Below are 72,089 nucleotides of genomic sequence, written 5' to 3'. Positions count from 1 at the left end.
ATTACGCAAGCTCAGGGACAAACCAGCAACTTCCTTCCAGATACAACCTCCTCCATTCCATTATTAACATTTTTAAGGGAGAAAAAGGACACACATACCTCCATCTGTGCCCAACCCCCTTAAACCTCTATAATTTTTTACCAGCACCACCTTCAAAGATCCCATAGCCCTAACGCTGCTACGACAACTAATACCCCTAAGCCTACCCGAATTGCCAAAAATTAAGCAAACCACCACCCCAAAACGGTCCAAAAAACACCCCGCCTACCACTACACCTTGACCCACCGCAGACCACAAGTAGGGAGGGAGGGTGGGAAAAAACTCTCCTCCTGCTTCCTACTCCACGGCGCCTTTCTAGCGTCATCACGCCGCCCGAAAAAAGGCCCGCCCCCTCACTCACTGAACTAAACCCCGCTGATCCTCACTGCCCCCACCCTCGTTATGCCGGGCCCTCTCCCTAATTCTTTGTGTACGGGCCGTTTCTTTCGAATCAAATGTCATAGTTTTCAAAACAGATGAATTCATTGTTATTACTTTTATATTTTTCAGGATTCATTTTTTACAAGTGTTGTGGCAACCAGAATAAATGAATTTAACTTGCAGTTTTATTTTACAATAAATGTCATCTTAAAACGTATTTATAGGAAATATGTAAGAACACTGACGGAAACAATAGATAATTTTTATTAGCCTTTAAAGTAAAGCAATGCAGTCTGCTGATGTGTGTTTCAAAGAGCAGATACACAACAAGGGCTGCATAAAACCTCATTCCACATTAGATGTTAAAATATCGTAACTGTCAGGTCCTAAAATGCACAAGGAGGTCACTAATTAATTTAACGGAATTTGAACATTTTAATAAATTTACAGTATAATATATTTTGTGTAAAATATGAAAATAAATAAAAAGAATCATGAATTTATAATTTATTTATTTTTTTAGGACCATTGGCAGATATAAAACTGGGTGCTGCAATAACTGATGTTAAAATATTGTGACTGTCAGGTCCTAAAATGCACAAGGAGGTCAATAATAAATTTAATGGCATTTGAACATTTTAAGAAATTTACAGTATAATACATTTTGTGTAAAATATGAAAATAAATAAAAAGAATCATGAATTTATAATTTATTTATTTATTTATTTTAGCACCATTGGCAGATATAAAGCTGGGTGCTGCAATAACTACTGTAGATACAAACATAGGAATGTATTTGCGTTTATTGTCCTGAGTTTATTTTGGATGTACAGTATCCTTAAGAATAAAATGCACATCTATCAGTGAAAATATGGCGGTACACAGTTAAATTATTTTTTTGTTCTGCCAGTGGGCTGAAGAGTACGCATTAAGATTGAAGTACCTCTCTGTATGTTTTATATATACAGTACTGTGCAAAAGTTTTAGGTAGATGTGAAGAAATGTAGAGGAAGAATGCTTCCAAAAAAATACTGTATATTTGAATTGTTTATTTTTATTTTTTATCAACTTGCAAACTGAATCTCTCACACGGACCTTCTTATTTATAGCTGGCATCACTTCCTGTCTTTACCTGACATCACCTGGAAGTGATGTCAGGTAAAGACAGGAAGTGATGCCAGCTATAAATAAGAAGGTCCGTGTGAGAGATTCAAAAAAACAAAAGCTGTACCTGACTGCGAAGGGAGTAACTGTTGGGAGTGATATGTGGAGCAACAGCCATAGCCCTATTGTGTGAAAGATTCGGGATCGCCTGAGGGGGAACCATTACCCGGATATCCTTTGATTGTTTTTGCCTGTGGTGACCCTCTGTAACGGGGGGTCACTCGGATCTGGTAAGAAGCCAATTCATTCATTTGGTGATGGGAAAAGCACATTATATTCCTGGAGAAGATTATTAATTTGTGCACTTCCAATTCAGCTCTTCATACGAAGTTTTTCTTCACTGGTGTGTATTTACCATACAGACACTTTATAGCAATAGTTTGGCATATAATTATATGGACATTACATAGAGTGTTTCAAAAAATATTTTTTGATAATTAATTTTATGTAATTTTTTAGTTTTGAGAAAACTTCCATTCTTTATTTTTAGGGGTATATGCACAGAGATCTACACAATCTGTGCTGTGTTTGGGCAATTCACATTATTGACACGCACTTGTGTCTCATCTTTGTATTTAATTTTACATATTTGTATATATAACAGTATGCACTATATTTTTGAGGTGGCCTTAGAGACATTAAGACACTAAGGCTTATACCGTGGGTTCAGCACACACATATATCCCATTCACTTTGGGAATTTGAGGTTAGCGCAGTTCTCTTTTTTTCTTTTTCTGTTTTGTGTATTTTTGGTGTACATTTGAATTGCAGCTTCCGACCAATATCATTCTCACTCCGTAGCGCAGTTTTTTCCTCTTTGCTCTTTTCAATTTTAAAGTGTGCCATGTTTGGTATCTATTTACCCAGCATAACCTCATATTTTATATTTTAACAAAAAAAAGTGTATTATACAGTGTTTGTGTGCAAATAAATTCATTAGAGTGTATTCTTTCCCCAAAAATTGCCTTTGAAAAACTGCTGCGCAAATACCGTGTGACATAAAAAATTGCAACACCCACCATTTTTTCTCTAGGGCACATATATCAAACACAAGGCCCACGGGCCAAATCCGGCCCACCAGACGTCGCTGTGTTGCCCTCGCACCAAATTTTCCAGCTGGAACATGGCGGAACTGGAGTTGCATTCTGTAGGTAGCGCACTCCTTAACCCTGCACGCTGTAGGTAGCGCACACCTGTATCCTGCACTCTGTATGTAACACACCCCAGATACAACTGGCCTTTTGAGGGCAACCATAATGCTGATGTGGCCCATAATGAAATTAAGCTTGACACCCCTGCTCTAAATAATTTTATAGCAAAAAAATACTGTTTTTTACGTGTTGGAGAGAAATGTCAGAATTGAACTGGCTGGAAACTGATTAACAAAGAGGGGGGAAGGAGTAGTTTCCGGGGAATAGCATTGCTCTATCTAGGCAGGAGGAGAGGGAAGGGGCGAGGAGGAGACTGGAGGGGGAGATGTAGAAACACTGAGGTGATAGCTGGATGATGGAGTCATGTAATCTGACCATGCTATCAGAGATCAGCAGCCATGAAAAATGTGGCCAGTTTAGAGAGGGGAAGACAGGAAAAGGCAGGATCACCCAGGTATTTTACAACATAGAAAGGGACCATTGATATGGCAAAAGCACTGTGCTATATCTCGTGTTTTAAAGGGACAGGGGCATTTTTTTTTTTACAACCACAATTGAACAAAAAAAAATTACATGATTGTGTGGATGGGGGGGATCAATCCCACTGTTGTGTTCTGAAGGTGGTAAGCTTTCCCCACCATTAGAATGCACTGGTTAGTGATGCTGGCTATAGCCAGCGGCACTGATTGTTCGGGAAAACAAAACAAAACAATGCTGTTCCACCTAATGAACACAAAATTTGTATTCCATCCATGTGGGTGAATGGTTCTTGAGGGTCTACAAATCTGCTTGATGGATGAAATTAGAATTTTTTACCTCAGTTATCAGGCTTTTTATTGCTCTTGGGCAGGCTGGAAAACTTTTAAAAATGTACAAACCTGCAATGATCAGACTGCTAGTGTATCTGCTGATTGTGAGTGGGGGAGACTGGCACTTACTGCGATGGAGGTGGTGAAGATGGATCACAGTCGCAGATGTGTGTGCGGAACTCCTCTGCTTTCATATAGTAGGAAGAATTTCAGAAGCTGGCGTGGAATCAATGTTGTTGACCTGTAGGGTGCTGGGTTGTCAGTAGAAGTTTCAAAGTCATCTCTCATGATTGTTGCTGCACCATAAGAATAATGGAAGTAACAAAATAGAACAGCTGTAGGTGAAACAAAACAGAACAGGGTTTAAAAAAGAGACTCCGCAGTGGGATTCATGGACACAGAACATTGGGCATGAACCTTGAGGAGAATTGGAAAATGTTCATGCTTATCCATAGCCGGGGGATAGGTTTTTGCCTTAGTAGTTGAAATATGATCAGTATTTGATGATCTTTTGCGAGACACAACATGCCATTCTGGTTGAGTGCTCATTGACATGTTTAACTGATATGTGTAATGGAGAGTAAGGCTGGGTACTTCCATGTATGTGTAATTTGGTGGTTGCGTAGGGCTTTGGTAATTGTAGCCAAGTGGCGCCTATGTTGGAGAATGTGCCTTGAGAGGTCTGGGAGTAGCTGTAGTGAAGCATATTGTGCTGGGTGCTGGTCGGCTCTGGGCACAAAATTTGGCAGAAGTGAGGGTTTTGGTACTCTGTGTTCTGTCTACTGTGAGCTCAAGTGCCGATAGAGTAGGTGCAATGGCAGAAAACAATTCTTGGGCATATTGTGGTAACTGGGCAGTTGGTACCGTTTCAGGTATCCCTCTTATTTTTATATTGTTTCTTCTAGACCTGTCTTCCAGGTTGGCTATTTTATCCTTTATCCACATTATATTATTCCTTTGGGCACTGTGGGCATCTACCAGTGTGTTGAAAGATGTGGATTTTTGTCCCATGCTTTTTTCCACATGATCTATTTTGTCTCCCATTGCTTGGACCCCTTCCTGGCATTTCTTTACTGTGGAAATCATGTCATTGTGCAAAGATAATCTGAGAGACATCAACATTTCTTTTAGAACTGTTTCTGACACTGGTTGGCCTGATTCAGGGAATCCAGCAATGGAGTCAGGTGTAGTGAGTGTATTAGTACCTTGATAGACCTGAGGCCCACTCACCTCCATGCCTTGGTCCCAGTGTCTTTCTCCTGGGGAGGCTGTGCTCTGCTTTGTTTTAGCTGGGCATCTTGTTGTGGGTATGGAGGTCTCTGAGGATGATCTGCTGGTCGGGAGAGCTGTTACCCCAGCCAGATGCAGGATACTAGAGCTGGATGGTGGGGTTGCAGCCTACCTGTTCAGCCATGGGCCGTGGGTGCCGCCCCTATTTTGTTATGGACCTCTGGCAGCTGTGGGGAAGAAGCCTGTCAGCTTATGCGGTTGTGGTTTTTCCTTCTCCGTGTCATCCTGCCAGGCTGCTCAAATCCCACAGTGTGGCTGGATGTCTTTTGTGCACTGATTGGGTGCCGATGGATGTGGATTCCTCCGGCTGTCTGGCGGAGCGTTTAGGCTAAGTGGCCATCATGAAGCTCATATTGCTAGATTTTAGCTTGCATTGCTGCATCTTTTTCTAGTAGAATTAGATGAAGGCTGGCCATGGGTTAAACGATTTTATTTTCTGCAAAGAAATTGCTTGATTTCCCCCACAATCAGTGTTGATGGGGGAATCCCTCCCATGGAGCTATTGTGTTCTGCTGGCAGGGAGATGCAGGGAGTAGTCTCTAGGAATCTGATATGGTTGTACCCAAATTGATCCATTGATCAACTTGGGTGCAATCAGCCTGCCCATAAATGGATTGACTCTTGTCCCTGCTGAACCGGCCAAGTTTCAAGCTATCTATGGCTAGCATAAAGCCTGTCATAGATGGGTAGAATTTTAATCAAAATTCTTAGGAAAAGAACATTCTAAGAACATTTGTTCACTTTCCTAATCATTGACGAGCAGGATGGATATTTTTTTTTAACAAATTAAAATCAAATGTTAAAAGCAAACAAAAGCTTTCGAAAAACATTTCAATGTTATGAGAGATTGTATATGTAGATTGTAAGCTCTAACGAGCAGGGCCCTCTGATTCCCCCCTGAATTGAATTGTATTGTAATTGTTCTGTCTGCCCCAATGTTGTAAAGCGCTGCGTAAGATTTATTTTTATCCATCTATGACCAGCTTAACCACTTGCCGACCCTCCACAGTACACAGGCAGGGCAGGATTTGCAGGCACAATAATGTACACGTACATGCCTACTCCGGTTTAGGAGCAGACTACGTGCACCCCCCTCCCCTGTCAGAATACAGATCCTGGTACACAGGTGCCTTCTGCTATGCCATCACATGATTACTATGTAAACAAAGCTATTATGAATGAATTCATTCATATAACTTTGCTTCCTGTACCAGTGAGATGCGATTGTTCCACATCTATCTCATGGTACTTAGGTCAATCACAGCACCCTGTACCATGTGATGAGCTGTAGCCAATCATAATTCACCAGTAATCACAGCTGTCATGAAAGTAACCCACTCATGACAGTTGAAAACATGGCTGTTACATTGATCATCACAACAATCAAAGTGTAAAAAAAAAGAACCTTATGAAACCCCCCACAATGTTACTATGGTGACACTGAAGTACTCTGATGAAAGTATTTAAAAAATAATAAATGTTAAAAAAAAAGAAAATAAATATAAAAAAATCGAAAAACGATTAAAATTTTTGTTTTTTAGTTTTTCTTTATAACATACTGTCACCTGTCACCAGTCACTGTCACCAGTCAGTGTCCCTAATCACCACCACAGCAGTAATATGATGACTCTATACTGCACTGGTGACAATTATGTAAAAAAATCGAATTTCTTCTTTTTCCAAAACATTGTGATAAAAAATTACACCTCCAAAAAAATTTCCATGCCTCTTACTAAATGCCTCAGACTGTCTACTTTCCAAAAAGGGGGGGGGGGGCTATTTGTAAAATTCTGACATTTTAAGGGCCTCAAGAAATTAGATAGGCCATCAGTACATCAGAATTGATCAAGTTTCAGATATATACCATAGTTTGTAGAGTTAAAGTAGGGCAGTGTCGAATAGCAAAAAACTACCTGTTTATGAAGAGGGTAAAATCTTCCGGAGCTGAGGTGGTTAAAGTGATTGTAAAAGTTACTTACCTGCTCTGTAAGTGAGGAGAGAGGGAGAGGAAAAAGGCGCTGCTGGATCATTGTCCCTTTGGACGAAATGTGTCAGCCAGGATCTCAGGGTCACTTGGTGCTTGAAACCCTAAATTTGCAGATGTTGTAGTGCTAGTTCTATTGTGTTTGCATACCAAATTTGGTGTTTCTAGCTATAAGTGACCCCGAGATATGTGGCCCTAAATTCGGGTCGCAAAATGTCATTCTCTGCTGCAGAAAAGTGCTTGACATTTTGCAACCTGACTTTTGGGCCCCCTAACTCGGGGTCACTTAGAGATAAAAACTTGGAGAGGTTGTAGTGCTAGTTCCACTGTGTTTGCATACCAAATTAGGGGTTTCTAGCACCAAGTGACCCCGAGATACATGGCCCTAAAGTTGGGTCGCAAAATATTTTCGAATCCGGTTGAAATAGTTTCAAATGCGGTTGAAATAATTTCGAATAATGTTGAAATCATTTAGAATCCGGTAAAAATATTTTCGAATTTGGTTGAAATAACCCCAATTGGTGATTTTGTAGTGCTAGTTTTACTGTGTTTGCATACCAAATTTGGGGTTTCTAGCTATAAGTGGCCCCGAGATACGTGGCCCCAAAGTCAGGTCGCAAAATGTCATTCTCTGCTGCAGAAAAGTACTTGGCATATTGCCCATATCTGGGGTCACTTGGTGGCAGGTGACGTGGCAAGTGGACAATCCACAACTTGGCCATGTGGCACTCATGGCCGGTCACATGGCACTTGTGTCAGGTCACGTGGCACTCATGGCCAGCCATGTGGCAGGTCACATGGCACTCGTGGCCGGCCACGTGGCACTTGTGGCCGGCCACGTGGCACTCATGGCAGGTTACATGGCCGGCCACGTGGCACTTGTGACCGGCCACGTGGCACTCATGGCAGGTTACATGGCACTCGTGGCAGGTCACGTGGCACTCGTGGCAGGTGTCGTGACAAGTGGACAATACACAACTTGTGGCAGGTGACGTGGCAAGTGGACAATACACAACTTGTGGCAGGTGACTTGGCAAGTGGACAAATACAATACACAACTTGTGGCAAGTGGACAATGAAAAGTATGAAAAGTTTATGTGACAGATATATAAGTAAGTAACTAACCATCTTCCAAAATTTCTAATTCAAATAGAAAAGATTAGAACAGAATAGAAAAAAAATATAATTTAATAGAATAAAATAGAAAGAATATACAACCATCTTCTGAAATTCGAATTTGAATAGAATAAATTTGAATTTCAAATAGTAAGGATTCAAATTTTTAAATTTAATTAATTTTAAATTTGGATATAAAAGACTATAATAAAATAGAAAATAGACTAGAAAAACGATAGAACAGAACAGAATAGAATATATTATATTTTATTCTGTTCTGTTCTATTGTTTTTCTAGTCTATTCTTTTATATTCTATTAAAATCTTTTCTATTAAAATCAAAATCATTATATAATAAATTCGAATTTCGGAAGATGGTTTTATATTTATATATATATATTTCTTTCCGACATTCGAATTTTGTATAGAATGAATTTGAATTTGAATAGAAAAGATTAGAATAGAAATAGAGAATAGACTAGAACAATAGAACAGAATAGAATATAGATACTATCTATTTAATTTAAAAAAAATGTGCAGATTACCATTTGTTTTAATAAGATCTCCTGCAGACTATTAGCATCTATTTCATTTTTTGCAGATCTCCTGTAGACTATTAGTATCTATTTAGTTTTTTCAACAGATCTCCTGCAGACTCTTAGCATCTATTTAATTTTTTTGCAGATCTCCTGCAGACTATTAGTATATATTTTGTTTTCTCACCAGATCTCCTGTAGACTATTAGCATCTATTTCTTTTTTTAGCAGATCTCCTGTAGACTATTAACAGCCATTTCACTTCTTTTTTTTTTGCAGATCTCCTGCAGACTGTTAGAATCAATTTCATTTTTTTTTTTTCAAATTACTATTTATTGCCATCAGATCTCCTGCAGTATATTAACATCTATTTCATTTTTTTGCAGATCTCCTGCAGACTATTAGCATCTATTTCATTTTAATTTTTTTGCATTAGAACAGCCATTTCCTTTAGTTTAGCAGATCTCCTGCAGACTAATGCCGCGTACACACGTAGCCGACTATCCGACGGACTTAGTCTGGCGGACTTCCCGCCAGACTGTCCGTCGGACTTTCCAAACGAGCTACTTGCCCACACACGGCACATTTTCAGCGGACTAATATGGCGTACTAAGTCCGCCGTACTATCCGCCCTACTTTTGAAATGAACGGACTCGCCCACACACGCGGAGGAAAGTCCGCTCATTTCGAGCGTGTCTCCAGGTAGACTGGGCCTGTGAAGGCGAGGCTTGTGACGTCTCCATCTGGTATGGACTTAAAGGGGAACCCCAATGCCGAAAAAAATCGGCGTGGGGGTCCCCCCAGGTCCACATCAGACCCTTGTCCGAGCACGCTACCCGGCCGGCCAGGAAAGGGGGGGGACGAGCGAGCGGCACCCCCACCCCAAAGCACCTTGTCCCCATGTTGATGAGGACAAGGGCCTCTTCCCGACAACCCTGGCCGTTGGTTGTCGGGGTCTGCGGGCAGGGGGCTTATCGGAATCCCGGAGCCCCCTTTAATAAGGGGGCCCCGGATACTGGCCCCCCACCCTATGTGAATGAGTATGGGGTACAATGTACCCCTACCCATTCACCTGTAAAATAAAGTACAAAAAAAAACACAACACACAAGATAAAATAGTTTATTGCACAGCTCCGGGGGTCTTCCGTCTTCGGGGGTCTTCTCGCCGGACTCCTCCGCTATCTTCTTCTAGCTCTTTTGCTAGCGGAGGAGCCCGGCTTTCTTCCTTACCGCAGCCTCTTCTTCCGACTTTGGGGGGTCTTGTCCCCCTCTTCGGTTCTTCTGCCGGGCCACCGCGCCTTCTTATAGCTCTTTTACAGGTGGTGGCCCGGTCTTCTGTCGCCGCCGCCGCCTTCCGTTCTTCTTCTTCTCCTTCTTCTCCTGGAGATGTTGACTCGACGCTCTCTCCGGCCGCAATGCCAGGGACGCGCTGCGTGGCGACTTATATAGGGACAAGGGGCGGGGTCATCGGTTGATAGAAGACCCCTGGAGCTGTGCAATAAACTATTTTATCTTGTGTGTTGTGTTTTTTTTGTACTTTATTTTACAGGTGAATGGGTAGGGGTACATTGTACCCCATACTCAATCACATAGGGTGGGGGGCCGGTATCCGGAGGCCCCCTTATTAAAGGGGGCTCCCGGATTCCGATAAGCCCCCCGCCTGCATCAACATGGGGACAAGGTGCTTTGGGGTGGGGGGGCCGCGCGGCCCCCCTTCCCCAAGGCACCCCCATGTTGAAGGCACGTGGCCTGGTACGGCTTGGAGGGGGGTGGGCGCTCGCTCGTTCCCCCCTTTCCTGGCCGGCCGGGTAGCATGCTCGGACAAGGGTCTGATGTGGACCTGGGGGGACCCCCACGCCGATTTTCTTTGGTGTTGGGGTTCCCCTTTAAGTCCATACCAGGTGGCGGGGCCAGCGACGTCTCCTTCGCGGGCCCCGCCTACCTGGAGACCCGCTCGAAATGAGCGGACTTTTCTCTGGGCGGGAAAAGTCCGTTGATTTCAAAAGTACGGCGGACTGGCATACACACGGCCGGAATGTCCGCCGAAATGCGAGTCCGACGGGAAGATTGGAGTGGAAAACTACTTTCTCAGTCCGCCGTACTTTCGGGTCAAAAAAGTATGCCGGAGGCTACACACGGTGGGATTGTCCGGCGGACTTGAGTTTGCCGGACTTTTCCACCCGATTGTTTGATCGTGTGTATGCGGCATAAGTGATACTGAAGGTGCGGTGGGATAGGTAAGATGAGAACCAGTGAAGTGTACAGTCACGGAGACAAAAGAAGTGGAATTGTTTGAGGAGGAGGGATGTGTCAAAGGCAGCAGAGACATTCAGGAGTAGCGGTACAGAATAGTGTCCATTGGTTTTAGCCATTAGTAGATCATTTGTGAGTTTGAGGAGAGCAGTTTCCGTGGAGTGTTGAGGGCGAAATCTGGACTGAAGGGGATCAAGAAGTTTGTTCTCAGTCAGATGGTTGCTCAGTCGGTTGTAGACCAGACGTTTCAAAGAGTTTGAAGGAAAAGGGGAGTAAGGGTATGGGGCTTAAGTTGTTAAGATTTGTGGGGCTTTTTAAGGATGAGAGTGACTAGTGACTAGAAGAGAGGCAGAGATTGAAGATGTAAGTTAGAGAGTGTAAAATAGAGCCAAAGGGTGACTATAGCATTTGCGGGGGAAGGGATCCAGGGGAAGGTGGTTAGGTGGGCATTAGAAAAAAGTTTAACAACTTCATAAATAGGAGCATGAGGAAAGTAATGATTGTACCTGTGGACATGGGGAGTTAAGAGAGGGAGGTACCTGTGCATTGGAGATCTCCTCACGAATTGTATAAATCTTATCTTTGAAGTGATTGGCGATCTGCTGGGCAGTGAATCAGTTAGTGGGTGGAGGTAGTGGAGGAAGAAGAAGAGAAGAAGAGAGTTGAAGGTAGAGAAGAGTTCATGGGGACTGGATGAGAAGGTGTTAATGAGAGTGATAAAATTGGTCTGTTTGGCAGTAAGGAGACAGAAATTGTATTTTTGGAGGGCAGATTTATGTTGTTTGAAGTCTTTCTGGGACTTATACCGGGAAAATACCAAAAAACAGTGCTGCGCTTGTGTTAAATATATGAAAGTGAAACAGCTGCAACAAATATTGCAGGATATAACACAACAAATCAGTAAATAAAAAACGTTGAGCTCAAATCTCAATGAATAGCAAAAACACAAATAGTCCAAAAAACTCCCTGCCCCTCCACAGCTCAGTGCTCCAGTTAGCGTGGAGGAGTAAAGCGGAGAGATGCTGATTGACAGTCAGCAGCTCTCTGCTCGGGGAGCTGTGAGAACCGAGCCATCGGCAGTGTAGTGGTACCAGGGGACAGACGCAGCATCGGACTGATGCTGCATCCACCTAGGTAAGTATGATGGGGGGAAAGACCCCCAAACCCATACTTCTCTTTTAAGTAGATAAGAGATATCAATCAAAAAGTGCTTGTGCAAACAGATCTGAAGGGAAGTACTCCATATTGTGAAATCACCAACAGAAAAGTCAGGATGTACTCTTACCCCAGAGTGTGGACCCTCTGATTATGGAAGGTTAGAAAAGGCATTTGGATATTCCCAACTGATATGTATCCACAGAAGATACAGTGCGGATGGGGCCCATCCCACAACCGGTTCCTCCTGCACTGAGCTCAGATCATCTGGATAACCCAGCAGTACCAAAATAAAGAACAAGGGGCTCTGATACAGAAAAGGCCGGCGCCGCAGGGGTTAACAAAACCCCGTAGGCAGAGGGCTGGCATGACTGTGTGAACAGTTCATGTACGCCCTGCATGATAGGGGGCGGGGGATTGGCCGAGGGGAGTAGGGTGTGAGTTACTCAGTGCAGAAAAGCTGACCCTGCCCCCTCCACGAGGCAGCATTCAAGAAAAAAGTTTCCCACCCTCCCTCCCTAATCTTGTGTTGTATATGTCAAGGTGTGTTTTTTCTGTGTTTGTGTTTTTCTCTTTCAGGACTAGAACGTGGACTGTCGTGGCAGTGGCTGGTGTTTGGTCTTTGTGGGTGAGGTCAGTGCCACGTGCCAGTGCCACCTGCCAGTGCCAGTGCCACCTGCCAGTGCCAGTGTCACCTGCCAGCGCCAGTGCCACCTGCCAGCGCCAGTGCCATCCGTCAGCCCCAGTGCCGTCAGCCCCAGTGCCGTCAGCCCCAGTGCCGTCAGCGCCAGTGCCGCCAGTGCCAGTGCCACCTGCCAGTGCCACCTGCCAGCGCCAGTGCCACCTGCCAGCGCCAGTGCCACCTGCCAGCGCCAGTGCCACCTGCCAGTGCCATCTGCCAGCCCCATTTGCCAGAGCAATTAGCCAGAGCAAATAGCCAGCACCATCTGCCAGTGCCATCTGCCAGTGCCAGCCCCAGTGCCATCTGTCAGCGACATCTGCCAGCGACATCTGCCACCGACATCTGTCAGCCCCATCTGTCAGCCCCATCTGTCAGCCCCATCTGCCTCCAGTGCCATCTGCCTCCAGTGCCATCTGTCAGTGCCACGTGTCGTCAGTGCCACGTGTTGTCAGTGCCACGTGGGGTCACTTTGTGGGCATTTCCATTGTCCTGGTGCTCCAGGGCCTTCAAAACTGTAATAGGTGGTTGAGAAATAAGATGTGTAATTTATGCTCCTAGAACGCCTGATGGTGCTATTTCAATATTGGGCCTCTGTATGTGGCCAGGCTGTGTAAAAGTCTCACACATTTAGTATCGTTATACTCAGGAGGAGTAGTAGAACGTATTTTGGGGTGTTATTTTTGCTATGTACATGCTATGTGTTGGAAATATCTTATAAATGGACAACTTTGCGTAAAAAAAAATGCGTTTTCATTTTTTTTCCACATTTTTCCAAAACTTCTGGAAAAAAAATGAACCATTCAAACGACTCATTATGCCTCAAAGATTATACGTTGGGGTGTTAGCTTTCCAAAATGGGGTCACTGTGCTAAGTACAGTGTAAAACTGCCCATACACTATTTGAATTCCATCTGGTTCCTGATGAACCTGCCAAAATTCACTAAGAAGGTGGCCTTGTTGCCCCTACCCACCTGACATTCTTCAACTGAAAAATTGAAGGAACCAGGCAGAAAATTGCCATTTAAACAGCAGAGCAGCTACATTCAGTAAGATGCAGTTAGTGTTCAGGAATTCTGGCAGCCACTGTCAGTGGCTGTCAAAATACAAAAGCCCAGCAGGGGAATTCATCTATCCACACTGTATAGCGTGGAAGGAGGAATCTGTTACCTTTTTTCTAAAAGTGCATGTCCAGCTTAATACTTTCTGTCTCTTACATCCTATAGAGATCAGAGTGTTTCCCGGGATAATGCCTTGATCAGATTTTCTTTCCAGAAGGACAGAGACATCTTTTTTCAGGCCTGAGATGTTGGCATAGATACATTACTATCATGTCAGTCCTGCTGCCTGTGCAGTTCTTGTCTGCGTTCACAAATGTCTGACACAGATTAGCCGTCTGCTGCAGCCTCTAGGCTTCATGTACACGGGACGTTTTTCAACCTCTCTTGAATGATTTAACTTGACAGATAGAAACCGGCATCTAAAAACGTGCGTTTAGCTATATCTACATGCCACGTTTAGTCGCGTCTAGATTAGAAGGTTTAGTAAAAAATAAAAAATATTTTTTTTTGTTCAAATTAAAAACGTCTGTAAACGAAATGCTGCTAAATGTGAGTTACTGCGTTTAGCAGTGTTTACAAGCTGTTACAGGCATCTGGCATTTCAAATCCATCTGAACCCATTTGTTTGTGTTCCAAAAAAAGCTTCTAAACTCAACTGCCTAGAAATTACTATTAATGACCAGGTGTACATGTACTGATAAGATAGCAGAGGAGAGTTCAGGAGCAGCTGAAAAAAATACCTAATGCCGCGTACACACGAGCGGACTTTTCAACATCCAAAGTCCGACGGAATGATTCCGTCAGACTATTCGATCGTGTGTGACGGACTTTAGAAAATGGAACATGCTTCAAATTTTTCCGCCGGAACTCCGCCGGACCTGGTCCCTCCGAAAAATTCGCTCGTGTGTATGCTATTCCGACGGACTAAAACCGACGCTAGGGCAGCTATTGGCTACTGGCTATGAACTTCCTTATTCGAATCCAGACGTACGTCATCACGTTCGAATCCGTCGGAGTTTGGTGTGATTGTGTGTGGCCAAGTCCGCTCAGTCGAAAAGTCCGTCAGAACTCTGTCGGAACTCCGGCAGAACTCCGGCAGAACTCCTTCGGAAGTCTGTCGGACATAAGTCCTCTCGTGTGTACAGGGCTTTACTGCTCCTAAACGTCGTTTACCAGCAGCAGTGTACATGAGGCCAAAACCGTACAATGTTCTACCAGGTCACATTGTGTAGTCTGATCACTGGGGACTGGGGAAATGTTTCCTGCTGCCTGCAGCAGACTGTCAATATCATTTCAGGCAAGAAGTCACTGGGTGTCGTTATAATAATGAAAGGTACATATTTTATGAGAACTGTAGAGGTTAAACTCTACCGTTGCCATATCTTTAGACCTTAGAATTAATTCTAAAATTAAAGTCCACTTTTAGTCATTAACCCAAACCAAATATGCAGACAAGGTTTTCTACCTTTCCTGATATCCATACTTGTTTGTGGCTTAAAGTGTTGAAGCTACTGGGACAACATAAGAGCCAGGCATCTAGGATTATTATTAAGTGGGCATCAGAGCCTTTTTCCTCTTAAAGGATCACTAAAGAAAATATATATATATATTTAAAAATACAAACATGTTATACTTACCTCCACTGTGCAGCTCGTTTTGCACAGAGTGGCCCCCGAATCTGGTCTTCTGGGGTCCCTCGGCGGCTGTCTCGGCTCCCCCCCGCAAGGACTCCACACCTTCATGCGAGCTCGCTCGCATGGTGTGGAGTGCTTTCGGGGGCGCTCCCATGATACAGCCGGAGGCCATAGCCATTCACTGGATGTGATTGACAGCAGCGGGAGCCAATGGCTGCGCTGCTTTCAATCTATTCACTGTAACCAATCAACAGCCAGGCTCAGCAGCGAAGAGGATATTGGAGGCGAGCGCGGGACTTTGGAGGGGTCTGGTAAGTAAAGCGGGGGGGGGGGGGGGCTGGCTGGGGGAGGGCGGTATTGTCAGAAGGTGAAAAAACTTTTACCTTTACAACCCCTTTAAGGCTAGACATACATTGTACAATTGTCTTGTAAAATGTTCATTTAGATTTACCAAAACCATATAATATGACATCAAAACAAAACACTTTCAATTTGTATGCAATCGAGCAGGCCCTTGAACTACAGGGTAAATCTATAGGAAACCGAACGATAAAGTGTAATAATGTATGGTGAGCTTAAAGTGGTTGTAAAGGCAGAAGGTTTTTCTTTTACCTTAACCACTTGACCACTGGGCACTTAAACCTCCTTCCTAACCAGACCAATTTTCAGCTTTCAGTGCTCTCACATTTTGAATGACAATTACTCAGTCAGGCAACATGCTACCCATATGAATTTTTAGTCCTTTTTCTTTCACACAAATAGAGCTTTCGTTTGGTGGTATTTGATCACCTCTGGGTTTTTATTTTTTGCGCTATAAATAAAAAAATATACCAAAACATTTGTAAAAATAAAAACATTTTTCTTTGTTTCGGTTTTAAAATTTAGCAAATGAGTAATTTTTCTTCATAAATTTTGGCCAAAATGTATACTGCCACATATTTTTGGTAAACATAACCCAAATCAATGTAGATATTTTGGTCTGTGTGAAAGTTATAGCATCTACAATCTATGGTGCCACTCACTGAAAATTAATCTCACCGTATTACACCTGATGTACTAATTTTCTGAGACACTAACAAGCCAGGAAATTACAAATATCCCCCCCCCATCCCCCATGACCCTTTTTGAAAAGTAGACAATCCAAGGTATTTAGTAAGAGGCATTGTGACTTTTTCGAAGTTGTCATTTTTTTCCTGCAATTCTTTGAAATATGAAGATTTTCTTTTCTTTTTTTTTTCCACAGAATTGTCATATTAACGGGTTATTTCTCTCACACAGCATATGCATACCACAAATTATTCTGCAAAACACATTCTACTACTCCTTCTGAGTATGGAGATACCACGCGTGTGAGACTTTTACACAGCGTGGCCACATACAGAGGCCCAACATGCAGGAAGCACCATCAGGCTTTCTAGGAACATAAATTACACATTTAATTTTTTGACTGCCTCTTACACGTTTGAAGGTCCTGGAGCACCAGGACAATGGAAGCGTCCACAAAATGAACCCATTTTGGAAAGTAAACACCCCAACGTATATTTTATAAGGCATAATGAGTCTTTTGAACATGTCATTCTTTTCCACAAGTTTTTGGAAAACGTGGAAAAAAATGAAAACTTATTTTTTTTTAACACAAAGTTGTCCATTTATAAGATATTTCTAACATAGCATGTTCATAGCAAAAATGACACCCCCGTTATATATTCTGCTACTCCTCCTGAGTATGGTAATATCACATGTGGGAGACTTTTCCACACCCTAGCCACATACAGAGGCCCAACATCAGGGTGCACCATCAGGGACATACATTTCAAATCTAATTTACACTTTTGTGATTCACTGATGAGCACTGTAGTGGCATGGCTGTGGCAAGGATGAGCACTGCTGTGGCATGGATGAGCACAGATGAGGCATAGATAAACATGAATGAGCCATGGATGGGCATGGATGAGCACGGCTGGAGCATGGATAAACATGGATGACCCAGGGATAGATGAAGCATGGATGAGCACGGATGGCATATAGATGAGCCAGGGATAGATGGAGCATGGATGAGCCAGTTATGGATGGAGCATGGATGAGCCAGGGATGGATGGAGCATGGATGAGCACGGATTGAGCATGGATGAGCATGGATGAGCCAGGGATGGATGGAGAATGGATGAGCACGGATAGATGAAGCACAGATGAGCCAGGAATGGATGGAGCATGTATGAGCCAGGGATGGATGGAGCATGGATAAGCCCGGGATGGATGTAGCATGGATGAGCACGGATTGAGCATGTATGAGCACGGATGAACCAGGGATGGATGGAGCATGGATGAGCACAGATGAGCCAGAGATGGATGGAGTGTAGATGAACACATATGGAGCATGGATGGGCACATATGTGGCATGTATGAGCACATGTGGAGCATGGATGGGCACATGTGGAGCATGGATGGGCACATATGGAGCATGGATGAGCCAGGTATGTAGCATGGATGGGCACAGATCAGCATTGCGGGCACTCCAGAGACAGCTCACAGCGCTGCTGCACCCGGCTCCTTCCTCTCCTCACACACTGTACCGATCGGTGCAAGGAGAGGGGAGGAGCTGCACCAGACAAACTCCAGTTTGTTGACAAGTGATCACACCATCATTGGATGGCACAGTGGTGTAGTGGTTAGCACTCTCACCTAGCAGTATGAAGGGTCACTGGTTCAAATCCCAACAAGGACACTACCTGTTTGGAGTTTGCAGACATTGATAAGTAGATATTCGCCAGCACACCAAGGATCATCAGTTTTATCCAAATAGCTAGGCAACTGGCATTTTGAAAAAAGGGCCAGCAATGGCAGCTCTCATTCATTTCTAATCACAAAATCAGGTTAACAAGCACCAAAGCAATGTTTTTCTATGTCTCCAGCTATTTCAACACTTGAAACCTTTATCAACTGCTTTCCCAGGAGAGATAAGGACGTCTTTACATATTGAGATCATGGTGTAAGCCACAGACAGAAAAATCACAACTGGGAATCTATGAAGCCATCCAGCAACTGAGGTTGATTAAAAAGAAGAAACACCACGGCAGAAGCGGTTTGATTGAGCAGATGAGTTACTCTATTTACACTTACCTGTTAGGTAAATCAGGCTCACTCCTGGTACAACTAGCCTGCTGCTTCTCTGACACTTTTGGTTTTTGGTTACACTTTAAGCCCCCGTTCACATTGACTTGCGGCTTTGAAATCGTGCAACTTCATCTGAAATCAAAAGTCACACCCAAAATCGGCAAAAGTATTGCAGGAACTACTTTTTCAAATCAGTGCAGCACCGCAAAGTCAGACGGTGCACTGATTTGAACAGTGCGATTGCCAGCAATAGGCTGTGACAGGTCAAATGGCATGACAAGTCGCTCCAATGTGAACAGGGGCTTAGTCAGGTGCTCAATTAGCAGCCAATTAGCACCTTGCATCTAACAGAACCCATCCGGAATCAGCTGAGAACCGAAAATGTCAGAGAAGCACTGGACCAGTTGAACATGGAGGGAGCTTGTACTATCTAATGCTGCAATTTCTCAACCTTTTCAACACAGAGGAACCCTTGAAATAGTTCTCTGGTCTCGGGGAATCCCTTATAAAAATTTGAAATCTACAACTCATGATACATTGATGTGATGGTCAGTGGGAAGAATGTTCCTTACACTTGTGATCATTGGGAAGAATTACCTCCTTACAGATAGCTAAAAAGATCAATGGTGTGAGTGGGAACTTATCTGAGAGGCAGAAATTGCCCAATGCTGAAGGAACCCCAAGCAACCTCTGGAGGAACCCTGGTTGAGAATCACTGATCTAATGGGTGAAAATGTAATATTTTAGCTGACAGTAGGGGCACATAACATAAGAGGATCCAAAAATATTGGAAATATTTATGTGTTGGGAAATTTGGTAATAAATGTCTAATATTTTTTCATTATAAACAGTGATACCAGCTGGCTTTACAACGCTACCATTGAATGGCTTTTATTCCAACAATAAAACAATAAAAATAGACTTTTGTGCAAACTTTTATCTTTAGAAAATAGATAACCACCATACCCTAATTAAATCTATGTATAAACATACACACTGTTTACATTATGCACGCATTCAACAATAGTGACCCTTTAAATTAGAAGCACTGAAGCCTGTGACTTCATTATCTGAGCAATTAGGCCACTTGATTTCTACAGTGGTTTTCACAAATACACAATTTTTTGAAAATTTACCCAAAAAAGAAACAGTTATTAGAACTAAAAAAAAAAACATAATATACAACATACAAAAATGCCTCCTTTAGATTACAATTTCCTTTTTAAATACGGTAAAACAAACTACTTAAGAGAGAGTCCAGTTTGGGTACAAATTAATTATTTTTCTCGTGCTAGATATTTATGAAATCGTACCAGCAGTTCTTTTAGAAAGCAGAAAAAAAACTATTCTTATTGGTCCACAGCAATCAGTCAAGTTATCACGTTTACTCTCCCTGTGCAGTGTGAGAGAATGGATGAGAGAATCTGACTGGCTGCTATGGGCAGCAAGGACAGTTCTTCCTTTAGACATTTCTGATAAATAAGACGTGTCTTCCATTCTTCTGCAACAGTTGGCACCAAAATGCTGCACTTTTCTTCTAGCATACAGGTTTGTTAGATCACTGCAAAGAATGAAAATATGGCATCTTCTTGAGTCCCAGTGTGTTTGAAGGCCTGATAAAATTTATGGAAGATATTCTTCTTTTATAGTCAGTGCACCTGGCGATACCATATTACTGTTGCTGCTGCTACAAAGAGGGCCCATGCCAATGGTGGAGCCTACAGCAGGGGGTGTTGGTGTTGTGGTGCTGGCCTGTTGGCTCTGCATTTTCTTCTTATTCACTTTCCTTTCTTTTGCCCTTCGATTTTGGAACCAAATTTTTACCTGCACAGAAAAAAAATCACAATATAAAATGATGTGTAGGAACTCTTCACTTCCTGTAGCTTGGTTGACCTGTAACATATACAGTAACAGCAATATGAAAGCAGTTCATGGAAATGCAAGGTCTGATGGTGGCCTAGATCAGCATGGAAGACTATTGCCCTGTACACACGGTTGGACATTCCGACTACAAAATCCGTCTGATTTTTTTGGACCGATTTTGGCCCAAACTTGTCTTGCATACACACGTTCGCACAAAGTTGTCGGAAAATCCGATCGTTCAGAACGCGGTGACGTAGAACACGTAGGACGGTACTATAAACGGGCCAGTAGCCAATAGCTTTTGCCTCGTAATTTATTCTGAGCATGCGTGGCACTCTGCCCGTCAGAATTGTATACACACGATCAGATTTTGTTGTTGGAAAATTTTAGATCCAGCTCTCAAACTTTGTGTGTCGGAAATTCCCGATGGAAAAAGTCCAGTGGAGCCTACACACGTTCTGATTTTCCGACAACACGATCCGATTGCACATTTTCCGTCGGAAAGTCCGACTGTGTATACAGGGCATAACAACTAGAATTTCTGGGAAGGGGGAGGTATTTAATTGCAGCCTACGTGTTTCTCTTAAAAGATAACTAAACCCAAAAACAAAAAAAGTAATATACAGTATTGCAGCTTACTGGCCCTTAGTGCACTGGTTACATTAGTTTTAATTCTTCAGGCCAGGAACATTTTCAGCAAATACAAAAAACACCTCTTGATCATGCCATTGCAATTTCTGTGAGCTGAATTGAAATGACTGCTGCTGCAACAATTTTGGAGCATATCCCTTTAGTATTTCCAGAATATAAATGTGTTGGGTCATTACAAATAAAGACTATTTGTCATCATTTATAGTCCCCAAATTCAGATGTGTAATTTAAAATGTTAAATCCATGATGGACTTTCAACTAGGAAAGTATATATTGAACCCAATGGGTAAAGAAGCCTACCAGAGCATGCGTAATGGATGCTTGGTTGGGGGGGTTGCTTGGATATTCTTTACAGCTTTCCCTCCATTAGTTAAGTAATGAAATATTAAATGTGCTTGTAGAACCTCCTTCATTTGTAAAAAAAAATCGTAATTCTGATTGGCCACATGCAATTTGCATTCCCTGTGTAATTATTTGGTGGTTTATTGGATTATGCTCAGATTGTATACACCAGTGGTCTCAAAAGCCCTTTACTGCATTAATCTGGCTTGCCTTTACCTTGGGACACTTTTCTTCCAACTGACACAAATGATAGGGCACCATTCCTCACACTGATGCCACGGATGGGGCATTATTCCTCCCACTCATACTAACAATGAGGCACTATTCCTCCCACTAATAGCAACGATGAGGCATTGTTTAGAGATGGGCAAGAAAAATGGTCAAAGTTTTGGGGGGTAAAACATATCAGAAGAGATTGCTAAGATCAAGAACACGGAGACATGACCTCAAACTAGCAGTAAGAAAGTTCAAAACTAAAAGAGTAGTTGATGCTGGGAACAGATTTCCAGCCTAGGTAAAAAGAAACTCAGACAAAAAAAAAAAAAGAAGAAGAAAACAAGAAACTCAAATTTTAAAAATAAAACAATCAAAAAAAAATAAAAGGCAAACAAAAAAATTAAAAAAGAGGCAGACTCACTAGATAACTTTTCTGCTGTCGCTTTTGAATGTTCCTAAGAAACTCAAGTTTTTTGATTGAATTATCCCATCCAAAAGCAGTACAGACTGGAATTTCAGATTTCATAAAACTATAAATACATTTATTGTTTTATGTGTAAGAAAAATGAGTATGCTGGAGCCACAGTTCTGCAACTACATTTTTCACCTTCAGAAGATTACTTTATGATGTTATTGCACTTGTGTATATTTTTCGACTGCTGCAAATTTACAAATTCCTCATAAAAAGTTTTGGCACTGCCATTTAAAGGTACACTCCAGGCTATTTGGGATATGCCCCTCTCTTCTTCCCACACCCCCTTGGCTCCAGTGTTTGATAACCTGGAGTTTGAGTCGGGGATGCATTCTATTGCATCTATTTCCTTTCTTCTTTTTCTGACCTCCCCTCCCTTTTTTCTGTTGGATTTGATCCAACTCTATCCTAGCGGACATAGATTTTTCACTGGTGCCTTAGGGGCACTTTTGTGATGATAAGGGCATCTATACCTTTTAGTGGAGGGCCACCCTAAAAAACAAAATTACATTAAAATGTTCCAAAAAATATTTTAAAAAAAATGAATAATTTTTTTTAACTTACCTAACTTACCAGAAATGCCTGTTGCTAGGCAGATCGTCCTAATCTGCCTCTTCCTACTCCGTGGTGATCTGGGGAATGGGGCGCAGTGTGTTCTGGGAACTGTGTGTGCCCAGAACACAGCGCACCCCATTCACAAAGCACTGCGTGACTCGCGCATGCCCAGTAGGAAACGGGCAGTGAAGCTGCAAGGCTCCACTGCCTGTTTCCCTTAGATAGAATGGCGGCGCCGGGAACCGAGAGCCGTGGGACGGGTCAGCCTTGCGTGGCCGACATCGTGGGCACCCTGGACAGGTAAGCGTGCTTATTAAAAGTCAGCAGCTGCAGTGTTTGTAGCTGCTGACTTAAAAAAAAAAATTCAGCTTTAGGTCTGGATATGTTCCAGTTCATACCTTGCACATGATAGATGACAGGTGCTCTTATTATTGTGATATTTGATAATTGTGTAACATACCCTTGCTACTTATAGGAGATATTCACTCATATGTTCCTTGCTCTTTTTGTATCGGCAACATTTATGAAGCATATAGTTTGCTATGTTTGCAAAAAACGTTAATAAAACTTATTGAAATATAAAGGTACACTCCACTCAGAAATAAACACTGTGTATGTGAATTCATTTAGATGAGGACCTGTTAAATGGCTCATAAATTTGATCCTGCCATTCACTTGGCGCAGATGGACCCCTGCTAGATAAATCCACTCAGTCACATGTATGTTTAGTTTCTGAATGGCTTAAATATGGTTCTATGAGAATGCACAAGAGGGTGTTCATTGGCTTGTACATGGCCATAGAAGGAGAAGGGTTCTCATGTCAAGTGTTTATCTCCTACCCTCATCACCCCCCAGGTTGTGGCTATCAATACAGAAAGCAGGAAAACAATATATGATTACAGATTCTATATTCCTCAGCTATGCCTTCGGAGTCAGTACTTCTAAGACAGTGATGGTAAACCTTGGCACCCCAGATGTTTTGGAACTACATTTCCCATGATGCTCATGCACTCTGCAGTGTAGTTGAGCATCATGGGAAATGTAGTTCCAAAACATCTTGGGTGCCAAGGTTCGCCATCACTGTGTACCTTGTATCTCACCAATCTTGTAGAATGCATTCTCTAATACCCTTTGTGCATGAAGCAACTCTGGCTATAACAAAGAAAAGACGCAACATAACACTATCAAATGATAAGCTATGCAAACTCCCACCAATTAAGTGTGAAGCCCATGAGACTAAGGACCTCATTGGTGTAATAGTAACAGCTTTAAGCTGGCCACACCTGGAGGCCAAAATCTGAGCTGTGGTTCATCTTGTTGGCACCACTCTGTCCAATATCTTTTGATCTGAACACTAAAAGAGCTGGAGGAGTATTGTTGGACAAACAGTGATTGCAGCCAATGAGTATTCTGACAGCCATGGGGACCTGCTGTCAGAATACAATTTTCGGCAGAGATTTCCCCAACCACTCTATTTAGTATGGACGGGGGAATTGATTGATTTCTTTGGTTCAGCCAGTGGAGATGAATGAGGAAACTCTTAAGCTGGCCATACACTGTTGGATTATCAGCCCATTCCAAGGACCACAATCCTCCTTTGTCAAAGGAACCAGTTCAAATATTGTTAGCCGAAAAGCGCCTGCAGCCAATCAGCTGCGGGCACTGTTCCAGTATTTTGACAGCCAGAAATCACGACTGTCAGAATACAATAGTGGGGATCACATTTGGGTGGATGGGGAAATGTACAAATTTTAGATCTTCTGGCTAGCTGACTGACTGACATTTTTTTCTAAGGTTTACTAAGCACTCTAACTTAGGGTTGCCCCTTTTTCTCAAGCCAAGCCTGAACACTAGCTGTGCACAGTAATTTTTTTATTTTTTTTAGTATACACTAGAATTGTAACAGACATGGGAAACCTTTGGGCATTCCAAAGAGAATAGTAATGTGGTGCACATAGTGCCCCCTCACCCTCCTGTCAAGCCCTGTTCTGAGCCAGATTCCTGTCTGAATAATATGTCCGGGTTTCAGGTAGACTGAAACCCGGACACATGACTCAAAACCCAGACTGCCTGGGTGAATCCTGGACAGGTGGCAACCCTACTCTAACCCCTATCACAGATATACAAACCTTATACAACACTTTATTCATGCACACTATGCACCTTCATTATGGAAGGCCCTGACCGCTGTGATAGAGATGGACTCCCAAGCGCATATGAAATGTCTCTTACTATAATAGTGTCTTGACCTCTCCTCCCAAGGTTATCCCTTTGATGTGTGTTATGGTTGATTCAACAGCTATATAACCACTTCACATATTAGATGAAACATAAATAACTAGTTTTCCCCCACATAAGGGCAGAAGTGCAGTCCACACATGACCCAGAATGTGAGAAATTCTATCATCCTTTAATGTTTACATTATTGCAGCAGACAAAATTAAGTTGTTTTTCTAAACAGCATAATGCAAAGCCTAAAGAAAAATGCCATCTTTCCACACACTTTACATAGTTGGTTTTGGCCAAGCTGGCCCAAACTAACTATGCCCCTCACTAACCTGTGAGACTGCTAGATGTGCGGTATAAGCTGTATGTAGCTGGGGCTACATACAGTATACCGCATTGTGTCCCGGGTGCGAGCCGAGATTTTCTGTCTTATATCCGGAACACAGAAGAATCTACCACAGCGGCGCTCAGCCGCTCAAGGCAAGCAATGTATTCTATCAATGAATACACAGCTTCCTCTGATTGGCTGAGTCAGAGAGGTGGGCTGATGATGATACAACCTCTGTGAATCAGTGGCACAAAACTGCCAACTGTAGGAGTGCCTGTATATATCTGCAATAGGCTGAATACCCTGCATTTACAGCCAAATTAGACCCCTTTCACACCAAGATTGCTTTACAGCCACTATAGCGTTAAAAATAGCGCCTGCAATCTGCCCTCAAACAGCTGCACCATTGTCTCTAGTGTGAAAACCCGAGGAGAAGCGGTGAAGGAGCGGTGTGTTTACTGCTCCTCAACCGCTGCTCCCTATTGAAATCAATGGGGCAGCGTGGCTATACTACCGGCAAAACGCCGTTATTTTGGCACATTGCGGGTGTATTAACCCTTTCTCGGCCAAAATGTGCCGCAACTCTGACAGTAAAATGCCCAAAAACTAGCGGTGATTTACTGCCAACGCTATGAGCGGTGCAGTGTGAAAAGGGTCTTACTGTTTTGACAGCAACATTTTGACACTTCTAGTCTTGAGTGTTTCAGCTTGCCACAATCTTCATCTCCATAAATTTGATGGGCTGCCTCACTGGGCAATAGGAATATGCAGGGGCCGGAAAGGGCCAGGAAAGCGTTGGCACTAATTGTAGCATAACCACTGCCCCTACACTAAAGTTTTTTAGCAGCTCAATCTTGATACTAAAATGACTAGAGATAAATCAATAGGAATTGCAATTAATTGCTGAACAAATTAAGCAAAAGTTGATTTACTAAAGGCAAATACAGGCATACCCCACTTTGTAGACTGTGCATTTACACTCTGCAAGAGCAGTTGCTCCAGAGCTTAGTAAATGAGCAGAAGCTCTGCTGTCTTCCATATCCAATCATGTGTAATCAAAAATTGAGTTTTTTTTTATTTTCCTTGAACGTGATTGGGTACTTGCAAAGTGAAGTCTTGCCTTGTTTACTAAGCTCTGGGGCAACTGCACTAGCAGAGTGCAATTGCACTTTGAAAAGTGCACAGTCTTTTTACCTTTAGTAAATCAACTACTCTACGTAGTAAAGTACACAAATAGAGATCAGCTAACCTCCGATATCACTGTTGTGTTCTTTACTGATGTAGGGGTCAAAGGAAGGAACCACAACATGCAGTGGGGGACACAGGCATCTGACACCCCCAGAAGTGTTGAATGCCAAAGATAATGATGGATGTTGAAGCCCTGGAATGGAGGGGAGCTGGGGGGCCGCTAGGGAGGTGACTGCCGGAGAGGTGAGTATATATAAATGGATTACCTGTCGTTCTGTTAGTGACAATGAAGCTGCAAGTTCTGCCTTCCTGCGTATTGTGATGTAGCGACTGTAGTGAAATTCCTTCTCCAATTCTAGGCGCTGATGGTCCGTGTATACAACACGGTATTTGTCTTTTGTTCTGGTCTTTCCTGAAAGGCAAAACAGGCAGATGTCAGTTAGCGGTGAAGCCAAACATCACTGGTGAAAAGCGTACACTGGTCTGCATACTTATTCCAAGTCAGTGACCCAAAAAGTATGGAAGCCACTGGCAATCCGGCTAAAAGCCAAAATCCATAGCTCCCAACTGTCCCTGATTTCGAGGGACTGTCCCTGATTTTGAACAAAGCCCTCTGTCCCTCTTCCCCCCTCATTTGTCCCTCATTTTGGTCTGATCTATATAGTTGTATATAAAATACACTTTTTATCTTTCAAAAAGTATTTCCCAGTGCTAAACCTTTCATCCAAATTCTAAATTGCTGCATTTGTAAATTTCAAAACTCAATATTAAGGAATACTAGTGGTAAAAAAAAAAAAAAAAGCATTTGTGGGTTTAACTAATAATTTCTCCACATAATTCTCCTTTATGAGGGCGTGGCCGGGGGTGGGGCCTATGGCTACATACTTTTGCTAATATGTGTCCCTCATTCCCATTTCAAAAAGTTGAGAGGTATGCAAAATCCAATAATACATTTTTTAATGCAAGCAGTGTACATTGAGTGCCTTTAAGAGCAGAGTGACAGAGCTGCTTCTCCTTTACTGTCCAATCAAAGACAGGGGAAAAATTAAGTTACTTAGAGTTTAACTCTAGGCAGATACAGAAGACACAAATTAATGCAGGCCTGTATGTATAAATCACCATTAAATATATTTTTAAATGCAAGTACCTGACCTGATATCAACCTATTGCAGTTTCTGTACAGCAGGGCTGAAGTATAAGAGGAAGAAGTAGCACAAGGAACCAATCAGTACATGTGATTACAAGAAGCATGCTAATAGGGGGAGAAAGCTGGGAGATAAGCTCATCACTGTGTTGTTTATTTATTTTAGGTACTTAAATAGCACCATCAATGTACACAGTGCTTTACATATACATTGTACATTCACATCAGTCCTTACTCTCAAGGAGCTTGCAATCTAAGGTCCCTATCTCACAGTCATACATACTAGGGGCAATTAAGACATGATCCAATTAACCTAACAGCATGTCTTTGGAGTGTGGGAGGAAACTGGCGCACCTAGAGGAAACCCACACAGGCACAGGGAGAACATGCAAACTCCAGGCAGGTAGTATCATGGTTGGGATTTGAACCAGCAACCCTTCTTACTGCTAGACCAAAGGGCTATCCACTGTGCATTTCTCCTTTATTTTCCATAAACAGAAAGAAGTAGAGACAATTTGGGCTCAGAGAAAGTAAGATGAAAGATGCTGCCTATCAGAATGGGGAGATCGAGCGACAGAAAATTATTGTTTTTTGCAAGTATTGCAAGAGTAATTTTTGAATTGAAATGAAATATTAGAGCAAAAGTAGGTTTTGTTATTTTAACTTTTATTAGGCTATTTTATTTTATCTTGCTTCTTACCCAACCTGACAGGGTTGTGCAGTGTAGCAGAACTAAATTCACCAATTTAAAGTGGAACTTTAGTCAGAAAATTAAGTCCTGCTAGATTTCTTCAGGCTGGCCCTTTTTGCGGGTATAGCTATGTAAAACATTTTAAATAAGTGCTATTACTGTTTAAAATCCAGTAACACACGGTCTCACCCTGCTCTGTACATGCTCAATTGCTCCCTATTCTTGGGCGCGGTGCCGAATTTGTAGAGGCCGATCTGCTGACATCCTAAAAATTTACTGCTGTTCAGGGGCTCTGGGCTTCAGCAAAATGGCAGCCTCCAGCAAGAAGAAACAGGAGCAATGCTGAAGGCAATTTACAGCATACACTCAATTTGGTAGCATAATTATTCATGTGGAATGTATGTTGTTTGCTAAAGGACATTGTTTTTTAAGCAGTTGATATGGGTAAAGTTCCACTTTAACTATTTTCCAAAACAGTTACATTCAAGGTATGCCATGAATGATAAATGCCAACGATGTATGTGCCCTAAGCCAAACTGTCAAACCATGAAATAGCTGGTGTCCTAGCTGATCGCATGTACTGCACCAAGGCAACTGCACATCAAATAGAGGCTAAGATGGCAGCTTCCTTGGGTGTAAAAGATAGTAGGGTTTAGTTCCGCTTTGAGTTTCTAAGTTTCTAGAAATAACCAATAAACAAGCTATGTTTGCCTTTCTATCAACTAAGCAAATGAAGGTTGTGTTTTAGCTATGTAACCAAACAAATCTGTATTACAGCCAATATAACATTTACAGGTATATAACAGAATAAACTATAGTTAAGCTTGACAATAAAAGACTGCATTAAACATCCACTCTTTGAGTTATTTATCGTTCTGATTGTAAATTATGAGTACGGATATAGTGGGGTTGATTTACTAAAGGCAAATAGACTGTGCACTTTGCAAGTGCAAGTTGCGCTCTGCAAAGTGCAGTTGCTCCAGAGCTTAGTAGAGGAGGGAAAGCTCTGCTGACTTCCACCATCCAATCATGTGCAAGCAAAAAAAGCATTTTTCTAAATTTTCTTTGCATATTATTGGGTATTATTTAAAAAGTAAAGCTTCATCTAATTTAGTTCTGTATCAACTGCACTTGTCAAGTATACAGTCTACAATATTTGCCTTTAGTAAACCCACCCAACTACACGCATACCCCACTTTTAAGTACACAATGGGGTTTATTTACTAAAGCTGGAAAGTGCAAAATCAGGCTCACTTCTGCATAGAAACCAATGAAAAGGGGTTAAAAACTCTGATTTGCGGCGCTTCGGAATTGCTTTTCAGGTGCTTCGGAAGTGCTGCCCATTCATTACAATGGGCAGGAGCATTTTGGGAGTGCTTCCCAAACCGCCCCAAGATGTTGCTTGCAGGACTTTTTCTAACGTCCCACAAGCGCACCACCCAGGTGTGAAAGCACCCATTGTAATGAGTGGGAGGCAATTTTCATGTGCTTAACATGCGCTATTTCTAGCGCTAAAATGCCTGAAAACTGCCTCAGTGTGAAAGGGGTCTTAGGGGTTAATTGTAGAGTTAGTTCCAGAGTTGGGGTCAGGTTACAGGGAGGGATAGTGTGATGATTGGGTTGAGGGTGAAATAGAGGCTTAAAGTGGTTGTAAACTCTGTTACACCACTTTTACCTACAGGTAAGCCTATAACAAGGCTTACCTGTAGGTAGGTACCTTGAAAATCTCCCAAACTTGTACATTTTAGGAGATATTCAGTATATGCGCTGCTGCCAACATAATTGGCGCATGCGCACTGAAGAAACAGGCTGCTGGTGCCATTTCTTCAAGATTCATGGCATAACCGGCAGCTCCCGCGCAGCGCTGCGAACCTGGAAGTAACTATGGTTGAAGATGTTCGCCATGTACTTGGAGTGCCGACGCCGATTCAGGGCATCACTCTGAGGTAAGTATTTCATAATGAGCTAGTATGCGATTCATACTAGCTCATAATGCCTTTGTCTTGCAGGGTTTGTTTGTTTGTTGTTTTTTTTTTTTGGAGGTTTACCAACCTGTGCAAAAACATGTGCAATATCTGCGCTATTTCAAACCATATGTGAATATAGCAGCCACTTGAACTGTCTGTGATACAAAACGCAAAAGTGTGATAAATATATAAAGCAGCGCTAATAAATGAATATCAGTGTTACGAAAACACAGATAAAATGAAACATACAAAACAAACGAATTTGACTTATAAAGTGAAAAAATTGGTGAAAAAGTTCACAAAATAAACTAGAAAGTCCATCATAGTCCATTAAAACAGGGGCTAAAATAAATGTGCACCACAAAAAAAGTTCAACAAAAAGGGGAGGGTAGGTTATGCACAGATCACTTCATCCACAATTGTCCCCACATCCATGAATTCACAATGCTTCTGCCACCGAGTGACACCAACTGCTCATGCCTCTTACCAGATCAAATGGACCATCATATAGCATGGTCAAATGCACGTATTAAATCCCCTTTTGCAGGATGAACTCTAGAATGCCAGTTACATGTAGGGTTATGTCCTGTACACACAATAGGATTTTCCGACAACAAATGTTGGATGTGAGCTTGTTGCCGGAAAGTCCAACCGTGTGTATGCGCCATCGAACATTTGTTGGCGGAATTCCCAAATTTTCAGGTTCTCAAATTTTCCAACAACAAAACTTGCTGTCGGAAATTTGTGTGTACACAATTCTGATGCACAAAAGTCCACGCATGCTCGGAATCAAGCAGAAGAGCTGCACTGGCTATTGAACTTCATTTTTCTCGGCTCATCGTACGTTTTGTACGTCCGGCATTCGGAATGCCCGACAACATTTGTGTGACCGTGTGTATGCAAGACAAGTTTGAGCCAACATCCTTTGGAAAAAAATCCACAGTTTTGTTGTTGGAAAATCCTATCATGTGTATGGGGCATTAGTGTGGGAGTTGGGAAGGTGATGTTGAGGTCAGTTTAGATCACAGGAAGTATTTTATTCTGATGGCTAGGTTTACAGGGAGGTAAGTGCAAAGGTGGCTTTCAAGTAATGGACTCTTCTAGCTTTTGAAAAATCTGTGCTGAAAACTACCAGTTGATGAGCTCCCAATTCTAAAAGCTAATGTCCGAAAAACGCGCATAAAGACCACAGCTACTACAAGCATAGTCAAACATCCTGACACACTGATTAAAAAGGAGACAAAGTTGCTTAGCGTCTGTTGGCCCAGTGTGGCAAGCTTGGATTTTCACACTGATAAGTGAGAGGTAAAGGGGTTAATTGTTGCTCTGTAAATTCAAAGGAACGTGCTGTAAAGTTTGCCTAGCACTCAATTATCGATTTTTCCTTTCTTTACCAACCTATATTGTCATTTAATGTTAGGTTATCCCTTTTTAACCTGGAGTCTAGCTGTCTGCGGGGAGATCTAAAATAAATTATTACATTTCCACAAATCAATAAAGTATAATGCGCAACTCAGTTTGTTTACATCATGCTCACTGAATCGCTATTACTTCAGCTTCATTCATATAAGTAGCGTGTACTGTACCCGGGCAGTACTCTAAATTGGGTTAATGTTCATTAATTACGCACTTCGCTGAGGGGTTGATTTACTAAAGACAAATAAACTGTACACTTTGCAAAGTTACCCTCTGCAAGAGCAGTTGCTCTAGAGCTTAGTAAATGAGGCAAAGCTTCACTTTGCAAAGAATACCCAATCACATGCAAGAAAAAAAAAAAATAGCATACAGTATTTGCTTGCACATGATTGGATGATGGAAGTCAGCAGAGCTTCTGCTCATATACTAAGCCCTGGAGCAACTGCATTTGCAGAGTGCTACTGCACAGTCTATTTGCCTTTAGTAAATGCAACCCCTCAATGTAATGGTGGTCAGTTTATTTTGTGGGCATGGCATGGTAACTTAATGTAGACAAAACATGCAGCACTCTCACCAAGGAAGCCTCCTGGATATAAAGATAGAGCCCATAATAGCGTGCTTTGGCTGCTGTGTCCCCTGGACAACACTTAAAGGGGTTGCAAACCCTCGTGTCTTGTTCACCTTAAAGCACTCTATGCATTAAGGCGAAAAAACTTCTGACTCTGGCCAGCCCCCTCATTTTACTCACCTGAGCCCATTCGTTCCCATGGCGGAGACACACTCTACCTCTCTGCCAGTTGTCTCGGCTCTTGATTGGATAATTTTGAAAAAAATGCAATATTTTTTACTTTTTGCTATAATAAATATCCCCCCAAAAATATATAAAAAAACATTTTTTTTCCTCAGTTTAGGCTGATACGTATTCTTCTACATATTTTTGGTAAAAAACAACAACACAATTATCGATTATTGATTGGTTTGCGCAAAAGTTATAGCGTTTACAAAATGAGGAATAGTTTTATAGCATTTTTATACATTTTTTTTTTACTAGTAATGGCGGCGATTTTTTTATTGTGACTGCGACATTATGGCGGACACATCGGACATTTTTGACACATTTTTGGGACCATTGTCATTTATACATCAATCAGTGCTATTTAAATGCACTGATACCTGTGTAAATGACACTGGCAGTGAAGGAGTTAATCACTAGGGGGCAGTGTAGGTGTTAAGTATGATGTTATGTGTTTTTTTATTGTAGGGGGGCGTAGCCTGGCATGTGATGTCACCGATTGTCCTTCCCTATAAAAGGGAACAGACGATCGGTGACAGCCACACTAGGAAGCACTGGGACAGGTTTGCTTACACAGACCTCTCCCCGTTCTTCAGCTCTGTGACCTGATCGCGGGACACCAGCGACGATCGGGTCCGCTGGTCACACGCCCACGGTCACGGAGCTCAGGACCGGGTCAGGAGCGGTTTAAAAAGCAACGTACAGGTACGTGCTTGTGCCCAGTCGTGCCATTCTCCCAACGTACATCAGCGTGAGGCGGTCCTCAAGTGATTAAGCAACGATTGAAAGAGAAGAGCCAGCAGCTCCATGTCCATATCCATGTGTAAACGCTTTTATTGGCACATGTTAAAAAAGTACAAGGGCAGACGCGTTTCGGCACACTGCCTTGATCACAGCACAAGATTAAAAGTGAGAGATAGACTATATATAATATAAAACAGGGGAAAAAAAACTCACCCACCAAATGAGCAATAATTCAATTATGCTAAAGTGTCTATGGAACTGCCCAACCGGTGGAGGGGGGGAAAAGTTTGTACCAAAAATCAAAAAAGCAAAAATAAGCAAAAAATAAACAAAAATAAACCATAGGGAAAAACACTACAGATTTTTTCAAAGAGTATAATAACCAATGGCAGGGATTACGCTGTACCTTTAAGCGTACAGAGTGACACGATGGTGGTGAAGCAAAGGAACCAGTTGCTCCTCCACCCTTTATAGCAGCAGGACAAAGATCTTCACCAGTCCTCCCATTTTTCTTCACTTATTCTGTTTGATTTGTTGTTTGCTTGTTTATGTGCATTTGTAGGTGTGCATTTTTCTACGTGAATACATTTTTTTTTGATACAAAAAAAATCACTTTTCCATTGGTCTTCTGATTTTCCCATATGTTTGTATGCTCTTGGTTTTTGTCTTGTATGTGCATTGGGCTTGTATTTTTCTCCTGTAGTAGGTATAATTGTCACAGCAAGTTGTGTCCCTTGGGTGACTGAGATGGCAGTAAAAAGGCAGGCAGGGTGGCACAGCTTGAAGGTTATTGATGAGGGCTAGAGGGCTGGTCAGCTTATCAGTACCACTAACAGCAAGGGAATGAAAATTTTTATTTTCTTATGTAGCAGGTGCCCTGCATATCCTGCAGCCTGGCCAAGCTGGCCGAGGTTCTTCTGTGAGGGGTAAAAGTGCCTATCAGCGTCTGAGGGGGATTTCCCCTCCCTTTTCTTCTCTTCACACACACACACACACTTTCTATGGATATAGGACTACAAGAGCCAGCCTGCTCTGGGGGCAAAGAAACTAGAGACTCCCATCTTGCTGATCTGAAGAGACTCTCAGATAACACGAGGCAAAGGAAGAGATTGGACTTAGGGGAGAGGTGCTGCCTCCCATGTCAGTTCACTGCATTGTTTGAGGCATCCACAGCCAGTCGGGGACATCCAGCCTGTGAGAGGGGGATCCCAGATGAATATCCAGATGCACCTGCATCGACGGTGTGAGGCATTCCGGTGTGAGTGGACCAGTTGCTAGAAAAGCCTGCCTGTTCCAGGACGTTCGTTTGAGCCCAGGCCGCAGGATTGGGTGGGAGGGCTTTTGCCCATTTGCAGGAAACAAGGATACTGCACAAAGATAGAGTTGTATGGACACTGTATACATACATCATTGCTGTTAGTCACCTTTCTGACACTTGTAGTACCACAGGACACCAGGCCATTCAGATAAAGAGACACTGTATACAGACACCATTTCCCTTTCTTCTTGCTGAGGAAGATCCTGCATTCTTTACTTGATAATCCGGGCCAACAAACTTAAGCAGTTCCTGCGGAGGTAGCGCTACACTTAGATTTTATATTTTAACATTCATTGCAGATTTTTGGAACGGCTGAAGCCCATGAATATGTTTTGTTGTTTTGGTAGAATCCAGAAATTCGTGGCTTGTAAAATCTCAGATCAGCCAAAAAGGGATTGTTTTGGTATTTTTATGTTTTGGACATCAACATCTATGGTGTGTTATCTTTTTGAAGCTGTGACCGATATATATATTTACATAATATATATCATTCCAACAATTCCTCTTGTCAGATGACACAACATGCTTTTTTGCGGACTAGAATTGCAAGACTTAGTGTTAGCCCTGCTCAATTGTCTGTTGTTACATTCTCCTTATCTCCACACCATAGGGACTAAATGTTCTGTAGTCCAAGATACAAACTGGTACAACTCTTTGAGATAATACATAAAGGGTGTATAGGAAAGCTCTGAATTCCTGACAATGTGTATGCACTTAACTAACAGCTATAACAAAATACTTTCAGCAGTATATTTAATAGACCAAAATGGAGCAAATAAGAGATGTTCATCATTGGAGTTTACATACATTTTAAAGAGGAACTGCAGTCTGCTCACATAATTTGTAATAAAAACATCTTTGCCATTCTGAAGCTTCCCTCCAACCACTTTGCATATAATTTTATATATACTGTGATTCTGTACTTGCCAAATATGCTGCAGAAATCTCCCTCCACTGAGTCTGGCTGCAACCATTTTAACTGTGGGCAGCTGAAGCTGCTGCCTGTTCACTTCCTGGATATACACAGAGGCACACCTCCAGCTCTGCAGCTCTGTAGCTCTCATTGTCACTCTCACAAGAGTAAGAGAGAGAGAGCTGTGTATGATGTCATAAGCATAGGCTTTTTACCAGACAAGAAATAGGAAGTGGGCTGTATACAGTATTTACTGGCAGAAAAAAAATGTTTTACTATCCAAAGTTAAAACAACAAGAAACGAAGATTTAATAGATGCAAAGTTGAAAATCTACTGAAGTTCTGCTTTAAACTGATGCTAGTAAATTGATTTTAATATATGTATGGTTTAGGACAGTGATGGCGAACCTTGGCACCCCAGATGTTTTGGAACTATGATGCTCCACTACACTGCAGAATGCCAGAGCATCATGGGAAATGTAGTTCCAAAACATCTGGGGTGCCAAGGTTCGCCATCACTGGTTTAGGAGATATTCCCCTCGCAATGAGCCACTGACATCAGCGGCACATGCGCACAGGGGATTCTCGGCTGAAAGCCCGGCAGACGTCAGACCCTGCCGGAAAGAAATGCGCGGAAGTGACGATACCGCGGCACCGGCCACTCACAGAGCCAGAGCCACAAAACCCAGAAGACGTGCCAAGGGAACATGTCAGCTCCCTCGGTGTGAACCGGGTGAGATGTCGGAGCCTCGTTCTAAGGTATTTCATAATGAGCTAGTATGCTGTGCATACTAGCTCATTATGTATTTTCCCTTGCAGGTCTGGAAAAAAAATGTCAGCGGGTTTACTCCCATTTTAAATAATCAATATTTTAGAAAGATGTGGTCTAGGCTTTTTGTGTGTTTATTATAAGAGAAAGGGACGGCACCTTTGAGTTATTTTCACATCAGTATCCACGTAAGCCATCTGTTTATTTATCAGCATTAATGAGCCACTTCATTTGCAGTCCTCTAATGTATAATGATTTATAACTATCCATAAGATAAGCACAGGTATTAATTTCCTATCCCAGCTGTAGACAGCTGGCTAACCAGGGTAGGCTTTCATGACCAGCCTATTATTGATTTCTACAGGAGCTGTTGAGTGAAGTCATAATCAGTGGCATTTTAACCTTGCAGCTAATTAATCTGTGAAAGGACATTAACAATAATAGTCCAGACAAACCTTAAAGGAACTGTGCTATTACTATTCATGGCAAAGCAACAGGTTCTCTTTTATGGCCCCCTACCCCCAAGAACACATATTTACCCTCTCCTCATTTCCTCAATGTTCAATTTAGCTTCTGTGATTGAAAAATAAAAATCTGACTATGAAGGAGCATGTGACTTATGCCCCTTCCTTGCCCCCTGACAGTGCTATCAAGTGGATGCACAGAGAACGTTCTCAGCCCCCTGTTAGCTCCAACTAAAGGAACTCAAGCAAACTAATGAAGCCTACCAGTCAGGACTCGTTCACAGCATAGGTGTGCGCACAGGGCGTGCCAGGTGTGCCTGGGCACACCCTAATCATGCTGTGCTGCACAGATTCCCCCTGCTGTTTGGCTGCAAAATAAGGGAATGGGGAATCTCTGTCTTAAAGAGGAAGTAAACCCTAATGGGTTTACCTCCTCTTTGTCTCCTCCAAAAATAAAGCATAATGGGCTACTATGCATCTCATAGTAGCCCATTATGTGTCACTTAGCTGACACAGGAGCCAGCGATGTCACCGCTGTCCCCTGTAGCACGGAGCGTCCATCTTCTTCCAGGTATCGCTGCTCCGGCCAGTCACAGTCCTGGAGCAGAGATGATGTCACTCCCGCACATGCGCACGGGAGCCACCTCTAACGGCATATCGCCGTTAGCAGCGGCAGGCCCAGAGTGCCTGCGCGCCGATGCCTATGGCGCATGCACCTAATGTTATTCTTTTCCATGCAACTATCCTTTTTTTGGTCCAATGTAAAAATGTGTATTAAAATGTACTGTGCATCATAAGCATCAGTAATATTCGGAATCTGCATTCCTAAATTGTGCATCCCCATCTCTTTGAGATGACTTGATTTTTGGCTATTTACTTTTATTCTCCCCCTGTCAGAGAAGAAGTGCCCAACTGGGTGCGAGGTTGTCCGTTAGACCATCCTGTCTCCTGCCACAATTGTTGCTGATAAGATACACAAAAAAGGAATGATGTCATATAGCAAGGATGATGTTTAATTAACTGACAGTTAACTGACAGACTTGACAACCTTCAACACAGTGGGGGAGACTTACTAGAGCCGGAGCACTCAGAATCTGGTGCAGCTGTGCATGGTATCCAATCAGCTTCTAAGTTCAGCTTGTTCAATTAAAGCGTAACTTCACTTTTGTTAAGAAAAAAACATTCCCCTCTGGATGATCTATGGTGATCTGGGTGATCTATGTACATTGCAAGGATTATAATAAGCTTTGTTGCAGATTCCTACTGTTTGTTATTCTGAAGAAATCCCTCTGTGTTGCTCTGTGCCCCTGTGGGAAAATTAGCCTAATAGGAGTGGTTACATAATTATCAATCAGCATTGGCACCTGCAGAGCACTAATGAGGAACGCTGCTGGGTCTGCATCCCTTTAGTCATGTTCCTATTGGAAGTATCTCACTAAAAATGACATTTTTGATGCAGGGGATGCCTGAAATCTGACTTGTATCCTAGGGAAAATCAGTGAGCCAATCATGTTTCTAGGGTGTGTTCAGTACACATTCTGTGTGCAGAATAAATCCAGGTAGCCATATTGCATTGCATTTTCAGAAAATTACAGAGCTGCAGATGGGAAGGTCATTTTTAATAACATTCAATTACAATATGACTTGTGTCGCAATTGAATACACTATATTATTTTTTCTTTCTTTGCTATTTCCCCCCCACCAAAGTGGAGTTACCCTTCCAGCTTTGACAATAAAACCTGGAAGCTAATCGGGTTCTTTGCAGAGCTGCACCAGATTTTGGACGCTCCAGTTTTAGTAAATCATACCCAGAGTGTTAGTTATAAGCCATGACCACAGGCAGGGGCCCTGCAACCTGACAATGGGATGATATCTCTAATAGGGATTGAATACAAGTGAATAATAGACTACACAGATAACCCCAATATGTAAGGCTGCTGCAGCATGCAGATGGCAGAAGCATTTCAGACCCCAACCCCTTTCTTTCCTGTGCACATGCTTTACTGCATATAAAACGTAAGTCCAGCTTAGTTAGAAATATTTTATTTTGGTAAATACGTGACTTTTTTCAAGCATTTTTATCCTTTTGTTTCACCTAGTGATTATGCCAGTAATACACGTCCAGCCCCAAGCTGACAATGTCCACTCATACCCAACAACAGAAGCAGAACATAACTACTGAGAGCTATATATATATATATATATATATATATATATATATATATATATATATTCAAAAGTATTGGGACAACTACCTTTACACGCACGTGAACTTTAACGGCATCCCAGTCTTAGTCTGTAGGATTCGATATTGAGCTGGTCTGCCCTTTGAAGCTATAACAGCTAAAACTCTTCTTGGAAGGATGCCCACAAGGTTTAGGAGTGTGTCTATGGGAATGTTTGACCATTCTTCCAGAAGCGCTTTTGTGAGGTCAGGCACTGATGTTCGAGTAGAAGGCCTGGCTCGCAGTCTCTGCCCTAATACATCCCAAAGGTGTTCTATCAGGTTGAGGTCAGGCCTCTGTGCAGGCCAGCCAAGTTCCTCCACCCTAAACTCGCTCATCCATGTCTTTATGGACCTTGCTTTGCGCACTGGTGCGCAGTCATGTTGGAACAGGAAGGGGTCATCCTCAAACTGTTCCCACAAAGTTGGGAGCATGAAATTGTCCAAAATGTCTTGGTATGCTGATGCCTTAAGAGTTCCCTTCACTGGAACTAAGGGGCCGAGCCCAACCCCTGAAAAACAACCCTGCACCATAATCCCCCCTCCACCAAATGATTTGGACCAAAGCAAGGTCCATAAAGACATGGATGAGCACATCAGTACCTGACCTCACAAATGTGCTTCTGGAAGAATGGTCTAAGATTCCCATAGACACACTCCTAAACCTTGTGGACAGCCTTCCCAGAAGAGTTGAAGCTGTTGTAGCTGCAAAGGGTGGGCCAACTCAATATTGAATCCTACGGACTAAGACTGAGATGCCTTAAAGCGGTAGTAAACCCGCTATTTTTTTAATTTTTTTTTAACACCTGCAAAGCAAAAGGCATAATGAGCTAGTATGCACCGCATACTAGCTCATTATGAAATACTTACCTTAGAATGAGGCCCCGACATCTGGCCCGATCCACGCCGAGGGAGCTGACATGCCCCCTCTGCGTTTCTTCCGGGTATCGCGGCTCCGGCCACTCACATCGTCACTCCCGCGCATGCACGCAGGAGATTCCATTCCGGCCGGTCGGCCACTGCCGGATTTTCAGGCCGAGAATCCCCTTGTGCGCATGCGCCGCTGCAGTCAGCGGCGCATACCGAGGGAAATATCTCCTAAACCGTACAGGTTTAGGAAATATTTTTTTTACCTACAGGTAAGCCTTATTATAGGCTTTCCTGTAGGTAAAAGTAAAAAAAATTAGTTTACAACCACTTTAAAAAGCTAATGTGCATGTAAAGGCAGGCATCCCAATACTTTTAACATTTTATATATATATATATATATATATATATATATATATATATATATATATATATATATATATATATATAAAAGACCAAGGGAAAGCAAATAAGAGAAGCTTGTTGTTAGGGTTTACGTACACTCTCAGTAACCTAGGTCTGAGTGTAATTTTTTTTACTGCTCCTAATTAATTTACAGTGTCTCCATTATATTATGTATCTACAATATGCTATGAATGACTTTTATGAGCATGAACAATAGTTGTGATTTATTTTTTGAGTATTTCTCTATATGTTGACAGATAACACATACAAATATTATACATCATAAATAGAAACCTATAAAATTGTGAGATCGCATTGTTAACATTTACAGCTTAGACAAGGAAAGGGTGTGATTCAAGTGTGTAGGCAAATTCAATTTCTCTTGTTTTTCCAGTTTTCCCTTTTCCCAGACATAGTTTGTAGATAGTAATCTAAAGGTACCCATAGATATTAAATGAGAGAAGTTTAACAAAAGGTTTTGATTTTTACGTAATCATACAGTGTAATTCCAGTTAGGACAAAGCTGAGCTATTACTGAGGCATCTATCTTAAAGTGTAAGTTTACTGTCAAAGTTTTAGGTTTCAAAACGTAACTTTACATTCAGGAAGATTCTATGCAGTTCTGTATTCAATAATAGTACATACCAGAGCTCCTCCTGTTGTAATGATGAAGGTCTACCTATTACCGATGCAGTCTGAACAGCCCTGAGAGGCCACCAGGGGGCACATTATTGTGATATTCAACCTGTCCTACAAATGGCAGGATGAAGAGGAACAAGCGGTGAGGTACACAACTTCTGCATCTGTAATGGAACGGCCTTTACCTGAACAGGAGGAGCTCTAATATGTATTATTCATTGGATACAACTACATAGGGATATGTTTTGAAAAATCTTCCTGAGCGGAAACTTACACTTTGAAGTTTTCATTATTAACATTGAATGAACACTAACATTGCTTACTCTTTCCTATTTTGCTCCCGCTTATCGGCAACTGCATACATTATCTGTTGGGTTTTTACCATCATATGTTTCCTTTTTGGAGAAATTTCTTCTCACTTCCTGTGAGAGGAAGGTGATGTAGGAGGTGATGGGAAATCTCTCCAACAGAGACACAGAAAAAATAAAAACACCTTTCTAATAGAGTAAGGAAGGGTCAGACCATGTTTTTATTGCTGTTGATGCCTTCCTGTCCCACTACCGCTACTGCTATTTCTATTTCCTCTATTCTTAACTGTTCTGCTGAAAGTTCTTGTGTTTTATCTGCTAAGGCTATAGTTATGCCACTGCACACTCCATTAAGAGTTGCTGGTTGCTTCATCAATGTAACTGGTTCAGGCTGTATGGCTGCCTCAAGCATGAGCAGCAGTAAAGATACATTAAAACTTCTCAGCCACTTAGTGAACAGTATTAAAATCAATGCATTGTACTAGAAGTGAATGTAGTTTAGAACTTCGTGAAAAGGCAGGCAATTTGCGCAAATCTTGTTAACGGATTGCAAAGTGGTTCACCGTAGATAACTGAACTAATTGTTTGGGACTGGCAAATAGGTCATTTGGAACCCTGTATCCTTTCACTTATGGGCTCAGTTCATGGAAAGCATTTGATGGATTTCATTTACTGCCAGAAGGAGTGGGGAATTATAATGTAAGATTCTCCTCACCTTTCAAAGTCCAGAGCTATACTCCTGCATTCGTTTACAGTGAAGTAATATCACAGAGGTGAGAATCCTGAGAGGGAGAATGAACTGTAAAGCCCTGTACACACGATCAGATATTCCGACAGGAAATGTTGGTTGTCAGGCTGTTGGTGGAAAGTCCAACCGTGTGTATGCTCCATCGGACAATTGTTGTCAGACTTTCCGCCAACAAATGTTGGCTAGCATGTTCTCAAATTTTCCACCAACAAATGTGTGTTGTCTGACTTTCCGAACATGTGTACACAAATCCGTTGGACAAAAGTCCAAATTACAAACATGCATGCTCGGAATCAAGGACGAGCTGGAAGAGCCTTGTAAAACTAGGGTTCGCAATGGAGATATTACGTACGTCTGGTACGTCACTATGCTCATAACTGTTAGCCAACCTTTGTGTGACTGTCTGTATGCAAGACAAGTTGGAGCTAACACCCTTCTAACAAAATTCCACGGTTTTGTTGTCGGAACGTCTGATCACGTGTACGCGGCATTATATTAGTTTACTTTTTGGTTAGTGGATTGCAGATATTTGACCATTGGAGCAAAGCTCAGCCTCCACTGGATCAACTTCCAGCCTCCATTCTACCGAACTGTCATTAGAGCAGAGTAAGATTAGATCATCTAATAGATTTAAAAGCAAAACAATCCTGCATAAAAGGGAGTGATGTGGCTTAGGTGGTCATAGATGGGCAGATGCCCCCAGACGTCAATGAGTGGGACTGGACAGACAGGTCCGGTACCATTGAAAAGGGATGAATTGTTTCTTGCCTGTATAGTGATTTCCAGTAAGCTGCAAATTCTTCATGTCTGACGGCAAGCTTTTTTTTTAACTGACAATTATAAATAATTGTCATTCAATCTGACCGATAATGAGAATAATTGTAATTTAACATTAAATGTCATCAAATGCTGAAGCCCAACTCAAGACTCTGGGCTCTCCTCCCTCTTGTTCATAACTCACACCCTTCTTCCATGGGAGTACCCCCCAGACAATTACCAAAAGAAAAAAACTGTATGCGCACCTTTTTTTCCCAGGAGTCTGTGGTTTGGTCATATGACATCGCCTCTAAATCCAAAAATGTGTCAGTTGTAGATGCTGAAGAGAGTATGGCCACATCATTACTATGCAGCATTCTACTGTAAGCATGGCTCACAAGGCGTTATAATGACACATTCTGCCTATAAGATGAGCAGCGCTGGATTGATAAGTGGTGGGTGAATGTGCTGGACAATGCATTCTTAAAATTCCTGTCCAAGTTGAACTTGGGCTTTAATCTTAGTAAAGTCCAGAGTTCCAGAATCCTTAATCAAGGGCATGCCTATAAAATAGAAGGCCAAATGACTGCTATGGGGCAGAGAAGCACAAGGCACCTACAGCTGTTTGGCTACACAGTAATATGCAGTTAGCAATAAAATCTGATGAATATGTTTTGAATAAAATAGACATTAACATGCTATGAAAGCAATTTGTATTCTGTACCACTAGACACACTAGGGTTGATTTACTAACAGAAAATAAGCTGTGCACTTTACAAGGTGCAGTAGCACTCTGCAAGCGCAGTTGCTCTAGAGCTTGGTAAATGAGGTAAAGCTTCACTTTTGCAAAGGGTATCCAACAACAAATGCAAAGGGTATCCAACCAGAAATGCAACGAAAGTAAACAAATACAGCATTTATGCTTGCATATGATTGGATAATGGAAGTCAGCAGAGCTTCTGCTCATTTACTAAGCTCTGGAGCAACTGTTCTTGCAGAGTGCACAGTCTATTTCTCATTAGTAAATGAACTTCACTGCCTTTGAGAAGGAGAACAGAGAGAGAGGTGCTCCACATTGGATAAGCAATGACACCCCATCAGCCATAGTTATGATCTTATATTTAATATATCAAAATATCCAGCTATGATAGAAGGTTGTCAATTCAATATGATCTGTACCATATACAGAAGCAGCCTTTTACACCCAGAAAAATCCCCAAAGAGCAAGCAGTAAGACATGTCCTATGTTTTGTCCTCCGCACTTTCTCATGCAATCTGATTCCTTATTTTAACTGAACAAGGTAAACCGCCTGAATTTAAAATGCAAGAATTGTGTCAAAGATCAAAGCTTTTTCTTTGTGTTCCTCCACCCTAAAACAGGGCAGGACAAAGCCTGGGAACAATGATTATGAATCAATGCTCGTGTTCTTCTCCTCCCTCTTCCTGTACAGAAGCCTCTCGGAGTCATGACTTCCTCTGATTTACATCAGAAAAAGGAAGCCAGTAACATTTTCAATTCTCCAAAGGCAACTAAATAAATATATATATATATATATATATATATATATATATATATATATATACAGTATAGATTCTGCCATTACCTGTCCCCTGTGGCCTGTAACTTATGAGCACCTGGTTTGTGTCTGACATCGAGTGCATAAAATGGAAGCAGTAGGGTTGATTTACTAAAACTGGAAAGTGCAAAATCTGGTGCAGCTCTGTATAGAAACGAATCCGCTTCCAGATTTTTTCTTGTCAAAGCTTGATTGAAAGAGTTGAAGTTAGAAGCTCATTGACTACCATGCACAGTTGCACCATATTTTGCACTTTCCAGTCTTAGTAAATCAACCCCAGTGTTTTTTTCACGGCGTGAACCGGTGAACTTTTTACAGAATAATACTACTGTTAAATGTTTTTTGGCTAGAAAAAAATTGTTGTAATTGTAAAATTGTTAAAAGCCTAAATGCATGACATTACTAATGTTGTTTTAAATAAATATACCCAAAAAGAAACCCAAAATAATGTATTTTATAAAATTTAGGCAGTACATTTCTTTATTTAGCTTGACAAAACCCCCTCAGAACTTTATATACTGCCCCTCTTATGTAGATTTCCCTTCTCTATACACCTGTTGCATGGCTTGCTTTTGGTTGGGCAGTGGCCACTTATTATAATGTAAGCAGTAGTATCGATGTCATAACAGAGGTCTATGCTTAAAGCTGCAATCCAGGAAGATTTCTGTATTAAGTAAAACATCCTTAAATTATTATTATTTTTAATGCAAGCAGCATAATGCCTATGCTTGACCTGGGACAGGAAGAAATAGTACCAGGATCCAATCAGTTGTGCTGAAATACAAGGAACATACTGATAGGAGGAGACTGCTTCTTCTCCCTCGTGGTCCAGTTATAGGCTGGAGGGAGACCTATAACTTCTTGAATATGTAGGATGCAAATGAGCAATTGTTATACTATGCAAAATTATAATAACCAGAAAAGGGTATGATCTCAAGTATATAATCCAAGCAGATGTTTGTCAGCTACACCTCTTTATAAAAAAAATGGATTAGGCCGGCCATTGATGGTTCAAATCTTGGCCGGTTCAGCAGGGACCATCTGACATTCAAACCATGTATGGCAGGCTGAATGTACCCAAGTTGGTTGATTGATCGATCAGCTTGGGTACAACAAGCCTGCCGGATTTTAAATGCGATTCTTGCTATCAGCTGTTATAGCTGCTAGCAAAAATCACTGTGTTGTCCCGGCGGGGACAGCTTCCCTTGCCCCCTGCCAGGAGAACACAATGACTCTGCAGGAGGGATTTCCCCCATAAAACTTGACTGTGTTAATGGGGGAATCGAGTTATTTTATTTCCTGCAACCAAAAATCACTCCATCTAAGACAAGTTTCAAAACTTGCCATCCCTCTTCCTCCAATATGGCTGTAGCGGTCTCTTGCTGAACTTCCTTCCTCCTCACTGCATAGGCCCAAACATGAATGCATGGCCAAGCTGAGCCAACTATTTTGGCAAGGTGTGATCAAACAGACTCGGCCTGCTTGTTTTATCTGGGTACCTTCATTTCTTCAGGGAATGCTCAGACTAGGTTTAATTTTAGATTGGTGACTTTTTATGTGCACATATGTAGGGCTCAGTACTACATATGACCCAAATGAAGAGATTCTTTGTTTTCTTTAAAGACCCATTCAGATTAAAACAAAATGCTTTTTTTAAAAAAAATAAAAAATTTGGCTGTGTGTTTAAACCCATGTTTATCAAAGAAAACAATTTACTCTTTAATAAAACTCTGTGGCTAGAAAGGATCTGGTCGTTAGGAACTGGATCTTTGAATAGCTCTCTTTGGAGCAGGGTGCTGCCCTGTAGACTGTATTAGGGTACTATATGGTACATTCATGGTAGGACCTCACAGTACTAGGTCATTAGCGTTCAGCTTCATTTGCAGGTAGGTAATTAGGCATATGCCGGTACATTTACCCAACTGATATATTGCAATGCAGACACCAATTGAGTTTTGCATACGTACTACATTTGAGATATAAATGCAGTATCATGCAACAATATTTAGGTATATATATTTATATAGTGATCCTAAAATTACATTGGTCGTTTCAACCAGTCTTACCTAGAATTATGTATTATGTGGTCCATCTTACTAGGCTCAACCATATTAAGATTGTGGGCTCACCTTACCTTGTAACATTTACCTGGGTCTGTAGAGTAGGCAGCTCCAAGTGCAAATATAAACCAATGCTTCCATGGTCAATATTGTGGCTCACATTTTCTCACACCTTCCTGTTGACCATTAGATGGAGTGGGTTGTCTCACTGGCCAACAGGAAGGGGTGGAGGCAAACACCAGGCCAGAACTTGACAGTGGATGTTGTGGTTGATATTTGCATAACAAAGCGCTTAAAATTTTGGGGCTTCAAGGGTACTCTGAAGATGAATAACGTTGCTGCTCTATAAACCTGGGAACAGTTTATGAGGTAAAAAGAACTTAAAGGTTTTCTTTAACATTCACACATATATAATTGTAATTATTGTAGTACTGATTGCTCAAAATCTAACTACTATTTGTCAGCATATAGAATACAGTATACAATGACATATTCAAATATTAGGTTTTATTGCAGAATCTGGACCTTTTCTCATATGGTATGGAACATGACCAACCCAGATTTATTTTGTTCTATGTATAAATGTACTTTTTAGTAATATTCTACATTATAGTTCAGGTCAAGAACCTACATTACATATCCAAACTGTTTTGAACATTATTTTTCATACCCCACAGTTATTTTGAGCCATGATGCATCAATAAATAACTTTATTTTCACACAGTAAAGGAAACCTATTTTGAAAAATTATAATTGCTGATCTCATATTGAATACCTGGCTGTCAAGCTGATCAGTATGGATATTCAGAGTCAGAAGGGTTGATTTACTAAAGCCAAATACACAGTGCAATTTGCAAAGCACAGTTGTAGGCTACAAGTGCAGTTTCTCCGGGGCTTAGTAAATGAGGTAAAGCTTCACTTTGAAAAGAATATCCAATCACACACAATTTTGCTTGCACGTGATCGGATAGTGGAAGTCAGCAGAGGTTCTGCTCATTTACTAAGCTCTGGAGCAAAGTGCACAGTCTATTTGCCTTTAGTAAATCAACCCCAGCCCCCCAACCTCAAAGCAGGTCATCAGTGGTAATCCCTGTATTTGTCCCAGTAGATATTTACTTTAATGTCACATTGTCAGATTTTTTGGTTAGTTTTCAATAGAATAGGGAATAGTTAAAGTGGGAGTAAACTCTCATACATGAATTTTACCTATAAGTAAGCCTATAAACCCGGGCTGTTCCTTCAGAGTCCTGTGCAGTAAATGGAAGTGACATCATCACAGCTCCGGCCACTCACACAGCCCGGGTCCATGAACCCAGAAGAAAGACTGGGTGAAGATGGTAGCCCTGTCAGTGATGACAAATCACCGCTGGAAGGGCTTCATTCTAAGGTACATTTCACATAATGCGCTAGTATGCAATGCTTACTAGCCTATTTTAACTTTGCTTGCAGGTTAAAAAAATAAAAAATAAAAATCACTGTTTTAAGACCCCTGTCAGAATTTTTTTTTATGCCCATGTCGCGAGGGGAGATTTTCTTTCACGTTCTGTCCCAGAGACACAGCATGAGGTAAGACAAGATCTGTTGAAAGCAGTGGCAAATTCCCTTGTTGGACTGTTGTCACCAAAACAGGTGTACACACTGGAATATTTCTCTTTACCCTTTGTTCCTGTGGCAACTCAGACCCATACCTCCCAACTTGCTAAAATGGAAAAAAAAAGGATACCCTTTAATACAGAGTGTGCTTAAGCAAAGGACATATCCCCATTTATATGGTCATTGAAGAATTACTTAGCAAAAAAGATTGGCCAAACCCAATGGTATGTTTTCCATCACTATGTTTTTTTTTTTTACACTAGCTTTATAAAACTATATTGTTATAATATTGTATTGTGTGTAGTGAAGGGTAACACTTTGGTAGTTAAACGTTTATTATTTATCATTTTGTTGAGACCTACACATCTGTCCAAAATGAGGGACAACTGAAAAGGAGACAGGGGGAATTGGTTCCAAAAGAGGGATAGTCGCTCCAAATAAGGGACAGTTGGGAGGTATGTATTTTGGATTTTCCATCACTTTCTATACAGGAGACAATGGTCACCAGGACCCACAGTGAGAGTGGATCTTCCCAAAAGGGGACGCAGACAGCAGTTAGAAAAACTGACAGGGATTCTAGCCCTTCCTCACTCTATACAAATCTAAATAAAAGGGTTTGGCTGTGCACACACAAAAGGTTTTGGCTTCAATGCAAAAATAAAAGATAAGGCACCCAATATGCAGGAGACAGGATTGGTGGGAACAGACCCCTATCAAAAACAATGAATTGTCTCATGTCTATGTCTCATTTAGCCTACAATAAAAAATACTGCCAAATGCACGATAATGAATCATGCAATTATTTTTGCCATTTGAGCTGGGTTGCTTTTTTTTTTTTACATGTTATGGCCCTTTTTTTTTTCTTTATCTCTTGGGTTATCTCAAGCAGAATTGAACAAGTTTACAAGACCTTGTTTGACACTACAAAGGAAAAGGTAACGATTTGCAAAGACAATAGCTCCGTAGAGTTGAAAGGGTTAATCTAGTACTCTTTTTCAAATGCTGTCCAGGTAGCCTTTGAACTGTAGATTGGCAAACATGCTTATTTTGTTTTTCATGCAGAGTTACTTCCACTTTCTTTGGAGGGAACAGGTTCCAGTATCCTCTTGCTTTAACTTCTAACCCTTGCACTTGTCAGAGGGTCAATTGTATGACTCTTTATAAGAGGACAGGTGAAACCACTTGGCATAGACTGTGTAGAAAGGTGGAAAGATTCAAGTGGTTACATTTAAAATGTAAATGTCACAATTACATTTTACACAGAATACGGCAACCTAAAGGCACTCACAGCGGTGGTTAGATCTGCGCACTTGTTTCAATCAGCCAAATATGTATGTGGGTTCCATTAGAGGAGGTTGGGGAACATTAGACATTGCTGGTACTCTCGTGTCCTAAAAATTGTGAACCTCTGTGAAAGCCTAACACAGCTGATTGATTGAGAATTATGAGAAACAAACCACCCACCGCCGTCCCCCACTCCAGTTCGGTCATGGATTGCACTGAAGCCTCCACCCGTTCGGCCAGCCAGGTCACGGGCGGCACCCCCCCATCAACCAGTCAGCAAGTCATGGGCAGCACTTACCCCATCTTGCTGGCAGCGCTCCTGGCGGGGGCTTCTTTCCAGGCTGTGGGTGGGTCTCGGTTCCCCAGCCCCTCCTCCTAGTGGCCAATCAGATTACATCTCCCTTTAGGTGACGGGTCTCATGACCCGCTTCCTGATTGTCCGGGAGGATCAGTGTGAAAATAGCGAATATTCATTCGCTATTGTCACACAACTACTGACCACCCTTTTTTGAAGCCTTTTAGAGTCTCTGGCTCTAATCACTTGCTTTAAAAAAACACACCCCAGCCATTGGAGTCCATAGTCCTGTATGCCCTGTGTGTAGATCAGGGGGCCGGACGCATGGATAGGGGGGCGGTGCCCGTGTACCCCTAATGGATGGGCCGCCACCAGTAGCAAGCTATGGAAGTGCGAAAAGACATACAGTCATTTTTCAGTCTTAATTGAACCACTCACATAGGGCAAAATCAATGCTTTGACTATAGAGTACTTAAGAATTTAAATAAACAAACCTCTTGCCTATCAGCCTCCATACTACTGAGCTAATGTGTGCCAGCTTATAACTATATATGAGGAAATCTGTATAAAGCAAGTTGCTGTTTTTTTGTCCTGAGTTGGCACTTTCAAAAGGTGTGGAAGTAAGTGCATTGTATTATATTGTATTATATTATCGTGAACACTCAGTTATGAGCTAACAATATCATAATATGTATGTATATGGTCCCTGACCAAACTGTCCAAATTGTGCTGGGAAGAAAGAGAAGTCTATGGGGTTCTACTGCACATGCATGGATATCAGAATGAAGAATCCTGCATGTAAGCATTGCAGTGGAACTTAGCAGTGAGAACTCAGTAGGTATGGATCTTTGAGCTCAGGAAAGCGGGCTAGTCCTGCTCAAGGGTGTGGGAGAAAAAAATGCTACAGAACTTTGTTTGAAAGTTTCCATACCCTTTAGGCTACTACTAGGAATGGGATGACATTGTTTCTAGGACAGATCGTGTGATAATCTCATGTCTGAGTCATCAACAATGACAACTACCGGCTGCAGTCGGGGGACTATTTATCAGGCAGGTTACAAAAACTGTGTTATAAAATAGTGTTTCTCTAATCACTGTTACAAAAAAAAAAAGCAAACTAAAAAAAAAAAACTGAAAAAATATTATATATGCACATTACAGAAAAAAAATCTATATAAACTCCACTATTTACCAAGTGTCATACACATAAAAATCAGTATATTTAAAATTATTTTAGTCCCAAACTCCTTATGCAAAGTAATATCTAAAGTGACAAATTATCATGCACATCCACAAATATTTTAATTACTTTGCACATTCACCAGTGTGAATAAAAAAAAAAAAAAAAAAAGTATTTAACAGGTGCACAAACTTCCAACCAGGTGTACCCTCATCTTCATGGGTGGACCTCACACAAAATAAGAGGTCTAATATAGCTGTCCATTATCATCCACAGTAGCAGCGTAGGAAATTCATTTTAGGGTCACACTTGATGTTGCTTTATATAAGGAGTTTTGGACTGAAATAATTTTAGATGTTCTGATTTTTATGTGTTTGATACTTCATAAATAGTGAAATATATATAGAAAATGTAAAAATGTATATAGAAAAAAATATGCATTTTGCACATATAATATTTTTTTTTATTCTTTTTGTTTATTTTATATCACTGCGGGGTTGATTTACTAAAACTGGAGAGTGCAGAATCTGGTGAAGCTGTGCCTAGTTGCCAATCAGCTATTAACTTCAGCTTGTTCACTTAAGGTCTGACAAAAAAACCTGGAAGCTGTTCAGAGCTGCACCAGTTTTAGTAAATCAACCTCAGTAATTAGAGAAAAGCGCAACACCATTGTATTACACATATTGATTTTGAGTTGGTAATTAAACAGGGGGTGAGAGCGGTTTTTCTTTAGGCTATATCCATTTGAAAAGATTGGAGCAGCACAGGGACATATTTACAATATACAGGTTACAAAATCTGTCTTTATTGGTCCCATATGACATCGTCACTACAGTGGTGTCTTGTCCGTGCTCATGCCCCCCACCTCATCCCCAGCATTATTTGGATTTTGCGCTCTAAATGGAATTGGACCATTAATGTGTAGCTCCCCCCCCCCCCCACCCCTTGGTTAATTATTCAGTCTTAAGGCTGCCACAGATGGCTCAAATGTTGCCTGATTCCTGCCGAGTTGGCTGAGATTCAAGCTGTTGGTGGCCATATCTGCACCACCTTGCTTGACAAAGGTTGTTGAGTTTTCAATTTACTTTTGTCGAGGGAACCAGGAGAAAAATTGTCAGCCAAACAGTGACTACATCCAATCAGATGCAGTCACTGTTTGGGTATTTTGACAGCTGAGGGAGCTGGCTGGCTGTAAAAATACAATAAGCGTGCATGCGATGGAGGGATCTATGAGGTTTCTTTTGTTGTTTGCTGTAGACTCTTTATCACATATATTTCTTTCAATTATATATTGATCTGGTGGGGCAATTTTTAATACTGACTATCTGCAAAGCAGAATTGACTTTCAATCTGTGTTTTGGTGCGGTGTGTAAAAAAAAGAAAATCTTGCATGTTGCATCATCAGTGCAGTTTCCATCAAAACTCATCTTCCATAGGGGTGAAGTAATGAGACTGCAGTGAATGAAAAGTACATTGTTGTGAATGTTTTTTTGCAGGGGTGCCATCTTCTATCAACAGGTTTTACATGTAGAACAAAATGTTTTTGATGATAAAGGATAAAACCCTAAACATCTAGAGCAGTGATTCTCAACCAGGGTTCTGTGGAACCCTAGGGTTCCTCCAGAAGATGCTAGGGGTTCCTTCAGCATTGGGCAATTTCTGCCTCTCACATAAGTTCCCACTGACACCATTGATCTTTTTAGCTATCTGTAAGGGGGTAATTCTTCCCAATGACCACAAGTGTAAGGACCATTCTTCCCACTGAACATCACTCTAATGTATCCTGAGTTGTAGGTTTCTAATTTTTAGCAGGGGTTTCCCCGAAACCAGAGAAATATTTCAAGGGTTCCTCTGAGTTGAAAAGGTTGAGAAAGCCTGATCTAGAGTAGAATTTACAGACCATAGCCCTCAACAATAATATCAACCATTGACTATCCAGCAATCTTTGGTGTATACCAGGTTCTACATTACATTAAAACTATGTTCACTGACCCAGAAAAATTATTTGAACCAACCAAACACAAGAAATAATTGAATAAATAGAATTTCCCCTAAATAAATTAACTTAGAATGTAATGTCTATATAAAAGAAAAAAGCTCAGTTTATGCTGGCGTTAGTTAATATTATATTTCTTACTTTGACACAATGTTAAAGCCAGTAGTAGGAGTAGGAGGCAGTAATTATGAATACCCTATTAACTTTATGATGGGGCAAAATACATTCATAATAATCTAAAAGGATGGTATGACAGTAAATTAGGGCTTATAAATTAGAGCTTATAACCAATAGGAAATACAATATTTGATTTAGTCAAACTGTAATAACATTTGAAAATAAAAAGTTATAAATATTAATAAATAGTAAGAGACAAATCCAAACCAAATCTAGCAAACTCCCATGGAGTATTTGTATATGGAAAACATATTTTCTAGTCTTTCTCAATACATATTTATTTTTCTTGTTAAGTTAATATTTAAGGATCCAAAACAATTTACTTAACTAAATTAAATAATCTTAATAATCATTTTAACTAATCTATATATTTAAATAAGCAAAATCAGAATGAAATTGCTGCCTTTTCTAATTAGAAAAGGGAAATAATAGGTTTGCGCTATGGAAAGGATATGTGTGTATATATATATAAATGAACGGCTGCTGCCTCTACCAAATATTTCCAACCGATTTGGTTGGAGTAAAGCGTTAGAAAAATGTAGGTAGATATGGCACTCCCTTCTGTATATAAAAAAATAAAAAATATAAATGAATAAATAAATATATCCTAGTGAGCTCAAACCCTTGTGTGACCCTGTAAGTTGCAATAGAGTTTACTCTATTGCAACTTACAGGGTCACACAAGGGTTTGAGCTCACTAGGATATATTTATTTATTCATTTATATTTTTTATTTTTTTTATTTATTTATCCTTAGTGGACAGGATACTGTTCACATTTTTGATAAAAGCAACCTTGCCACTTTATAGATAATAGATCCCTCTAAACATATAATGTTTTTGAGTATACAGAAGGGAGCGCCATATCTACCTACGGTACATTTTTCTAATGCCTTTTCTAATTAGTTTTTCTATTTTTTTCCCCCAAATGCATCAAGTAAGCTCATATTTATTTGTAACAATATAAGGTACCCCAGGTACTTTTGCTTTATTAGTTATTTTAATAGAATAGAACTAATAAAACCTACATCACCATGTATCCTTCAGAAATGGGTCCTAATAAGTTTATTAAATAGAATCTAGAATTTTTTTTTACAACATTGAGCATGCAACAGCAAATAGAATGCACTAAGGCTTTACTATAAGCAAAAGCCAGTGTCCAGGCCTCTGGACAATCCCTTGGATAACAATTATTACAATTGAAAGATTGTTCTATAAATAGTAGCTTTTTTTTCTCCTCCAACAAAATTCAAAAGGGATCATATTGTCAGCATGCTTACAGGTACAGAAAGTAAGTATGTATTTTATATTCAATTATATTTCAGTAACAAAATAGACATGCGAGAAAACTGTTGGTAACTGAAATTTCCAGCTCTACAAAATAAATTTTTTACCCACATTCGTCTATGAAATATTGTCTTTACATGGGTGAACATTCTGCAAACCCTTATTTTAAGTCTATGACTAAAGCCTAGTACACATGTTAAGGTTTTGTTTTTTTTGGTTCAACATAGTGGGCTAAACTGAAAAAAAAACTGAGGGGCTGCCGTACTAAATATGTGATGTTAGTGCGGGGATCTCCCCCCACAGTGCTATTGTGTTCTGACAAGGGGGCGGCCAGCCCCCTCCCCTCACCCTCCAAAACACAATGATCAGCGCTCACAGACATTGGCTGCTGGCCGGATGCTCGTTTTCCAGCATGCCCGTTTGGCAGAAGCCAGTTGTGAGACCAGCTTCTGTCAGACAGGTGGCGGTACACACTTTTCCGAATATTTGGATCGTGTGTACTTAGCATAAATGTTTAGGAAATGGTGTTTCAGATAAAGTTAGAGTACATGTACATGTACATTCATCTAGATCAGGGATATGCAATTAGCGGACCTCCAGCTGTTGCAGAACTAGAAGTCCCATGAGGCATAAGGAGACTCAGACAGCCACAAGCATGACACCCAGAGGCAGAGGCATGATGGGACTTGTAGTTTTGCAACAGCTGGAGGTCCACTAATTGCATATCCCTGATCTAGATTAATGATTCCTACCCCATCAATATTGTTCTACCTAAATAAGGCTGGTTCTGGGCTTATTTGAGCATACAATAATAGGTCTGTAGGTCTATGCACAAATTAAAGAAAAAAAGACCACCAAAGTAGTAACCAGCTTAATCTATTTTTACTGTTTTAATAGAAGATTGCAAAATCAGTCAATTTGACCAAATAGTCAAGAAATATCTCTTTGCTACTTTACCGTATGGCCTCATAAAGTCCTGCATAGCCATCACAATATTGTGAATGGGTAGCCATAATTTTGTTAGTACTATTTGTCCATCAATGTTGTACAACACAATGAATAAAACAATTGGGAAGGTACAAACTTTTGTTTCAGAATTGTATAGATACAGTGTGCCACCCATTCACTAGAAACGTCTTAATTAGATTGTATTACTGGTACTCTAAACAATTCATCCAAAACTTCTTTCTTTCTCTTTTAAGTTTACTTTGTTTACAGAACTATTGTTGACCGCCACTTAAAACTGTAGAGTCTTTCAAAAACGGAGACAATACATTTAAGGTCTCATTGATACATACATTACCTATAAATAGTTTTGTGACAACAACTGAAAAACAAACAGGCAAGAATAAAAAGTCTGAAGATATATTAGTTTTGAAATAGGACCCTAATGCATATCACTAATATCATGAATAGGTATACCTAAATCTTTCCGTTCCTAGTGTCTTCAGTAGATTACGACCTCCCAAGACTGATATGTTTTATCATATACATAGTATGCACTATTGATAAATAGCCTGTGTATGCATAATAAGAGCACATAATCATATTACTACTAGCAGTCACATTAAACAATGAACAATGAACTGAGATATTTTGTTACATATAAAGCTAGTATCACAGTATTGTAAAACATCTTAATCAGAAAACACATTTATCTCTAGACAATTAATTAGGAGGTAAGCTACCAATTAGATTTTTTTTTTTACATGTTGAATTAGGAACCCTGCTCTGTCTGAGAATTATTATTATTATTTTACACGATTTATATAGCGCCAACAGTTTACGTAGCGCTTTACAATGTATAGAGGGGGACAACACAATTACAGTACAGTTCAATACAAAAGGTACAGGAGGGCCCTGCTCGTAGAATTATCCAATATGGCTACATTCATAAAAAGTGTACTATTATATAATTAAATAAACCAGCAGATCAGCCTTGCTCAACTCTATCAACAGTAAGGAACCCTTAAGTTAAAGTTCAGATCTCCAGAAAATCGTGCTAAAAATGATTATATCTACAGCTCATGGTGCATATCCCACACCACATTAGTGGTCAATTTGACAAAGACCACCTTACACTTGTTGTCAGTGGAAAGGTTGCTCTGTTACATTAGTGGTGAGAAAATGGCCATTACAAAAGGTGGTCATTGCAAAAAAATAAAAAATCTGCCCTGCAAACAGCCAACATGGTCTGCGTTAGAAATTAGAGCAGACGCTCCGCTGTTCCCATGATTCTGAGGAAACCCTGGGGTTCCAAGAAAACCAGTCTGATAAAAGCTGGTCTAGATGTTCGAGTATATAATACCTCTATATGCCTACAGGTGTGGCTCACCCTGTTTGCACTAATTTAAACTACATAGATATACCATAATATTATTTAATACCGATATCCAATAAAATGGGCATTTAGAGCTGCAAGACCTTTTAGATCCTAAAACAATTGTGGTTTTCGGTCTTGAGAAAAGACCTTCAGGAAATAGCCAATACTTGTGATGGTTTGGGTTTGTACCTAAGCTGGTGTGCTTGTGGTAGGAAATTTAATAGTGTATATTCCTTTGCTTCAAAGACTACCAGCATTTTTTTTGGGGGGGGGGTAGTGTGGCCCCATATGATTATAGAATGCACAAAATTGTGGAATAGTTTGCAGATTGAATATATACAGTGATCGGCAATACTTTACATACATGAAAAGTGGGAGCTTTCATTTCAGTTCCATTTTACTTTTACTGCAAAGATTCCCACTAGAGATAGCTAGTAAAAGTATTATAATAAAATAATGTATATTATTTTGATCTACTCTAGAGTTACCCTTCATCTTTGATTATTTATTTGTAGAATAGAAGCACACTCTATACCAATATTCATCAATTACAACAGAAGTATAATATAAAAAATGCAATCGTAAAAATAATAAAATAATTCGTATTATTGTCATAATAACTATAATAATAATAATTCAGAATCTGAATACTTTATTATCCCCAAAGGGGAAATTATTAAATCCCAAACGGAAATGATTATTTCCCTAATTTTTATATATATTAATAATATTAATAGTAAAAACAATAGTACAAAGTATTATTATTATTTTTCTAAGTATTATTATTTGCTATTGGTATTACAACTACTATTATAAATATTTTTTTTCACACTAAAGGTTTATTGTAATAAACAAAATAATGAACATCATATTTGATTTTTAACATGAAAACAAATATAAATATTATATTTTCCACATCATAAATGTTATGTAGGGTTGTGCCTGGATTTGAATACTAATCATCTAGTTATTTTCATTTATTCTGTTAAAAAATACTTTTTAATTTTACATTCCATACTCACTAGCTTTTGTTGTTATTACTACTAGTATAAATATTACATTTTAAAACACGGCAGCACAGTGGCTAAGTGGTTAGCACGTCTACCGAGTAGCACTAGGGCTGTTGGTTTGTATTCCAATTACGGCACTACCTGCATGGAGCTTGCATGCTCTTCCTGCGGCTGCGTGGGTTTTCTCCCACACTCCAAAGACATGCTGTTAGGTTAATTGGCTGGCGTCTAAATTGGCCCTAGTGTGTGTATGTATGAATATGAGTTAGGGACCTTAGATTGTAAGCTCCTCGAGGGCAGGGACTGATGTGCATGTCTAATAAATATGTAAAGCACTGAAAAAATTTATGGCACTATATAAGTACCTGTAATAAATAAATAAACCTCCTGAAGGTGTGAGAATATATCTTTGCTTTTGAATACTTAATAACAAAATTTTTATACCACATTTTCTTGTTTTTGTTTGATAATGATGAAAATCATAAAAAATATTTTTAAAATGTGAAACGAAAATGTTGTTTTTTTTTTGTGCCGAACAAATATATCTGCCACAATGGAAAGTATCTTTATCACTTTAGCAAGAGTGTCCCTTATAATTATTTTAAAATGCTAGGCACTATGTTTTTACGATTGCCACTGGTTTTGTATTTTTGACTGTTGACATGATATTGAATATGCATCTGTGTATGCATACATAATGTAAATAAAACGCAAGATGGGCCATGTGTAACACACAACATTATAAACCGGGGTTGAAGTTCATATTTGCTGATAGAACAGACAACTTGAGAAAAATATGTTGAAGAATTGAGCAAGAGTTAGAACGATACTAAGATACAATAAACTACGATTATTTTAGCTGCATACAATATATCTTTTAGCTTTTTAGTTATTGTAAAATATTTAAATTTCATACACCACAGAATATTGACTTTAAAGATAAAGCAAACCTGTCATAATTACAGTGTAGTGCACAGCAAGACACTGCAGAGGTTGCTGTTATGTTTGAAATCTACGACACCATTGCTAATAAATCAGCAGTGGAAAAATTCACAGTTTTGCCTCCTTTGCATAAACCTCTGACAATTTTTTTGGGTGAGAATATTTTAGAGACACAATTAAAATTTGAGCTCTCGATACTGATGATTATTCGACATGGCTGGGCCTAGAAAAAAAAAAAATTTACGTTGTAAAGGTAATCCAGCCACTAACGCATATGATAGCAAATTGTTATTATATCCAGTATGTGCCTCGTGTCCAGGGGCTCATTTGTTTTTGATCACCTAATGTCCCGTGTACACGATCCGAAAATCGGACAACAGATCGTCTGTTTTTTTTTTTTTTTTTGCAAGATAGTCGTATATCGAACCTGAAGAGTTTACTAAAGTAATGGAAATTCTTGTACGACAGAATAAAAAAAATCGGAAGTGATTGTAGTGTATTTGTATTGTATTTTTTAGACGACAATTGTACTGATTAAACGAAAATCGTATGATCTGGTATCGTACAAGAAATTTTTTCCTGTTTGTCCGATTGGATAATATCAGATGAACTGTTGTGATCGCCTCTCGAAAGGTCTGTAATAACGATCCTATTATCATACGATTGTGCCAAAAGCGCTATTTTTCATCCGGTATTCTGACCGTGTGTACATGCTCCTGACGTATTACTGTCTGATGTCCAAGTAAAGCATTTTATTGGGAATATTGGATATTAGTGACCCAACAATCTCTATAGAAAAGCATGGTTAATCATATTACTGTCTGCTGACCAAGTAAAGCATTTTATTAGGAATATTGGATATTGGTGACCCAACAATCTCTATAGAAAAGCATTGTTAATCATATTACTGTCTGCTGACCTAGTAAAGCATTTTATTGGGAATATTGGATATTGGTGACCCAACAATCTCTATAGAAAAGTGAGGTTAATCACGCCTTGATCCCATTTATACTAGACCAAAAACTGTTTGGGTCTGCTGAGGGACTACAGCCAACAAAAAAGGGTTTATTAAATGATTCTTGCTCTTCATATTAATCTGTGTTTCTTTCTATGGTTTTACGGCAGAATTATTAGTACGTTAAAGAGAAAATTTGTAGATTTGTAGTAAAAAACTGCAGATTTTGTCGTTTTAATTAACGAGAAAAAAAGGTTGAACCATGTCTGCAATTTTCCAATAATCTCACTGTGAGCTTATATTTTAAAAACAGGGCCGCATTGCAAGTTATAACCATAGAACATTTTAAGTTCCATCTTGCAAGCTATAACTATAAAAATCCCTAACGTGTAACAATAGGTGGATGAATGTGGGCAATATCCGTGATTCATTTCTGAACCTATCATATGATCATATCCCTTCATGTATGGCCAGCTGTAACGCAGTGACAAATGGCTACCTTTCATAGCAATTTTGTATAGGAAGCTACCGGTATGTCTCTTTCCTGCTGAGTTGCATCAACTTGTAGTAGGTATAAAATGAAATCATGCGCCTGCATTGCCCTTTACCCAGTTTGTTTATTACAGCATGACCAGAACTCAGCAATTATAGTTGTTTTCCATTAATAAACATTATATAAGGTTCAATGTGAAAAAAACTATCTGCAAATTAAAAAAAATACCTGTATGCTAAATAGGTTTCGTCATTCAGAGAAGCAGTGCCTGTAACTTTTTGGTCTATTGCATGGTATTTTTTTGTCAAATTAATCCAGTGGAGACACGCTCACGTGTCTAAAATACATCTAAACACTATTGCATGAATTTATTAATGCATGTTTAACACAATAAACCTATTGAGTTGTAAGATCTATACGTGTAAAATTTTAAGAATGCATGTAAGTGAACATAATAGTAAAAATAAGTATGTAAGTCAACAATACTAATAAAAATAATTATAGTAAACACATTAGGTAACAATTTTTCCTAAAAATTTTCACCCTGGTGAAAAAACAAGCTAATAAATGATGAGCAAATGATGAGCAATGCTAAAGTCTTGCCCCTTGGTACTGCCATTGAGTATACCTGGCTTGCTAATATAATGTAAGAAATGGCTGCAAGATGCAACCTTTAAGCCTGCTATGGTACAAGATTGTAATAGGCACACTAAGAAATACAACAACCCGATTAGCTAAATATAACATTTTTTAAAAAAAACGGTAAGCGCTTTAAGACCTATTGATAGATAGACAACATGAAAACCTATGCTCAATGCCAAAATGTATGCTCTTTTCCAAAGTCAGTATTATATTCTACTTACCACTGGTAGGGTTGTTGACTGGTACTCCACTGCGCCTCATCCAGTCATAAGGATTGCGCCTTTGAGAGTTAGGAGACAAGGGTGGCACTGAGCTGTTAATGGAAGGTGGTAAGAGTCCAGAGCCCGGTGGCTGAACAGGATTAAAATCTGTAGGGCTGAAACCAATCTGGCCTGGGTTAGCTGAGGATGGAGCAGGTCCTGGTGGATAAGAGTGCCAATCCTCTCTGCTTGGAGCATAGGGAGAACCCCAGGTGCCGGCAGACTGCCCATGATGTGGGTCGCTGTTAATTCCAGGAACATGATGATAGCTCGCAAAATCTGAATACTGTGCTGGAGCTGGAACATAGTTTTGGTGGTTGAGGTTCAGGCCAGGATGCCTTACAGGATTGGGGTACATATTGGTTTCCTTATCAAAAAGATAACCCACATAAATTTTTCCCAATGGGTCCACTGCCATAATGTGTTTGCTTGGCCAGCTGTCTCTTCTCTCCTGGAGTTTTCTTCAACTCTGTTCCACTTCTTCCTGGTTCACGGCTGTTCCCTTCACCTTCCTTGGCAGCTGACTAGCTATCACTTTGATAGGCACCTCCCTGTCTAAAGCCTTTTATTGGGCCAGTAGGCATACAATTTGCATTGAAAGACAGCTTTGCATTTCAAAGGGACTCAAGTGCAAGAATCAAAGTGGAAGCCACTAGGTGAATTCAAATGGTACAAATTGCTTAACAGATAGCCCTGGTGTGTCACTGTGTGTATGTCTCCAGGAAAAACTACAATACTTCAAACTTAATTAACAAACCAAAGCACTTTCAGTTCTACTCAAACACTGAAAAAGTTTTAAAGACCTTCCAAAGTTCACTGCGGCTGCTAGTAGACAGCATTACAGGTGTATACTCATTCCTCCTTGTGAAGGAAGTTGCTAATTACCTGTAGCAACTTCTATAAAGTAAATGTGTATTTTCGTACAATTAAATGTGTAGAGCAAATGAATTGAAATCTTTTGTTGATTTATTTAAACCTGTAGAGAGAAGATTGTTTTGACAGGTTACTTATGTTAGCTCCCATGAATCCCATTTGTACATCAGGTTAAAGCCAGAAGGAATTAAAGAATAATGAAGCTACTAACAGTCAGTTTGGGGACAATTTTTATTGTAGCCACACAACCCTAGCTGATGCTCCCTGGCCAAGCCTCCTGGTGGAAAGTTGATCACCTGGAATGGATTTTCCTGGTTAGTCGTTGTTTACCCCAAGCCAGGCTGGTATCTGCAGTGCACCACATTCCCTCCTGCATAGACACAAACATGCAAGTTCACTCAATGCAAAACTGAAAGTCTGTAGAAAGGTTGTACATACCGACTAGTTGCAAACCCTTTGTGTTGTTCAGGGCAAGCTTAGCTTGTATCTAAGACCCCTTTCACACTGGGGCGATGGGTCAGTTTGCAGTAAAGTGCCGCTAGTTTTAGAGGCACTTTACTGCTGTTTTACCCCCCGCTAGTGGCCCGAAAAAGGGGTTAAAAGTTAAAAGCGCCCATGTTGTGGTGCTTCGGAAGCGCTTTTCAGGTGCTTCAGAAGCGCTGCCCATTCATTCCAATGGACAGGGGTGGTTTAGTAGTGCTGTATTTACCGGCCTAAAGATGCTGCTTGCAGTACTTTTCTCCCGTCCCACAAGTGCACCGCCCCAGTGTGAAAGCACTCGGGCTTTCACACTGGGGAGGCATGAGAGGCAATTTTCAGGTGCTTTTTTTATTGCTAAAATGCCTGAAAACTGCCTCAGTGTGAAAGGGGTCTAAGGCAGCTCCTCCAAACATATAAGTAGTTTCTATGGTGATGAGAGGTAAAGTATGCACCCAGACCCCCCAGCATAAGCATATATTGGATGTGCAGCAGAGTGCCCATCTACTCACAAGACCTCATGCACATTGGACATTTTTATAGCTGCTGTTTTTGGCTTCCGGCGTTTTTGCTACAGCCAGTAAACACCCCAACATGTCATCCTATCTGTCTATGCACACATAGGTTGTTATCAGCAGTTTTTGGCAGGGGTGTTTTGTGCCTGAAAAAACCCCCAGAACTAGTGGGTTTAAAGAGGAGTTTCTCAGCTTTAAAAACACTTTAACTCTGAAAAACACAAAAAAACATGGCTACTCTGCATTTATGAGAGTTTTTTGAGCAATAAGCTTATGTGCGAGTATAGTTATTCTAAAAAAAAAAGGCTAAAAAACACTAATGCATAAACACTGCAAACCACAAAAAAACTTGCATTTTTAACACAGCATTCTACAGCTAAAGCTACTGGTGTTTTAATAATGTCCAGTGTGCATGAGGCCCAATGCAGGTGCGGGCCCCTTTTACTTTTTTTTTCCACAACTCCCTGGGTCCTAGACACCCCATGTGAAGATATGTTTTCTTGCTTTCCCCCCACAGAAGGTCTGAGAGGCCACACTCGGTGAGGCAGCGGTAGCTGGGTAAGTAAACTGCAGCCAGGTGAGAGGCCCTCCACTGTCAGAACTGGCAATTATGATTCTGAGCCAGAGCCAATTAGCCCACAGCTTCTCCAAAAGACCCAGCTACCTTGGGGATCCCCTCCCTGATTAATACCAGATCCAGTGAGGTAATGCGTTGTCCTTGGATTCCTCCAGTTGTTCACCTGTGTTACCAGAGCTACCCTGGACTTCACTGTGAGGGCCATTGTCTATGAGGACAAATGCAAATAACAGTTTTACTGAAGTAATAATTCTCAGCCCAACTCTCTGTTGTTATAGAGTTTTATAGAGACTCTGCTATGCAGCCACATTACCCTGATTGAGTCACAGAATCCCTGACTTGACCAAAGGAAGGCCTAAAAGCAGGTGAATTTTCACTGGAAGAGTATAACTGGGCAGAAACACAAAGAGTGGATCCAGTGGTTGCCTCCTAATATAGGGAATATGGTTATGGTTGTGGCCCAGTCCTAGAGAAAATTCAAAGCTGCTACCAGAAACCAACAAACTGGCGAGTAAGTGTTGCCATCCTGTCCTGAGAGATGGTATACTGTACCACAGAAAAATGTTCCCTCATGATTCAATGATTCATTAGTGACCTGGCAGGTTCTACTGTGAATGATCCAGGTCTTCTTTGTGGCAGAGAGAATCCACATGGAAGTGAAACACTGGGGTATCCACAAAATATTCACCTGGTTCAAGTATGTGGGTCTGTTCCAGTTGGTTCAACATATATTCTGACACTGTGTGATGTTTCTTGTCAAAGGGTGCTGAATTCCCAATTTCAACTCTAACTTGACACAAGTCTGCCCCACTGGAAGTACTGACGATTGCCTTTCTTACACTGAACACGTCAAAAGGCAGATACCATCAAATTCTAGTCATAGTGGACTATTTTACCAGGTTTGCTGTGGTGCTTAGATGCAGACGCAGGCCCCCCTAACTCATTTTCCCACAACCCCTATGCTTCCCTCACTCAGCAGCTCAGAGAGGCCACACTTGATAAATCAAAGCTCAGCTGAAACAGCTCAAGTCTTCTCCAAAAGAGCCAGCTACTGTGGGATGCCCCACGCCCCTATTGTTACCTGAGTACTTCAGGACTTTAGATCCCTCCAGCTGTTCACCAGTTTTACCAGAGCTATCCTGGACTTTACTGCAGAGGGTGCTGTCTATGAGAATTATTGCAAGTGTTCTGTACTGTTTTACTGAAGTAGTGATTTTCAGCCTTAAATAGAATCTCCTATGCAACCACATTACACTGGTTGAAACACAGAGATGTTGGCATGAAGAGTCCATGTATGCAATAGGTGCATTAAGATTGTTATTGGAATTGGTTTATGATACACTCGGAAATCCTAATATTAGGAGGACCCAGCAGTTTTATATTAGCTTTTTTGAGTTTGTTGTATTTCCATAAACAATTCAGCAATGGCAGCCCCATATATACATTCTTCCAGGAAACATTTTTAAAATTTTAAGTTAGTTAGGCTAGAATTCTATTTTAAGGATTTTTCTTGCACAGAAATGCATCTTGCCAATTATTGTCTGCTTTATCTTGTATAGTTAGAAATGTTAAACAGGTGATCACCTGAATGAGCTATACACAATCCATCATAAGCATTAGGAACACCTTGACATTGGTCCAATGTAAGTATGCATATGCCATACCGGTTGGACCAATGTGGAAGTTAAGAATCACTTTAGTAGTCACTGCTGCTACAGAGATCACTTCTCTCTTCTGGGTCCTGTGCCTTGCTGCATAATAACCACAGGGGGATGCTCACTTGACAAGAGCGCCATTTACAGATAAAGCAAGGCATTCTCTGATTAAATAGGGCAGGGATTGTGAAATCACTGTCCCACCTCATCCACTCAGAGAATGCTGTGTAATCATTGAGAAAAATGAAGGGCATTCTGAGATGGGCACCTGTGCTGAGTGAATTACCCCCTGTAGTTACTATGGACGTATGAAAAGCTCAGCAACAGTATTACTTTTCAATAAAGCTCCACCTATCCTCATTAAAAAGAATTCCTTGAGCTCCAGACAAGGAGCTTTGCCTAGGATGAGATGATGACAACAGTTTGCTATAGACAGAAGGATGCACCTCCCGTGTTCCCTGTTTCCCAGTATTTAGACTGCAACATTGTAAAGGCTTGTACACATGGGCCAAATATAGGCTGGTTCAACAGAAACCAGTTGACATTCGGCCATGTGTACAGCAGCCTATTCAATAGAAGCCGTTCTAACGACTGCTGTCAAATGAGCATGCTGGAAAACCAGCATCTGATCAGTGCTGACAGCCAATGACTGCGAGCACTGATCAGTGTGTTCTAGCAGGGAAAGGGCAGTCCCCTTTTTCAGAACACAATAGCACAGTGGAGGAGATTGCCACACTAACATCGCTTAGTTAGGAAGGGGACCTCTCAGTTTTTTTTCATTCAACCCACCGAGTTGAATGAAAAAAAAACTTCCCGTGTTTACCTAGCTTAACTTTGTAGTAAGTTGGTAGTAGTAGTTGGTCACATTCAAATGGATTTTTTCTATAACGAGGTTTCTTAAAGGAGATGTATTGTCAGAAGTTTTTTATGTTTATGTATGTTTTTTAAGTTTTTTTATGTTAATGCATTCTATGTGTGCCTATGTATGTATGTCTGTGTGCTGCAGCCCCCTCAGCCCCCCCAATACTTACCTGAGCCCCATCTCTGTCCAGTGATGTCCACGAGTGTGTCGGTCGTCCGAGACTCTCCCTCCTGATTGACTGAGACACCACAGCGGTGCCATTGGCTCCCGCTGCTGTCAATCAAAGTCAGTCAGCCAATCAGGAGAGAGAGGGGGCAGGGCCGGGATGCAGCTCTGTGTCTGACTGGACTCATGGAGCTATGATTTGGCTCGGATGCCCCCATAGCAAGCTGCTTGCTGTTGGGACACTCAACGGGGGGAGGGACCAGGATCACAGAAGAGGGACCAGAGAAGAAGAGGATTCGGGCTGCTCTTTGCAAATCCACTGCAACATAGCAGGTAAGTATACCATGTTTGTTATTTTTATTGAGAAAAAAACAAGACTTTACAATCACTTTAACTGCAGGCAAAGTGTGTGTTTCCCCCCAGTGACTCAGTCCCCCATACAGTTTGAACACACAGTGAGGGGACACATTTAAACCCTTGATCGCCCCTGATGTTAACCCCTTCCCTGCCAGGTGTCATTAGTACAATAACAGTGCATATTTTTAGCACTGATTACTGTAATAATGTCACCGGTTCCCAAAAAAGTGTCAAAAATGGCAGTTAGGTGTCTGATCTGTCCTGCGCAGTGATCGGCTGATCGCTGGTGCCATGCTTTACAGGCTCCTGCAACTAAAAATAATAAATTCACATTTTTTTTACCTGGTCGAAAAAATGGGCATTTATTTTTTATTTAAAGTGAACTTATCGTTTAAGTTTGAGTAAGTCACAAGGTGAAAGGCTGCAGTGCAGGCTGATCTTTTGCACACATATAGGACACAATCAAGAACTGTACAGGCACTGTATGTATATTGCTTTGTCATCTCTGAGCCAGAAACTCAGTCCAGGAAGCAAATGCTGACTTTGGATGATGCCTGAACAAAAATGGCTTCATGAGTGAGGGACCTGCAGAATACAGAGGCTCCGATTATCAAACCATTAAATACAACATTAACAAGAAAACAAGTTCAAATCATACAATACAGTGAATGCATAAAAAAATAAACCAACCTTAGCTTACGCCCATTCTAAGGTCTTTGAAGGCTTATATGTTCACGATTAACCGGTCGTATCTGCCACCCATGCAAAGGCCCTCAGCCACAACTACACTGACTCCGGGACAATTAACCACTTACATACTACCAGATACAACCTAATTAATACCCTGATGTTACCACCGTATAGTTAGGAAGGGACACCCATACCTCAGATGGGCCTAACACACAATTGTCCACGGTTGGGAAAGGACACCCATACCTCAGATGGGCCCAACCCACAATTTTTCACGGTTGGGAGGGGACACCAATACCTCAGATGGGCCCAGCCCACAATTTTCCGCAATTATTTACCCAGCACCGCCTTGAAAGACCCAATAGACCCACTGTCTGCTGCTATGACAAGAAAATAAAAGGACCAAGAAATTGAATGGCAAGCTAACAACATAAAACCTGAAAACTCACTACAAATGTCCCAGCACCTTCAGAAGGTAGGAGGCTCCCCCAAACTAAAACAAATGAAGGAGGATGGGAGAAAACTGTCTGATGATGTGATGAGCTCTGACGATCCCCCCTCTCTACTCACTACCAGACACACCCTCTGCCTTGAACTCTTCAATCTGCTAAGCAGACTGCATCACGAATACTCCATCTCCTCTGCAGGCCCCAGTCATGCTGGCCCTCCTCCTAGTTTCACTCGGCTCCAGGCCATATACTTTCATCTTGGGAGAAAAAAAGATGAAGGCATTATCAGAGGGAGGACTTTGATTTCCATTATAGGCAATAAATAAATGTGTTACCCTTATGTATGGATGTTCATGTGACACCAGGGGCGGGCTGATAACTCATGGGGCCCCCGGGCAATAGGAGATTATGGAGCCCCCAGGCAATCCGAGATTATGGGGCCACACAGTATACACACACACAGTATACAATCACACAGTATACACAGACATGTTTCTATTGGCTGAGAAGGTACTGGGGAGGTGGGGCAGCTATAATCTCAGGATTTTTAGACCAAAAGGATGTCGGTAAGGGACATTTCAGAGACAGATGTAAAAAAAACACAGATTTTTACATACTGTCCCTGGTTTTACTGAGGCTGGCAACTCTGATGGGGCCCCCTAGTCGCACGGGGCCCTTGGGCAGTGCCTGAGTACCCAATGGTCAGTCTGCCCCTGTGTGACACGTTCTGTCCCAGTGACACAAAAGGAAGTTAGAGGAAATGTTAAGGTGTCATCCTCTCTTAGTTCTAAGTGGAACATGTGTCCCCATTGTAAGGTTTCCCTTCTCCTGTTCTAGGGACAGTTGTCCCTAGAACAGAACGCTAATTTTAGCGTTCATATCACTTTTTGTCCCTAGTGTTAGTGGTCACCAGGACAAAAAGAAGAGGAAGAATCCCCCCAAGACACAGACACACAAAAAAAAAAGTAATATAGGCTTCAATCTTTCCCTACTCTCTCCTCACAAAAAAAGTGTATGTTATTATCGCAGGATAACACATTGGACAGCTTCTTCGACTAATGCAAGATTGTTCCTTTTCTCCACACATGCAGTTAATGCCCAGTTCCAGTTTGAATTCAATAAAAACCGGCTGACATTTAGTCCATGTGTATGTCAGCCGGTCTGACAGATGCCGGCTTCTGTCGGACGAGCATGCTGGAAAACCAGCAGCTGACTTGTTCCCGATCAGGAGTGTTCTGGCAGGCTGCCGTCCCCCTGTCATAGCTTTGAACAAAAAATAATGATTAGTGTGTACCAGGCTTAATTGTCATTCAATGTGCGACAGTGCTGAAAATGTCCAGACTTGAGGTGGTTAAAGTACCACCTACAATATAACCTTTTTTAACTCCGTCACATGCCCATCAATAATTAAGTGATGTAACCAAAACCAAAACATTTCTATAGCTTTGGGTAGAGTAAGGAAGAGTTAGAGCCTGTGATGTGTTATTATTACTGTCTCTATTTCTATTGGAGAGATTTCCCATAACTTCCAGTCATAGCTTTGAAATTTGATTGAAAAAAAAACAAAGCGTCAAAGAAAACTAAGTGCTAATGTAAATATAGTCATACCAGATTAATTGGCAGCTGCAGTGAATAAAAACTTTGCAATGCAAAATAATACAAAAAGAAAATAAATGAAAAATGAACCGTGCGCTGTGTGCCACAGGTATTAAATATACATAAACCACATTATAATGGTGACCTGAAAAACAAGGTTGCTAAAAAGTCCCATAGAAAAGTGTTTATAACAAACTTCAAAAACTTAAACAATAAAGATTCCAAGACCCAAATAAAGTGCTTGTGCTCAACAAAGTAGATGCGGAATTCCATGCTTGATATGTGCTCAGAAGACGGTGCCCCCACATAGATGTGAACTCACCCCTCAAAATGGACCAACTATTGCTAGTTTGGTCAAACACACATGTGGGGCAGCCCCCCGTGGATCCTCTATAGACTGGCGTTGTTTGAGATAGGTATTCCTGATGTATTTCAGCAAAAAAACAAAACAGAACAATTAAACTCACGTTTTAGGGTGCCTAAAAACCTGGCACCCAGTGTGAATAGCAGGTAAGTTCCCAGGAAATCATCTGAATAAGGGGAACCCACACACCGAAAAAATGGCATGGGGGTCGCCCCAAAATCCATACCAGAGCCTTATCCGAGCGCACAGCCCGGCAGGTCAGGAAAGGGGGTGGAGATGAGCGAGCTCCTACCCTCAACCGTACCAGGTCGCATGCCCTCAACATGGGGGGGGGTGAGCGCTTTGGGGCATGGGGGGCCTTGCGCCCCCACCCCAAAGAACCTTGTCCCCATGTTGATGAGGACAAGGGCCTCTTCCCGACAACCCTGGCCATTGGTTGTCAGGGTCTGTGGGCAGGGAGCTTATCGAAATCTGGAAGCCCCCTTTAGCAAACACCCTATGTGAATGAGTATCAGGTACATTGTACCCCTACCCATTCACCTAGAAAAAAAAAGTGTCAAATATAAAACGCAGTACACAGGTTTTTAAAATAATTTATTAGGCAGCCCCGGCATCTCTTCTGAATTTTTCTCCGCTCTAAGGGTCTTCTCCGCTCTGCGCTGATGTCTTCTAGCCCTCTCTGCTTCTTCTCCCTCTGTCCACTGCCTTCTGCCTCTGCCGGGTCTTCTCCGCTGTCTTCTTGCTCTGTTCTTCTTCCAATGTTCACTCAACGCTCTCTCCCACTCTATTGCTGGTTGCACGGTGTGCCACTACATATATTGGCAGGGGCGGTGTCACCAGAGGCCCCAAAGCACCCACCCTCTCATGTTGAGGGCATGCGATGTGGTACAGCTCAGGAGGTTGGAGGTTGGGCGCTCATCCCCACATACATTTCTATTGTTATAGCACTGATTGCTGTAAAAATGGTCCCAAAAAAGTGTCAAAAGTGTCTGATCTGTCTGCCGTAATGTCGCAGTCCCGTTAAAAATCGCAGATCACCGCCATTACTAGTAAAAAAACGAATCCCTGTTCTGCCTAGCAACATGAACCAGTGATCGGGAGCATAGATCACTGTCATGTTCTAGAGAGCCAATCCCCCCTACAGTTAGAGCACACTGAAGGAACACAGTTAACCCCTTGATTGTCCCTTGGTGTTTAACCCCTTCCCTGCCAGTCTCATTTACAAAGTAATCAGTGCATTTTTATAGCAGTGTATAAATGTCACTGGTCCCAAAATAGTGTAAAAAATGTCGCAGTCACAATAACTTTTGCGCAAACCAATCAATATACGCTTATTTTTTTTTACCAAAAATATGTGGAAGAATATATACAGTATCGCCCTAAACTGAGGAAGAAATGTGCTTTTTTTTTTTTTATTTGGGATATTTATTAAAGCAAAAAGTAAAAAATATTGTGTTTTTTTTTCAAAATTCTAATTTTCTTTAGTTTTTAGCGCAAAAAATAAAAACCACAGAGGTGATCAAATAACACCAAAAGAAAGCTCTATTTTTGGGGAAAAAAAGGACATCAATTTTGTTTGGGTACAACGTAGCATGACCGTGCAATTGTCAGTTAAAGCGGCACAGTGCCATATCGCAAAAAATGGCCTGGTCATTAAGGGGGAAAATCGTCCTGGGTTGAAGTATATATCTGGGATAATGATTGTGTCTTTGTGCAGCATCAGATGGCATCAGACATTGTGCTAACAAATCTTAAGCTTAGTAAACACAATGAGATTATTGGATGAATGACCGTCTGGGGGGGTTTTTTGTTGCATGCTAGTCTCCATATCGAAAATGAATAGGTTACTAATGTATGAAAATTCTCGTCCAACAGAATAAAAATTCAGAAATGATGTAATATATTTGTATGTATTTTCGGACAAAAACTGTACTGATTAAATGAAAATCGTCCATGAAACATTTTTGTGTTTGTCCCTTCAGAACATTTTGTACAAAAGCTGTGTACTAAGGATCAGATTATCGTACGATCGCTTCTGATCACGTGTAAGGGGCTTTAGGAAAACAGCAATTGACCACAATCAATATTTCACACATCTTCTATTGTTTCCCCTAAGATAAGGCAACCATGGTGGCTGTTTTATCCATTCTCCTCCTTTCTTGACTTAAGCTTGCACCTTAAGCCAGCCATACCTAGACTGAGATTTCGATCGATGTATGGGCAGGCTGGTTGCACACAAGTCAATCTATCGATCAACTTGTGTACAACCAGCCTATTGGAAAATTTTGTCTGGATCATTGCTGTCGGCTATATCTGGCAGTGCTGATGAGTGTATTCTGACAGTGGGGAAATCTCGGTCAGCAGGCTGGACAAAAGAAAATTACTAGTGTATGGCCAACCTTAGGATGATCCAGACAAGCAGATTTACAGAAATTTCTCTCAAAAAAGAGTATTTCTCTTATATTCACCAACCGACACAGCTTCTCTCTGTAACAAAATGGGTTGTTAGCCCTTTAACTGGAGATTACTAGGCAAAGTTGTAATATAACACTTTAGAACTTTTAGTTCCGCCCAGGGGGTGGTTCCTAGGCTACAACCCCCACAGCCTGCCCTAGCAGCCTCAGTTTTATTTTGCCTATTGAAGGAGATACACCTAGGAACCCTAAGGGCCCAAAGGGCTGTGTTTTTTTGATGCAGAAGCTTGGCTTTTTGTGCAAGAGCCGGCTGGGTGACAGGCTGGTTCACTTATCCTTGTAGTCTCCCCAGTCCGGCCATCGAGCGTGTGCAGGTCGCAGCTATGGCTTGGCAGGCCATGACATATCTCAGCTCCAGAGGTGGTCATGAGCTTTTATGCTCCGGGGCAAACATATGACCGGGCTACAGTAAGCCGGGCCAGTAGACTTCCCTGTACTGATCAGGAGTTGGCTACAATGGAATGTCACCTAGCTCTTCAGGACTGGTAAATACAGCTCTCCCTGTCTAGGCAGGGTTGAGCAGCTGGGCATTCCCTGGGAGGTCGATTCGGAGGCCCCCTCACCCCCCTCTCTTCTCTCTCCTGTCCCTAT

General features: G+C 41.1%; 1 protein-coding gene across 1 annotated transcript; it reads right to left on the bottom strand.

Annotated features, from left to right (window-relative positions):
* Window positions 1–19,226: 19,226 nt before the first annotated feature.
* On the bottom strand, window positions 19,227–61,003 carry CDX1 (caudal type homeobox 1). The gene is made up of 3 exons (XM_077474334.1): window positions 60,406–61,003; window positions 26,473–26,618; window positions 19,227–20,189 (listed from the first exon to the last, which is right to left on the bottom strand). Exons 1-3 carry the CDS (start codon window positions 60,860–60,862, stop codon window positions 19,989–19,991), a joined length of 804 nt encoding a protein of 267 aa, XP_077330460.1. The 5' UTR covers window positions 60,863–61,003; the 3' UTR covers window positions 19,227–19,988.
* Window positions 61,004–72,089: the final 11,086 nt, after the last annotated feature.

This window comes from Lithobates pipiens, unplaced genomic scaffold (genome assembly GCF_037356315.1).
Source record: "Lithobates pipiens isolate NorthernLeopardFrog02 unplaced genomic scaffold, aLitPip1_a1.2 Scaffold_8, whole genome shotgun sequence".
Classification (NCBI taxonomy): Eukaryota; Metazoa; Chordata; class Amphibia; order Anura; family Ranidae; genus Lithobates; species Lithobates pipiens.
This window is presented reverse-complemented; position numbering and strand designations above follow the sequence as displayed.

Coding starts and splice junctions, on each gene's coding strand:
- CDX1 (XM_077474334.1), bottom strand. CDS start 60,862: ATGGCAGTGGACCCATTGGGAAAAATTTATGTGGGTTATCTTTTTGAT. Junction 26,619..60,405: donor AGTCAACAACCCTACCAGTG/GTAAGTAGAATA, acceptor TTTGCCTTTCAG/GAAAGACCAGAACAAAAGAC. Junction 20,190..26,472: donor TGTCACTAACAGAACGACAG/GTAATCCATTTA, acceptor TTTTCTGTGCAG/GTAAAAATTTGGTTCCAAAA.